The sequence below is a fragment of the Xiphophorus couchianus genome, chromosome 23 (genome assembly GCF_001444195.1).
Source record: "Xiphophorus couchianus chromosome 23, X_couchianus-1.0, whole genome shotgun sequence".
NCBI classification, from domain to species: domain Eukaryota; kingdom Metazoa; phylum Chordata; class Actinopteri; order Cyprinodontiformes; family Poeciliidae; genus Xiphophorus; species Xiphophorus couchianus.
In genome coordinates, this window is record NC_040250.1 from 2,292,217 (window position 1) to 2,364,305 (window position 72,089).

Below are 72,089 nucleotides of genomic sequence, written 5' to 3' on the forward strand. Positions count from 1 at the left end.
TCTTCTGTGAAAGCACCATTTCCACAAAACTGTTATTTATGTTAAATTCTGATGAAACTTTTCACTAGCACAGTTTCACAATAATACACACCATCAGAAATAACTTCTCTGACCTCAAAATGATTCAGCGATATTTAATTTTGAAGGGGAAATGATTTATTTAAATTCACAGAATGTTTTTTGGAAAACTTTAAGATAAAATTTCTGACCTATTTGAACCACAGCAATGCATGATGAGCAGCAGCAGACATGAAGCAGCTTAGCTGGTGGTTTCACTCGACCTATCAGACTGTTTTGGACTTTGTGGCTCCAGTGAAAACCAGGCTGCATAAAACTGAACCTGAGAACTGGTTGAATGATGGAATCCAGCTGTCAGGATCATCGAGCTGAGAAGAAATTGAAAAAAGGATAAAATGCAGATATTACAGGGCTGTTGCTGTACAGTAAAACCAGCTAAACAAACATTAGACATGGTCAGTTTACTCTGTTTTGTTTTTGTGTCATTTTATCAGTTTTTCTCTGTTTCTCAGTAAGAGCTGGAATTTTCTTTTAATTCATCTTAATTCTTTTTCAAGTGTGCCACTTTGGTCCCATATGAAGTTGCTTTTATAATTAAATCTGAACTGGATTGAATGAAACTGATGAGCAGCTGAAAGACAAGACAAAGCACATCCATGAAGTTCAACACTAAAGACCAACACATGCACCTCAGTTCAACCACTGCTCCTCTGAACTTCAAATTTTTATCTTATGAACTATTACAAGGTAAGAAGGACAAGTTGCATAGAAATATTCCACGTTTCCATTGTGGTATTTTAAATACTGTTCAATACAAACAGATTAGGTTTCTTTTGGAATTGCCTTACACATTTTACTTGGTTCTTTCCCATCATTTTTATTGGAAAAAGCTTCAGAGTTTTAAACATCACATTTCAAAATATTAATTGTACTCTTTGTTCTTTCATGTTCAGGATTTATCTAGAGCCCGAATTATAGATGGCAAAGTTTCTTGGCTCCAGAAACCAGAATCTTTCAGTCCAGAATCTTTCAGTCACCATGTTTCCCAAATGTCATAAACAAAATGATAACATGCTGTTTCCATACAAAAACCTCTCATTTAAAACATAAACCTCTGTGGATGATATTTGAGAAACAGACCATGGCGTTCCATTTAAGAAGCTAAAGCAACTCTTAAACTCCAGCCCATTTTCATTCCCAAGGCTTTGCAAGCTACTTATTCTTCAAAGCGAGTAATCTCTGAAACCGCACAGTGTGTCCTTTGGCTCTGAAGACATGATCACATCAGGTGCAGCAACATTTGACATTGATTTAAAATTTTCATTTGGAGGCTGAAGAGCTGGAAGCAAAGTGAATTGCAGGACTTTAATCTTGGATATGGTGAAATGTTCTTGTTTGACTGTCGCTCTCTGGATTTCTATTCTTTGAAAAATGATAGTTTGTTTCTTCCTTGGAAATGTACGCCAGAAATGTTTGGTTCTGCCTCAGAACTGTAGCTGCTTATATTTTGAAAATAAATTCTGCATTACTCATTTTCAAGACTTTAACCTTTTTGTGTCATGAATCCTGTTTAAAATAACTCTACAGAGTTGCAAGTTCCATGGCCATTACAAGTTTAAAACCACACCTTTCTTTATAAGGTAAACAGTTTTGATGAAATAATTATAAGACATTAAATATTGTATACAATTATTCATTTTTATTTCATACAAGGTTCTGGACGGAACCTTTGCATTCTGTTATGCCCGTAACTCTGATGCACAAGCAACATCTACAAACAAAGCTGCTTCTCTTTCCACACTGTAGGTTCATTTTTATTTTTAAAAAAATAATCTAATTGGACGCTGGAAAGGACTATTGTTGTGTGCAAGTTGTGTAAAAGTACTTAGACTATCAGCAAAGCTATTCAAACCTAAAATACCATCTCAATGCAAAACCTGTTGCAGCAGCACAGACGTCCCCAGCACTAATGTCAGCGTCCACAGTCTGCAAAGAAGATTTTTTTTTCTAAAATGTTCCATGGATGATCAAGGATTTCCTGAAGGCTGAATGGGTAAAGTAGCACTTTGCACTAATCTGGTGGCTGACTAAACTTACATAACAGATTAAAAACAATGGTTATCTCCTGTGTTGAGCTCAAATGTCTATTCAAATATTTAGCAGCAAAAAGATTGAGAATGTTGTTTATTTTGTTGATACATGATTTTTGATTAAAATCTGATACAATTAACTGGACTCTAAAATTAACTGGATAAAAAAATTATTTAGTCCTGTAGATTTGATCTAAAAGTTGCATTCTGAGCTCAATACCACACACAGATGCAAAGACAATAATATTTTAAAGTAGTGATGAAAAGAGTAAAAAGATTTTGTCACTGGTAAAAATAAAATTACATTTTCTTCGGGACAAATTTGACAGTTTATTGATGATATGAATCATTGCTCTGGAGGCTCATCTCCATAAAAAAATCCACCACAACAATTTCAACAATTCTATTTAAAATGAAGAGCAGAAAATGAAGAAGAGAAGTTTCCTGACATTCCCATCACCAATGTGTCACAAAGACTGTGGAGAGATACAGTATCTGTCTGTAATCACTGAAGAGTGAGGATCCAAATCTCTTGGGGCCAAAGGAAGCTCAAAGGTGAATGATTATCTACAGATGTCTTAAAGATTATTGTAACATTTTACCTCCTCTGCTCTTCCAGGAAGAAAGAAGGACACACATGCATGTCATCTATGAAGTCAGAACACGTCACTCCTGTCCATGGTGTGTCTATATTAATATGCACGTAATATGCAGAGAATAGACGATTTCCAGAGAGAAATGTATAATAAGTTTCAGTTGTTCTTCAAAGATGTAGCACTTTTAAATGACCTCCAGAGGAGATTGACTCTGAACTTTTTGCCAGTATAAGGACATTTCTGCAAACACAGGAGAACTGCAGAGACTGTAGTAAAGAGGATTGTGATTATAATTAAACAGCTGAAAGAAAAAGTTGGAGAAATGAAACTAGTAATCCATGTCAATAAGTTTGTATTACAGGTGACTGAATTTGGTCTTCAGGAACAATGGCTCTTGCTCAGGTATTTTGAGCTTTTAAAGTATTAGACCTCAACCACAAAATACGTATTATAGTCATATTTTGCAGTAAAATTTTTCTCCAGTGTAAAAAAACCCTTTTAGGTTCATTTTTGTTTTTTAAAGGAACTTTGTAGTGCATGAAAGAAAACATCTGAAAACGAGTTATTCTTTAATGCTGGTATACTCTGGTGAAAACAATCATCCTACATGATAGTTTTGTTTGTGCAAAATCTTTTGCAGCCTGAGGCAACAGTAGAATTTTATACAGCATCCACTGAGTCATATTTAGAAATATAAAGGACACAATGAATCGATTCCTGTGGGCTATACAGCAGACAGAGATTGGAAGCTTTTTTATCCATACCAGAAATGTTCACACTGAGTGAAAACTAAAGAGCAAACGACAAAATGTTCCATCCACATGAAGCACATGAATTTACACATATGATTTACAGAATGTTGCACCAAAGAACAGGTTTATGTTCTTACTTTATGTTCTTACTGCTTTATAATGGAGTTGCTGCAGATTCAGACCTTCAACTTTGCATAAGTTAATTGTTTCATTTCAGAAGTATTTCTGAGAATCAGTATAGAAATGAAAACATGACTCATCTGTGGAGGAGGCTGGAAGTCCAAGGGCTTTTGCGAAACTTCTTGTTATGTGGCGTTTATAATACCATTAATTAATTCAATGTACCCACTTTAATGACTGCACGCTCCAAAGCATAGTATTTTTTATCCTTGCAGCAAGTCTAAAATGAAAAATGTTCAGAAATATGCAGCATGTGTGTATATTCTAGCCTGCAGCTGATTGGTCCTCAACTGAGAAGCAAAGACAGAGGAAGCCTGGAAGTGTCAACTGTTGGAATACAGCTACAAACTTCCTCACACACTTATAAATCCACAAACACTGTCCAGAGCCAAACCAACTGACCACGACGTGTCGCATCCTGCGCCAATGCAGTGAGGTTTCCTTTGCAAAGTAACACTGCTGCAGCCAAGGAAGGCCGCCTGTTTAATGTCCAAAAAGCCACAGCGGGAGCCGGCGGGCTTATGCAGTAGCATCTGGCCTCGCCTCAGATGCCTGCCAGGATGGACATTATATGAGAATAATTGGCCAGGACAGCAATGTGTGAGATGGACAAATGAGTACCTCCTCCTGGGTGACCTGATGGCCAAAAGAAAAGGGAGCAACGCTTCTCTGGGTGTTATAAAGCACTTTAGCAACAGACTGGTTGAATTAACACATACAGAACATTTATAATCATGACTATAAATGTGCAAAAATTTCATCTGATTTTCCGTAGATGTTTCTAAGTATTCGAATAATTCATTCTTTGACTGTTTTTAATTCGAATCATCTGCACAAAGCCATAATTGTTAGCCAAGTCATAAGGTCTACTGAGAATAATGATGACAAAACTCTGCAGTAACACTCAGCGTGAAGCTTTTAGTTTTTAGAAGAATGTGAAAACGTACAGCTTGTTCAGGGGTTTCAGAAAACACAGAAGTTTTAAACTAATTCAGTCATTAATAGAATAAACTTTGTCTCTAAAAAATGCTTTATCTTCTCCTTAAAAAAGGGTCGTACTGAATAGACACATGGGAAAGAGAAATTTCTGGACCCTTTGTCCTCTGAGTTCCTAATTGTGAGAATGTTATATTCTCTCATTATAATGCACAGACCTAAACTCAAACCCTTTCATTCATAAAGTCCTGAAAAAAAATTACTGGTGTTAAACTTTGGAAATCCTTTATTTTCTTCTGAAACTCATTGACCTTTGTGTTGGAAATTTTGATCTCATATTTACTATATAATATATTATTAAACATTTTTTGCTATTAAACTAAAGAAAACACAAGCAGAGGTCTCAACAATTGCTTGGATCAGTGAGTGCCTGACAGACTGACTTCAGTTTGGGAAACCGAGGGACTGTGTGTGTAAGCAGGTGATCAGCAGCAGGAGCGCCACAGGGCTCTGTACTCTCACCGTTCCTTTTCACTCCGTACACATTCGACATCCAGCACAAGTCAGACTCCTGTCTGTCTGTTAAAGTTTAATTTAGAGGAGCCACAAGAAGTTCAAATTCAAGCAGAAATTGAAAAATTTATTCTTTAAGCTCAGTATTAGAAAATACACAAACAGTTAAATAATTATGTTGTTCAAATAAAAAACAACCTCAATGAAATTTCAAAGTAAAAATGACTAAAAATAGAAAATGAAAACTAATTCTACTGTACAGCAAAAATGTAGCAAATAAGGCACATTGTATCTAAATTCCCTTTCATTAGAAATAAATATTTATTATGAACAATCATTCTGCAAAAACAACAAAATGCAATATATTCCTCAAGCAAGCAGAGTTGATATCGCTGATATGGATCACAGAAATGTTTCTAGACAATGTCCAGCTGGTTCAAAATTCGCAACAATCCCTCCTGGAATATCTTTGGTATAAAAAACAAAACTGAAAAAATATTTACACATAATGTGATTGTATGACACTGCATTTTTCCACTGACAAATCTGTAGCAAAGCTCAACGATAGTAAAGGAAAGTAACCAGACACAACCGCTTCTCTTTGACTCAATGGTGAAAAACATGAACCATGAAACTGTGGGAGTTAAGCAGCTGGAGGAAGCTCACTTACAGAGACTAGAAGCCCTTAAAGAAGACGCTCCCGTAAATGTAACAGTCCACACAGAATGAAAACTTTTTCCGGATGAGTAGACAACGTCTCTGAGTTATCTCCGTCTCTGGAGCTGTTTGGTAATAGTCCACCTTTGCTCCAGTGATTTTCCTTTCCGCTAAAATACAATCAGAGCACACTATTTGTATTCCCCAATGGTCACATCCATACCAAAGATTTATTAGATTCCAGTCTGTTCTGCTTCATCCAATTAGTGAAAGGACAAGCGTATGAAAGAAGAATCTTGTTAGCTCCCCAGTGGAAGTGGATGAGATTCAGAACGGCTGCAGAGTTCATGTCTGAAGTTCTGGTGCTGCTGTTGGCAGCTTCTATTCAGATCTGAGGTCAGTCCTGGTCGTCTTTACAGACACAGGAACACTCTTCATGATGCTCCAAGGCCACATCCGTCATGGACTTCTGCAGGCTTCTCCCTCCGCCTCGATGTCTCAACAGAAGAACCTGTTGAGAAGACGGCGCATGAGCTGATCGGTGCAGAAAACCTTTCTTTTTTATCCACTTAAAAATATGTACATAAATCATTTCTAAACCATATGGAGTGAATAAAATACATATCATTTCAGAGAAAAACAATGGTGGATAAATAAATTCCTTTCCTTCATTTTGGTTTTTCTTACTGTACTAAAAAAAAAGATTACAAACTTAGATTTGATTATTGATCAGAGGTGCTTTAGTTGAATGCAATTAAAAACATGAATTGAAAATGAAAAAAATTGGTTGAATAAGTTGGCACATAAATGATTATCAATAAGAGTTTTCTTGTATGCAGCTTTGACTTTATCAATGTTGTCATTCTGGTACGGTGTGCGAACCATCCCATACATTCCTTTTTGGTTCACAAGATTAAAAAAAGGTGGATAAGTTTTAAAGTTTAATCTCTGAAGTGATGATTACCTCATGGTATTTCTTTGTGACCCTTGCTGGCACGCACTGGCAGTCTATGCAGCGATGAGAGCAGCAGGCACAGTTTCCACCACAGCGCTTTACAAGGAGGCAGCTGGGCCAGAAAATGACATCTGTCCTTTTCAGCTCCTCTCGCAAAGACACTGAGTAGTTGCGTGGTGTGCAGCTGTACAGCCGAACTTCCTCCCTCAGCAGATTGAGATCAGCTCCTTCTCAATGACACAGAAGAAGTTCAGAATTACCTCAGTGCCAAATATTTATCTTTATAGTTTTAAAGCAGAGTGGAAACTTATGGTAAAGTTTACAGAGATTACATTCAGTTCCTGTTTTAGTTTTTGTTCTTTTCACATATTTATTTAGTATTATTTTATCAAGCTTTTATACATGTTTCTAGAGCAGAAATTGAAATCTAGAAGATGAAGTGCTCTACCTCTGGCCTTCCTGTTGAGGATGAACGACTTCCCCAACACGTGCCACGTGGGTTTGTACAGCTCCTCCATATCCAGCTGCCATCGCTCCGGTTCCAGATACTTCATGACGTCCTCCACTGTGCTGAGCACCGCCACCGCCTCCAACAGCTCCTCAACACCCTGCAGGGACGGAGGGGGCTGCGTGGTGGCCTCTGGCTCTGATGCAGTCTGCACAAAGAATAATAAAATAAATCAGTCTACTCCATATCCATGATGACTCAGTGACAATCTTTAACAGGTAAAACAATCTCACCCCACCTTCTATAAGTTGTCTACCAAATATGATTATCCTTTCATGTAAAAATTAATAAAAATGTGAAAAGCATTAAAAATTTTGATATTTTAGTATTTGTCAATTGTTGTCATTGTCAGTTCCTTTACGATTGCTTTTATTTTATCCTGGTCAGAATATTCCGTTATTGGTTCCTTGTTCCTAACTCATGTGTATTATGTATTACTAGTCCTGAGTTTTTTAAAGCTTTTAAATTACTTTTTTAAGTGAAACTGTTGATTTTCACCCACCTGCCTTTGGGTTCTGCTCATCGCTGTTCTAGGACATCAACACAAATTGATGTTTCTTGGTTTTTACAAATCTGAAAATGTTTTATGATTGAGAATTAATTTTCTTTTCATGAAGTCAGTGAAAAGCAAGTAATACTGTAAGGTGAACTTATGCTGCAATTTACTCAGTTTGTGCTAGCAAAACTGCATAAAACGTAAAGATAATTTATATAATTTTGTGTCAGTGACATCACCATCAGTCCCTGAGCAATACACTTTCTGCTTCTTGCACTCAGAAAGGTTATAGATGCAGAAGCAAGAATGGGAAAGAATGTGTTGTGAAGGATTCTGTATACTCTAATCAAACATATTAGAGGTCTGAAGGAATGTAAAATTTCTCTACAAATCATAACTGTTGTTGCTTCACATTAGATACAAATGTGAAGAACTTCAAATGAAAAGCAGAGAGAATTTAAACATAAATCTCTGATTCGTCTGTTTCCCTTTGAATTAATACATGAGGTCGAGATCTGAAGCGTTTTCTCTGGCATGTAGAAACCTGATGTTTTGGATATCTAAGAGAAAATGGGAGAATAAAATAGTGTTCAAAATAGAAAAATATGTTTGCTGTGAAAAATCCACAGCAAGGTGCTGATTTAAATGACATTTAAACATATATGTATGTTTAATGTTTAACATATATTTTTAAACATAAAAGTATGTTTAATGTTTCCTTTAAATATTAAACAAAGATGTGTTTAATGTTTCCTTTAAACTCTAAACATAGAGATGTTTAATGTTTAAAGACAGAAACTCAATATAACCTAAACCCAAAAAGTTAAACAATCTTTGTGAGTCGCACATTTTAATAAACAAATGTTCTGCTGTGATACTTTATACTTTTATACAACTTCATCAGACCTACTGTTTTGGTTAACTTTTTACTAGATTATCACATGTAATGTCCACTTTAAAATATAATTTTAGAAAATGATTGTAAAGCATTAAAATGTAAATAATTAAATGTCTATTTTTTTCATAAGACCACAGATATTATTTATCAGCGCTTCAGATGATTTTTTTTTCTTCTTTTATTAGCACTTATTCTGTGGTTAAAAAAAAATCTAAAAGTTTCTGTGACTAAAATTAGCAACCAGTCAGAACTGGTACAGATTATTCAGAAATAGACATTGTGGAAGTTTTTTCTTTTTTAAGGTTTTGTTGGCTCTAGTGGCCTTTATTTTTGAAAGTAGTTTGACAGGAAAGAGGGAGAAGACATGCAGCAAATGTCGAACCTGCGACCACCGGCACGAGGACTAAGGCCTCAGGATGTGGGTGGTGCGATGCCCCTGCGCCACCACAGGATATTGTGGAACTTTAAACAAGTTTTCCAGCTATAAAGAAACTTTCTGACTGGAATATTTCTCAGCCAGGTTCATTTTGAAGTCTGAAACATTTGAATATTTGACAGAGGCAGTCTCATCATTATCTCTCACAGAATTAGTCATTTTATAAGCCTTTTTATGTCATGTGTTTACAAAACATACAAGAACTTTCCCTTTGATAATTGAGGAATTTTATATTCTTAACACTTTATTTTATCTGATTATGGAATATTAAATATTATTTATTTCACAAGTTACATTCTCCCTGACAAAAAAAGACATTCAGAATATTTCTAGTAGATGCTTATAGTTGTGACTATATTCAAAATACTGTATCCTCCGAAGACAGGACAGCAATATGAAATAACGGCAGACTTTTATTAAACTGTCAAATGTCATTACATCTCTTTCACCTCCTCTGCCCACTTTGCATAGCAGCTTGTTGTTGTGCCTCTGATTGGATGACAGTGTTATTTGTTTCCAGCTCTCAGTTCTCCTGGCTGCAACACTCTCACACAAAAGATTGATAATGTGGCTTTGGTCCTCCCACAACAGAAGAGACTGATTTCAGTCCTGTTCAAGCAAAATGTCAAATCGCTGGCTTCTTTTCTCTTATCTGACTGACATCTAAAAGGAAACATTGTCACAAGTACTTAAGACACTCCTTGCAGCTGTGCCTAAAAGCTTTTGGAAAGGAAAGGAAAAAAAAAATCTTTTAAGGGGATTGAAAAGACATTTCTGGGAACCAATATGCCCTCTAAATAATTCATACAGCTAAATTAGTAATGAAGAAATGCTGCTTGGAGATGTACAAGTTTAAAATAAAAAAGTGCAGATATTTGTGGATTTATCTCTATTCAATATGAAAATTACAAACTAATACTTGAGTCAGTCTAGGCATGAAATAAAAAAACCCAGTGTGTTCAGTCAGAGGTTTCTTTAAGACCTCTGTAATGCTGGTAGCTACAGGAGCTTTTAGAGATTAACAAAATATTGCTGAATTGAACTGGATTAAGTTGAAATACATAAGACTTATTAAAAAAAACACTGCATCAGAATTTTGCACTATAAACTGTATTTATGCTAAAATTGTATTTGTATTTTTCTGTCTTCTGGGAAAAGAACTTGTGATATGACATGACAAGTAGTAACAAGTAAGGAAGGGCTAAGGCCATCTGCAGCTTGTGAATGGCAATGATGCAACCACAGCATGTTCCAGGATTAGTTTCAGAGAGCGGTCCTTTAAAAAACGTCAATTTCATTAGAAAATCAAAAGACGCATTTGATAAATTTGAAATGCCTCATTTTCAGCTATGACCTTTAAAATCAGTCAGTGTTGCATCTATGGGAACAACAGAAAATTAAAATCAAGACAAAAAGCAACACAAGATGAACAGACTGCAGTAAGGTGAGTGAAATAACCTTTAACTTTGGCTTGGAGCAGATTCAAAAACAGCAAGCTGATTTGACTTTACAAGCAGAGGTGACAGATGTACACAGACCCACTGGCCCACCAGTCAGCTGAGGGTGTCAAAGGTCAAATGAAATACAGACTAAACTCAATGGAAGAACATGCTTGCTTAATTTTGTCAAAAGACGACACTTTATATATAAAAGTCTTGGAGTAATCAATCAGGTATATTATATTACTAATTCAATTAGATTGGCCCATTTCACAACAAATGTTTTCTTGAGGCTTTTAAAAAATAATAATTTCATGTTTCGTAATCTGCCAGTGTAATAAATCGGTACTAAAAAGCCTTAAAGACTGATAGCAGGGATATTTTTGTGGTTTAGTTTGTGTGTGTTGGTTGTAAAAAGTGGAATGTTTTCTTTTATCGGGCCAGAATGAAAGTGGAACAGTTTGCCCCCTGTCCCCACAGAACAGGCCCGTTTCCAAGTGGTGTTGCAGACTCGGTGTTCTTCTCGTGCGAAAGCACATAATCGTATTCCTGGTAGCTAAAATGACAGGTTCAACTGACCATGTTGAGATGACAATTCTGAAATAGCATCCTGGGAGAGCTCTTCAAAACAATATATTCTTCTTTCACATGCAGCTGCAAACCACTTCCTTGCACAAGAAAACTTTGAGTAAGCATCAAGGTTTTCTGTGCACGAAAAAGTATTTTACTTTCATTCACTACACATAATTAACTGCAATTAAGGTCAGTGTAAAAACAGACCTTAGTTTAATCATGGCAAAGAAGACTCCTGCATTGATTTTTAACCAAGATTCACTTCAGCTTTTTCAAAAGCTTTTGTGTTTGTTTTTTTACTCGAGTATAGATCTTATGAGCCCTGCGCAGCATGCGCCACTTTTTAAACAAACATGAGTTTGTTCCGTCTCTGCTGCGTACAACTGCTTTCTATCCTTTAAAAAACAAGCCAGTTGAGTGATCTTTTGGGCCAGCAGATCAGTGCTGCTCAGTTCTGGATTGAGACCTCAGCACCCCAAGACAATGATGTATGTTTTGTTTGCTCCCTTAACCCACAACGCCCACCACTCAGCGCCCGTCACGCTCCATTCAACAGGCCCCTTCTCCTCTGTGTTTTAACAACCTTTTTGCCTCGACTGTTTCTTTTTCTTCTTAAAATCTCTTCCTGCGGATTACAGACTGGGTTTTATTTTTTCCCCTCTTCTCATTCCATGGAAGTGGTAGGGTGGAATCATTGCTTGTTTAAATATAAACTACAGAGCTGGCCTCTGCATGGCATGAGGTTCCAGTAGCTGCTGGTTGACCACAGAGGAAACACAGAGAGCTGCTGTTCAGTGAGCTCCTCCTCTGTCGGACACGGGTTCAAAGGCGAGACAAACTGAGCATTCGAAGCCCAAAGCTTTCCTTTTCTCCCAAATGGTTTCCTGCACCTTTAACGGTTTGACTGTGAAAGAAAAACTTTGTCCCGAATGACGGAGCTATTCACTATTTTAATGCCATTTTACTAATGGAGAAAAATCATTTGAAATTGTCCATAGATTGTTCGTGTAGCTGTTATTTTGGGGTTTTTTTGTTGAAGATTTGGTGGATCATTTTGATGAATAATTTTTATGTGGCTCTAAGCATGAAGAAAGGAAGCAGATTTTGTAAAGCATCAGGTCCAATCATGCAAAATGTTAAAGGTTTAAAAACATGGATGCTTTATTCATTTTTGCTTTTAGTAATTGCTTTGAACCATTCTGTTTTGATATAAAAGATAATAAAACATCTAGTGAATTTTAAAAGCAAAAGGTGGAATTTAGTGGGAATGTTCTCTAATCCACTCAGGTTTATAGTTATACAACTTTTAACCATACTTAATACATTTTCAGTGGGGTTGAGTGAATAGAGAAGCTGAATATTTGTCTGTTTAATCTATTCCAAAACCAGCTTTGATGCCTGTTTAGGATCATTTATGTGGAGGAAAAATCAACTACATCCAAGTTCAAACTATCTTGGTGCTCAGGTGGATGGAAGAAGAAAAGATGAGTTCATCTGATGACAGAATACATGTTCACCTCCTACATTTGCATCTTTGATTCTTTTTGCATATTTAATAATTTGCTTGGACGTTTATTGCTCTGTACACTGTCTTTGAGTGCCACTTGATTCACTGAAGGAATCAGAAAATAGTTCAGATTTTTCTGAACTATTTTCAGAAATAGTTCAGATGATGATTTTGGTGCTTTATCACCAAAATCATTCCACATGCTGAGGTAAATGAGTCTTCGTCCCAGCAGAGTTCCTTCTGTGACTCTGGATGAGTTTGATTAATGTTCTGATATTACTGGGAGATTTGAGTTGCACCTGCTGTAGCTGTGTTGCAGGTGTTGTCTTTTCAGATCATAATTCTGCCACAAAAATCTGCAATCATGAATAACTTATTTTGATTAATACATCAACTTTCTGTAGAGCTTGAAAGCAGTGAGAAGTACATTTCTGGATTAATTCTCAAGTGCTCAAACTTTTGACCCAACAAACAGGCAAGTCCATCAAAAGATAGTCTGTTACTAAATCCTCACTGTAGCAAGAAGTAACAGTGCAGGTTTTTATCTTTTTCTGCTGAAAGTTTCAATTCCCTGCACTTTTATCAGTGTGAAGTACACCATGACCTCTGTATCTTTTTTATAATATCCACAAATTCCTTCTTAGTTCATGTTCCTGTTATAAATCTTGATGTGGAATTTAATGTAGAAAGACTGCTGAGGCGACAATAAAAGAAATCATAAGAAGCAGAATAAAAGTTACATAAGTATTAAAATGCACTTCCAGTAACCCTATCTACTTATGCTCGATTCAACCAATAGGGATTAATGCATAACTTTATTTACTTAAAGCAGGTAAACAGAGCAGAACAGGTTGAAACGTGGCCGTTGTCTCTTAGGTTTATCTCTGGGTTTAAACCGGGACAAAAGGACCTAGAGCATGCATCGATGTGTGTGGTCTGCAGTACGGAGGGAAAACAAATTGCAGAGGAACAAAAATAAATGCAAAGATGACAGATGAAGACAAAAATCAATTGATCACTCAAAATGTTCAAATTGTGTCTAATGTTTTCTTCTTTTTTTCATTTTATTTAAACATTTTTACATTCTTTGTGAAATTACAAAGTAAAATTCACACACCCACTACCCACTTTAAAAGTGGGCATGTGCACCCCGACTGAGTTCACAAACTCAAATTAACTGAGTTTGTCAGATAGTTTGAATTGTATGAAATATAATGCATTTCACCAAAGGGGTGAATTACTTTGTATTCAACTTTGACAAAGGCTACGATAATAGAGCAAATGTAATTTCTCTTCAGTAAAATTACATATGGATAAAACGTATAACACCCAATACCTTTTATTTCAGTCCGCTGGATAAATTCCCCCAAGAGTCTATGACTTGCATCAGAATTTGTTTTGTTAAAAGAAATCCTTGATAAAGTTGTTGACTCTGCTTTCAAAACTATGCAGTAGACCAAAACAACATAAACTTCAGCGTATTAGTCAGATAGGTAATTTCAGGGTCTAGCATCTAAAAACCAATTGTCAAGTAAATTGTTATCACTAATTGCCTTGCAGCCATTGTTGGCATTGTTTTATTTATTTAACTGTGCTTCTGTAAATGTGTGTGCAGTGCTGTGCAGTCTGGTAATCTTTACAGCTGTAATAAATGGAACTACATGTACCAGATGTTGCTACATTCCAACATAACTTAAACATAATTTCTCCCCAATGATACATAAAACCTTGGGACCAGAGAGTCAGAAATAGATTATTGCAAATCAAGGCACCATTTGGGGTATACCAAGCAGATGATTTTTCACTGTGCATACACAGAGTGACATCGCTTATTGTCAGGTGAATTCCTCGTCTGGGCATAAACGGTTTAGGTGCCCACAATGATCATTCTTCAACTCCTGTTCACTGATATTTTACCTACCACAGGGAGTAGAGAGTAGTGGAGGCAGAATCCAGGCTCAGAGGGGAAGTATTCATCTGATATGAAACGAACAATAACTTGGCTGCCTTTGGATTTTTGACTTGTTGGTGCAGATTGTGACCCACACCAACGACCCAGGATCGTCTTCTCAGTGGGATCCTCTATTTCCACAAAGTCATACCTAGGAGAGTGGGGCAGAAAATAGTAGAAAGTCATAATACTGTTCTTGACAATAACCAGTAAGTTCAGGAAATATAACAAATCAGTTCCATCAAAGTTCCAGAAATGGTCCAGGAAAGTTCTAGAAAAGTTTGCAGTAGGTTCTGGAAATAGACTGGCGTGTTCTGAAAAGTAACCTTTTAAGTTCTGTGGCAGCACATATGAAGTTAAAACTGTCTAGAAATGTTCAGGAAGGTTCCAAGAAAGTACATGGTAAGTTTCAAAGTACCTAATAAAGTCCCCAAAAATATCTTTCTTTTCAGTTTGGATAAATTTCAACAAAGTTACACAAAGTATCTGGTAACTTTGGGAAAGGCTCTGTAGAATAACCTCAAGGTTCCCGGAAAGCATTGACTGTTTTGGTATTTTGGGTAGCATCAATAAAAAAAGATTTTTTTGTTTGTTTGTTTGTTTGATGAATTGCTTTGATTCATTGGAACTTGATTAATAAGTGCTGGCAAATTTGACCTTTTCTTTAAACAAAAAATAAGCTAAAAGTATTTCAGTAATAAATTCAGTAATAAAGGTTGCTTTTTACTTAAAGTGAAACATAACTTCTACAAAGTGAGGACTATTATGTAGTCCTCACTAGAGGTTGAACCAACATTTGGCGTCAAACAAAGTCCTGTACACAGACAAATATATATATACTGTATATATATGATGCAAGTAAAACATCTCTTGGAATTACTGAATGCCAAAAGATGGCATTCAAAGATTCTAGAGCGACCAAGGACAGCAGGATTTCCTTGGTTGCTCTGTAAAACTTTGTCACCTTGTATTTTTACAGAGATTTCTCTCCACTGGCCAACCTGTCAAACCCATAAATCCATTAAAAATTATAAGGTGCAGATGCTCTTAGCCCCAGTCCAGTTTCCTTTGTTGTGTTAGTGCCAATACTGAGTGTTTCCAGTTTTTGTAAACTGCAGTTCAGGAGTTCAGCATTTTATTATTTATACGCGTGTGGAGGTTGCACTGCCTCCACTTCAGCTGTCTCTGACTCCTAATCACTTTGCCATTTGCATCAACAGAAGCGCTAACCTCTCATTTACTGCTGCCAATTTGGATGTTTAGATTTCAGGAACACTGTTTATTTTTCCAGCAGGTTGACAGTTCAGTTCAAAATTATTTTTACAAAGAAACTTGTTCTGACATGAGCAAAGCTGTAACTGAGTTTTCTTTGAAGGTGAATGTTTTAATTTCCACTTTTTAGCTGAGGATTTGCATATACTGCAAGCTGTTGTCTGAACAAACAAAACTATCAGAAAAACTCATGTTGCAAATGATCCTTTGCAAAATATATACATTTTCACATAATCTGAAATCCATCAATTTAGGCTTTTTTTCCGTTTTATACATTGTGAGAGGTTCCTGAAGGAAAGCTTTTCTCTAAAATGTGCCACTCTGACAAATCCACGGTTCTGACAGATGGCTTATCAATTATGCAGAATTGCCTGATCATTACACATCGCCATGTGTTCAGACTCACCATGTTAAACAGTAGTTTTTTCTCAAATTAACTAGAGCACTGACAAACTGCATATACCAAACTTCATAAACTCTTGAGAACCAAAAAATATATTAAATTGAAATTTAAAATGAAAACTATGCTTTATGTACACAGCAGTGTGCAGTAAACTGTACTTAATATTCAAAAAGCTTTCTCCTACACTGTTTTCACCTTGTCAATTATTAATAGACAAAATATCCACCATGGCAATGACGCAGAACATTAGCAGAACAAACACATTTTTTTAGTCCTCTCTTTTCAGACTGAAGACAGAGGGCACAAATGCATTTCTGGAAACAGTCGTGTCTGGGAGCTGACAAGCACGACTCTGCTGCCATGCCAACCAGCAGCGAGAGCAATCCCTCTTCAATATGCCTCTCCTCCAGTGGATTTGGTAAGAATGCTTTTCATCTTGCCACAGACAAACAGAATAGCAGATGAGGATCTCAACTATACAGCCCCTCTCTCACATCTTAACACAGAGATCTTGCTCCAGGCTTGCAACCAGAGCTGAACACGTCTCCCACTGCTTGTTTGCTTTAGCCCTGTCATTGCTGTGGATCACTGCATAGGACACAGCACGCTTGTTTATTTGAATCACAGAGCAGTGACACGAAGGTAAATGCCTGGCATGAATAGCTTTGTGTTAGTTTTTTGTTTTTTTTTCACTGACAGCCGTGTTAGGAATGTCTGAGGGGAAAAAAATGTGAATTAATTTTTAAACACAGATATAAAAGAAGAAACGGCCAGGAGGATATATTTGTGTGTATGTTTGAGTGTGGAGTAGAAATGAAGAGTGTTTAAGGGGAAAAACTGAGCAAATGTAAGAAAAAACGCACTGATATATGTTTGTAAATGTACATCCTTTCCTGTACATTCATTAAGTCTGCCAACGCTGCCAGGAGTCTGCATCTTGAAATCTGTCAAAAACCTGTTGGGTTGAGGGGGAGAAAGGTGAAAAATTCTCCACCTGATAGTGAGGTCCTGATTTCTCTGGACCTGGAAAAGGATGTTATTGTCTCTTACAATGGTCTCCAAAATCTATGACATGTTCAGGCTGGTAAGGAGGGACAGCACAAAAGCTGTTAGTCTGCACTCTGAATCATGGAGCAACTTTCACTCTCAGGGTTTTGACGGCAAGGCTGATGTCTTGTGTAAACAGAGACTCAGAACTACACAGGTGTGTGGATATAGAGCTGTGCGGGTTCCTTCAGTCAGCAGCAAATAAACACATAAAAATGCAAAGTGATGTTGAGCTAAAGGCTGAGTCCACAGTGAAATCTCGCAGCAAATTTAACAAGACTGGATCAAGACCAGAACAGGAATAAAAAACACCTCCTCTTATCGGCTATATTTTGAGGACATGCTTTTTTAAAGCTTCATAGTATTTATTTCACCTTGGTGAATTGCTTTATTACAGGACCTGACAACTTTTAAAGCTCTGAGGGAAGCAGTAGTTCCATTTATCATCCATTAGAGGGCTCTCCAGGTATTTTAACAGAGCTCTCCATCCTCCTGTCTTCTCCTCCTTTCCTTAACTGACCTCCACTTCTCCAACCAGTGATTTACAGACATCCTGGCACTGAGTATTATGCAGACCAAATAAATGGATCATTAGGAATTGGGAAGTCCATTTAAACTGAATGGCAACAGAGGTGAAGCCCACCAATAATTGAAAGTCAATAAAGCGGATGATATACTGTGGTATGTAGTTGTGTAATTGTGTTTATATGTTTTCATTCAGAGGGAAGGGCGTGTCATTCAAACTATTTAGTAAGCAGCTGAAACTATCAACCTCATCATGTGAAATATGATGGTCTGATCAACGTCATCGTGGGTTTCGGGCAAAACAAATCACTCTGCTGTGGGAGTTTTTGATATACAGGACCCGATGTGGCAGGCCAAAGGCAATTTCACAAATGGCCACACACCAACTTTAAATCTTTAAAGATGGACAACAATCCAGATGGGACATGCTTCTCTTTTTTTCACCAACCAACATGCATCTGACATGCCTTTGGGGAAAGCCACTATGTGATGGTCGCTGACCAAAACTGTTAATTTTTTAACAGATGTGTCATGTGGTCTTTTATGTTAAGAATAGCTATATTTATTAATATTTTTTCTTAAAGATTGATGGTAAAGATTAAAGTTTGAATTTTGAACTCAGAAGTAACATCATTGGATGGATTATTTGATGTAAAGTTCAGGGACCCTTTTAAATATCACATCGTGCAGATGTCTTTATTGTCTTACTTGCATATTCCATCTTCAGGATCCTCCAGACCAAAGTTCTCATCAAATGTGAGCTGGATCCTCATGTTGTCGGCCGCCACCAGTCTCCAGACCAGCATGGTATCCCTGGGATACGTGTGTGGGAAGTCTGGGCTGTGGATCATTCCCTCTCCAGACACAGTTAAGACTTTTTCCTGAACGGACTCCTGAACTCCTGAAATGGAAAGCAAATATTTGATTTATGTTGGCTTTTAACAAATTCTGGTTTGACTGACAGATCAGAACAGATAACAGGGAACCTCTGCTACCATCATGTATGGTGCCCTGTAAAGTATTCACATCTCTTAAACCCTTATAAAGACAAACGTCAGTGAATTTTAGTCACTGTAAGTGACAGAGCAAATAAAACGCTACCAAGTGTGAGATCCATACTTGAATAAATATGCAAGCTGTACTTTTCCGATTGTTTACTTAAAAAAGTATCTTATTTTCATTTATTTTATTTCTATTTTATGTCTCACCTGCTATTGATTGTGACTCCCTTGATAATGTATTTTTAAATTTGCATATTTTATTATAACTCAAACATGTTAATATGTTTCTCAACCCTTCCTCAGGAAGCCCAGAATATTAACTAAAATACATGTTTCTCATATTAAACTATGCAAGCACAGACACCATGAAATTATTGGTGGCTTACATGTATCTTTGTCTTTAAACGTACATTATTAGCAAATTCCTTGGCTACTTAGTAAATTAAATGTAGCATAGTCTGCTGGATTTAATAAAGCATACTTTATCTGCTGTGGGCTTTTAATCACTCAGTCTGCCAGGGATTCATAGCAAAGCAGCTGAAAGGATATTTTCATCTGAAAGCCCTGCCAGTAGAAACACAACTGCACTGATAAAATTGAGTTTGTATGTAGTGTCCGTGTGGGTTTCTTTCAAGGAGCCCAAGAAAAGCACAAAGGTGTGTGTGTGTGTGTGTGTGTGTGTGTGTTTTATCTCTTTACTATGGACCTTTTATGTGTCTGGAAAAAAGATATGATGATGAAGAAGATAATGATAATGAAGATTATGATGATATTAATTAAATTCATTGTGAGTGTAATTATGTCCTGTTGTCTGTCTCCTTTGCGTTAGAAGTTAACTTAAGAGAGAGGAAATTTTCTTGTATCTGTTAAGATTAACTTATTTAATCTTATGAATGGCATGGCATGTTGAAGACATATATACAGTATGTACAAACCAGAGAAAATGGAAGTCATGGAGGAAATGTGTTATTAATTAAATGTTCACAAAAACTTTCATTTAAAACAGCTGAAGAATTAAATAAAGCTTGTCTGTTGCTCCTGTGTTATAGGAAACATTACAGGCACAACAAAATAAATGTAATAAATTAAAGATTGTGAGATTCCACTGCTTCCATAAATGATAAATTGATTTGTAGTTTTTTTTTAACACATCTTTAAGTTTAGAGGGTGGTGTAACTGATTATTATGTGAAATGCACATAATCCGTTTTAAAGTCGACTATTATTTGAAGTTTTGGTGATTATAGAAAGACTATTATTTTAATTTTTAGCACCTTTGTCCAAAAACTCTGGTGAAATTAGCATGAAGAACAATAATTGATCAAGTTCTAATAATAATGTTGTTAAATGTAGTTTATAAGAAAAATCTGGTCAGTAAAGCAATGTTAAATTTCCATTTGAATTACTTTATTTAGATTTTCTACTGCTGTAAAAAGTTGTATCTACATCCCTCAAACAGTTGTCAATTTAGCTTAAAAATAAAAGCTATTATTTTCACTGGTTGCTGCTTTTATTAAAGAAGTTGTTTACTTGCTTTATGTATGACAGGTCCCTGTTAAGATGAATGTGTTGTGTGTCTCTAATGAGCGTTCTGTATTCTCCCAGGAGTCTAATACATGAGATGATCAGGAGAACCAGGAGGAGGTTAATGGGCTCAAGCGAGGGATTGTTCTCCTGGACAGTTGACAGCATAATAAATGGATGAGTAACCTTTTCCCCCTGTGCAATAAAGACTTGAGATGCATATTGAGACCAGTCTGTCTTTAATTTAATATGAACTTGATGTTGTTACTTATAAGAGAATTAAAAACACATTCAGGTTCGGTTTTCTAAATATTTTATATACCATTTTGTTGGATAATTCAAAGCACAACAGAAATTTAAACTTATTTAGTATTCCTAACAATTTACACTTTTATTTAAACAACTTGAAACAGTTATGAGAAAAATGAAAACTTAAACTTCATCAGGAAAACAGATGAAGTGTGATTGCTACTATTTGTAGATCTATCAAGAAAATATGACAGTAATATCTGAGTTCATATTAAAAGATCTGTTTGTTTTGTTCACTTGAGCTCTTGTCTGTGTTGTTCTAGTCCTAATCTAAAATTGAAAGATCAGCCATTCACTGATTAAACAGTTCTCCTAAAAACACTAACTCTAGATCCCACTAGCTTCTCTTTGCATCACATCTTCTCCCACATGTCACAGGCGCAGATTTTACCAAATGAGAAATGCTCAATGAAATGTCATCAATCTAAATGGACAAATACTGAACATACTGCGAATTAAATATATGTTTGCCTTACATATTGTTGTAGTCATAAGAGAAAAAGATTATGCTGAAACATATCTGTTATCACCCTGTTTCTCATCTTGCTCCTTATGTTAACAAATTTAAAAAGGCATCTAAGAGGGTCTTGAATGGGTCAATGAAATGAAATACATTTTGTGGAACATCAAGTCCAGTCATGTTTTTGACATGTTGGTCCTATGATCCACCTTGATTCTGGGATGAATGGTGTATGGCCTAAAGCAGGCTTCTTACTTTTTTAATACATATTAATCTGGAGGTGAATGTTCAATGCCTTAACAAGAGTCTAATAATGTCTCCAATTGGTTAAAAATATTAGTGTAAATAGAACGTGGGCCAGTTTGAGCTGCTCTGGATATTCAGCATGCCGAGGTGAGCAACTCCTACACAGGTGGTCTTTATGCAATATGATGAGATTAGTTGGCATTTGCATTGATTTTATAGGAGTAGTGTAGGACTTATGGCATCAAAACTTTTCAACTGGTTGAGATTTTTCATAGTCAGGGATAACCTGATCACCAGAAACTGAAAGTCCAATCCAATTAATAGAATACACTTTCTACAAATGCTCCCAAATGATCAAATAGTCATTAGTTTAATTAACCACAAATTATGGTACAGTGGGTTAACTGGGGCTTCACCAAGCATTAACATGCCAACATGAGTATTGGTGTGATGTGACAAAATGTCTGTGATGTGGTCAGATGTCTAAAGCATTCTGTACAACCTGCAGACGATCCAGTAATGCTTTAGCAGGAGAAAAATAAATCACAGTAATCTAATCTTGAAGAAACCAGTGCATAGATAAGAATTTCAATCTTGTGTTGTCAGATATTAAGGAGCTTAGCAATTTTTCACAACTGATAAAAATTCATGACTAGAGACTGAAAATAACCAGATAAAGTTAAACCAGTCTAATTTTCATCCAGGCTTCTAATGGAAGATTTTGCAAAAGAGGCTGAAGGACCAAGAGTCACATGATGTTTTTCTGGAGCATAAAGAAGAATTTCAGATTTGTCTTCTTTTAGTTGGGAAAAAAGATAACCATCCAACATTTTACACAGTCTAAACACTTGTGTGTTTTTTAAAGCCTACAGTTTTGATGCCTACAGGAGTTGTACAGTTGAATATCATCTGCATAGCAGGATATGAGAAGATTACTGGTGAAACACTAGAGTCACTCAGGCGGTTTCTGAGAATCAGTAAACAGACTTTGTAGGAAATGCAAAACAGATAATTCTGATGGTTTTGAAACTGTAACTGTTTAACAACTTGGCTTGGTATACCTGAGAAATAAAAAAATATATAAATTAAAAGATAAACTAATGCTTTGTCGAGTCAATAACATTCAAAGCTCTTAAACTGGAGTGTTACAGCGATCTGTGGACAATATCTTGATTTATGAAGAAATCCCCAAAAACCTGTATTAACCTGTTACAGTCGGTAAAGAAGAAATCAACATTCAGCAAAGGGATTATAGAGATAGATATGGGTAATTAAAAGTAAATATGAAGTATATTTTATATTATTTCAAGCTTTATTTTAAGAGTACAACAAACAGTCTTATAACTAAATTTCATACAGTGACTTTGACTGAAATGATGAAGCTCTTTTTGATCCTCACTTGGAATTTCTTCTGACATTTTTGAGAAAAAAAGTGAGATAGCTGAGGCATGAAATAAATGATTCCTGAAAAATGAACCAATTCTTCTTTATTGAAAGTATATCTTTGATGTTTTCATTTGTTTGGTGATGATCCAGGAGGGAACAAGCTGAATGTGCCAGATGCAGAGAAAAACAAAGCCCATGCATGACTTCTCAATGAACAGGCTCTTTCATAACTGTGAGGAGTTTGGCCTGTAGTACAAAAGGTCTCACCAAATACACGCTACCATTTTGTGCAGAAGAACAAGCTTACCTCTAGGCTAAAAAATAGATATCCAATAGCTTTTTTTTTTTTTATCCCACTTTGTATATCAAAGATGCTGCAATGTTTTATGCTGTTAATGTATTTATTGATGCAGTGATGGTAAAAGGATTCTGTTAAAATGTGATTTTTAAAAAACATATTTTTTGACTATGGTGCATAAACTTTCAACATAAAAAATTTGATTGACAGTTTTTACACGCTTTGCTGGATGAGGAGGAAAGAAGCCGATAGCTTTCATGTGATTAAAGCTTGGCCCTCCATCACAGCGACATGTTTTTAATTACATCTTTATTATGGTTGGCCCTAGCAAACAATCTCCCTATGAATAATGTGAAAAGTATATGATTCTTTAATGTGTGACTCCAGAGACAGATGGTATGAATAAAAAGGAGGTGGGAATTCCTTGTATCATTCTGAAAACATGCAGGACATTATTCCTTATTTGGCAAAATGATAAATGCTGACCAGAAAGTCTGTTTTATAAGATTCTAAAAGAGTCATGAAGTGAAACACTTAGGACACTGTTGAAGAGGAAAAAGAATGCATTATGTCTCAATGAATAGACATTCCAGGCTACTTTATGGATGAAGCAATGCCTAATCCAAAAGTTCTGTTAGTGTGCAGCATAATCCCCACAAGCTTAACACAAATAGCTACACTAGCTTCATCTTTGCCGTAGATCATTCAGCACAAATCTCAAGAATATCTTCCAACAGATTTCTCATGGTGGATCTTTTGTTCACCTTCATCAAAGCAGAAAGTTCTTAAAAGTGACCTTCATCTGAGCACAGCGGCGGAAAACAAACACTGATTAAAGCTGGAGGTTGAAATAAACTTCTGATTTCTTGTAAGTATTAATCATGTCTTTCTTTTCAAGCTGTTCTTCTCACTGATCGCCTTCGTTTGATTTATTCTGTACACGATAAAATGTCTCAGACACGCTACCAGTCAGGAAGGATTCTGGGTGTAACATTGCCTTGAATATGACCTCACTCTTAGGGTTAACCAGTGTCATCTAATGATCACAGAAGCAGTCCCCTCGAGTGAATTACCTCAAACATGACTTTTCCTTGACCTACTTTCTCCCCCTGTCAGGAAAGTCGAGCCGACTATTGAGGGAGGAAGTGACTCTGAATAAATACGAGCCTATACAGTGCAGCCATTGTGCTTTGTTCACACGTTAGTGGCTGAACCAACCATGCTGTTAAACATTAACCTTTCCCCTGCCAAAACTAAACAGGGATGTGTATGCAGAGAGCCACAGATTGGTGACTATACCGTTGCCCAACAATCACGCATGCTCACCCCGACTCACAGGTCTGACCCAAACACAGTGATTTGTTTTCCTGCGTACCTGAACTTTAATAAATGGTCAAATAGCTTTAAGCAAAGATTAACTGATTCTGACCTCTTTGTCCAGACAGCTCCTAAACAACTCAAGGGAGAAATAACAACCTTTCCGAATGGCACTCATTAGACTCAGGAAATTCACAATGTGTTTCATGCACTGTGGCTGACAACATTGATTCACAGGTTTATGGTTTATCCAGCACTGAAGAACGTAATACAGAAAACAATAGAATCTATTTCTGAATGGTAGAAATATGAGGATCCACTAATTAGCATTGTTATTATTAGCAAGTTTATAAAATTGATTTTGCGCATTACGAGGTTAATATTTGCCCATCTAATACACCAGGTTTTCCCACCAGCCTCGCCGATCAAACATAAGAGCTTCTGACAGCTATTTCCTGTTCTGTAATTGACAACCAGGTCAGTGTGACACCAAATCCAAATTGCTTTTAATTTCAGGCTCGTACTCCCTCATCAAACTGAATGGGAAACTCAGAGCGGTTTATAGCTGAAAGAGCTCTGCTCAGGTGGTGAAACTGTACCTAACAAAGAATTTCCTTCTTTTAAGAGTGTGTATTTGGGCCTTCATTCAAGTGCCCCGCCATCTGCAGCTTATTAAGACCATGCAGTGGATACTGCAGGTGCAGTAAATTCCCAACCATGCTTAGGATATTTATTGCTTTTAGGTTTACAGTAGGTCAGGCAAGGAAGGGAGCTGAAACACACCAGAGGAATTCTATACCATTAAAAAATAATTTGGCTGCATGGGAGCCTTTCAGTTGCTCTTTGATCTGCTGAGCATATGGTGCTGCATGTTTGACCAAAGAAGGAGTGGTTGGGAATACAAATGCTGGGTGATGTTGCCAATAATGGAAAACAAAAACAAAAGAATGTAATGAATTGTTGTTTGAAGAAGAGAGAATAAAGCAAAATATCCTCAAGATGCTTCACGTCTGGGCAGAAATTAGATGTCATCAGAACATTATCCGATGATATTGTTCTCCATATTTCACAGCAGCCTAAAACGCTGCACAGATTCTGCTCTGATCGTGATACAAAAGTAAAAATACGTATGTTCATTTTCTATATTAAAGAATTGTCTGATTTAATATAGAGCTCCTTCACTATTATAGAGGTTCAGTAAAGGTTCACCATCCCTTCCTATTGATTTGGTTTAAAGGTATGTTAGTTTTCAATATTAGAAAAAGAAAATAGTGAGAATAAATCTTATCAGTCAGTCACAGGTTTACCACGGCTCCCAAGATTCACAAATAAAATGACCCCACAGAGGTGTAACATCTCAGGGAGCAGCAGACCCTGCATGCATTTAGCCATGAGACATTCCAGTTAGTAACAAAAACTGGAAAACTAAAAGTTCTGTCATTTATTTTTGAGGTCCAAGTTCTCCTTGTCATGCGTGACTCTGCCCATTATTGTTACCGTCCCTTATGAAGATAGACTCTGAGATAAACCTGTAATAGTTGGAGCTAATTTAATGTTCAGATACATTCCATGAACATATTGTGAAACTCTGACCTCATTTTGACAAAAATGTCAATGGTAGTGACATTTTTTAAAAGATCTAATGTCATGGTTAGTTTTATATTCCTAAGCAATACCCACTTTAACATTCAACACCACCCTGAAGACATGGCCTTTAGGGTATTACTGTGATTACAAAGAGATAAGCAGGTAAAATAAGTATTAAACACATCAACCTCTTGGGTTAAATGTTTCTAATGTGAACATTGACATGAAATGTATACCAGATGTCTATAGCAAGCCAAATAATTAACACACACACACAAATTAAGCAAAGTAGTCCACAGATGACATGGGTAAAATAAATTGGATTAGAACAGAGTAAATATTAAAAAAATGAAGAAAATTATGTGCAAGGTTGTGTAAAACGCCAAGACGCCAGCAGAAATCTGGTACAACCAAGAACTGTACCAAACAAGTCCTTGTTTGAATCCTGTATTTATGACGGTTTTAATAGATGAATTAATCAGAGGAGATATACCACAGCTGTGGTATTGAGAAAGAAAATAAATATTTAGATTTTTTAAGGGAGATTTTACATTAAAAAAAGAAAGAATTTTTATTTTTCTTAACAAAAATCTGTAAAAAAAAAAAAAAAAAAGCTGAGCTTATGAAAGTGAGAACAGTTTGACAAAGAGAGGAAAAATACACTGAAATTTGAAGTTTTCTTTGGTACTATTATCCAAGAAAAATATTTCTGAATAATTTCCCTTAATGTTTAAAAATTTAAATCTAAAACTCTCCCAATCATTTTCTATATGCAACTAATACCTCTGATAGAATCATTTTAAAAGTCAACTCTGCCTAAGTGATTACATGAAGCTTTTTTGTTTGTTTCTTGCAGTAACATAAAAATAAAACACTTTATTAATCCAAGTTCATCACCTACTCAGAGTGATGAAGGGACTGACGTCATTCAGTCCATCACAGGGTAACTCAGATACACTCACGTCTAAATGCCATTTTAGACCTAAAAGTATTAATCCTTCATTTCCCTGATGCACAACTTTCAGAAAAACCTTGATAGTAATCCTAAACCCACTGGGGGCATGAGACGTTGTTGGGGGAGGGACTGACAGAGTCATCTGTTCCAAGGTCTCCATGGTCTAACCAAAGCGTCAACTTCCACCATGAGAAGAAGAGAAACATCTGTCAACACCTGCTGCAGAGGTCACATCAGACATCTGTCCATCATATTATATGACCCAACCTGATACACCTCATGTTCGTAAATCTGTCTGCAGAACAAAAATCTGAGTAATGTTCTTCAGAACAATCTATAATGCATGTTTGTATGCTTAGTATATTGCTAAACAGTGTTAAGACAACCATTTTCTGCAACAGGAAGCACATTCACTTTATAAATCTTAGAAAAAAATGTAACATAACTCAAAGATCACAGTGTCTAGATATGAAAATGCTACAGTTTCCAGTGAACTGAAAATAGCCCATGTTTACAGTCAGGTGGAAAGAAAAAGAAGCCCTCAAGCCATGATGGATACAACTGCAGTAACAACTATGAAACATTTCCGAAATGAAATGTACAAAGTGTTATTGCAGAGGCAATTACAAATTGCGATAATGTTTTCCAAAGTCACAGCTGCAGGCTGCTAATGATAGGAAAGGCACAGAAATGTATGTGCACATATGATGTGTGAAAAGCTCAGACACCAAAGCTATGCTGAAGTTTCATTTTTTTAACACCCCAGGCTTCGGGTCCATCCTGCACAGAGACAGAAACACACATAAGACCTCTCCTCATATTACAATGCCTCCTCACCCCTCAGTGATTCTGTTTAGTCTCTAATTAGTGTCCTCAGTTGTGTTTGGCATCCAGGAAATGTAAGATTAAGTGTCACTCTCAACTGCAGCCGTCTATTTGTGTTGACCCTCTAAAAGTCTAAGTGTTTAACTCAGCTTCTAGACACAATATCAGGCAAAAAAATCTGTTTATTTAATTTATAAAGGTAAAAAAGACAAAATCGATTTTGGATTAGTTTTTCATAGGGACCACATGCTATTTGCAATAACTGCAGAGACTTTCCTCGCAAATGACCTACTATATATTGCTGAACTCCGAGGTCCTGTGATGAAACTAATCCAATAAGAATAAGCATCTATGTGAGTTGGACAGAAATGGGAGGGATCCGAAATTTAACTGGGCCATTTTTGTTTTTATTTGCTTTTGGTCTAAGAATGGGAGAGGATTGTAAACTTTTAGGTCCCAGGCCAGGAAACCCCCATTTGACTTGTAACATACAACATCAAAAAGAAAAAAGCTGAAGAGAAGGATGCAAATGGTGGCTCACATCATGCATTGCTCTGTTCGGTAAGAATCATTTTCTTCTGTTTGTAGCCTCCTGCTATACAGCTGGCTTGTGCACTGAGCTCTGGCCTGCAGCCAGAAAAAGTAGACTTAACATAAACTCATCATTCCTTGAGTCAACGCGAAACAGCATATCCACATCATATCTGGAAGATGACCATACATTTCAGCAGAATCTGAGGCTTCGGTTATTCCGCCACATTGGGGAGTAATTTATTTATTACACGGCGCCCCTAGATGATGCCCATCCCCTGCAAATAGAGCTAAAGTTGGCATCATTAGTTTTTGCTTTTCCGGGAGAACAAAGCAAAACACCAGAAGAGATCCAAATTAAAATTCAAAAATGTTGACGCAAATGCCAGCAGCAAATAGAAGAAGGAAAGTAAAGGCTGGAAAACATTTCATCCAGTCAGTTCCAGCCTCCCCTTCTGGCTGGAGACCATGTGTTGACAGATGAACCACGTCTATTTCAAACTCCTCCTCACAGCTGTGGACGGCAGCTCCAGGCCGCTTTGTAGTCACATCTGTATGCTGGACAGCTGGATATTTGGAGAAAATTACAGTTTGATCTGTGGCAAGCCAGACTGGAGAACATATTCAAACACTGCAATTAGGACTGATCAAAGATCCATTTTTTGCTCTAAACATCTACAAGGATTGGTAGCTGATCACGAAGCAGCAGCTGAATCGCTCCAAGACAGAATCAGTGAAATTAGCCAGAAAAGGCTCAGAAGAGTTTGTCACTGTTTGCGAGGAATTATCTCTAAAATTACTGCAGACCCCATGTATTTAAAATCACACTATAATTTGTACAATTACTAAGATTAGTCTGAATTTGTCCTTACAAATTTTACCTTTTAATTTGCTTAAAGTTATATAAAATCATTAAACACTCAAATAGAATAGCAGCCCCTGAGCAGAACAAAAAATTATAAAAATATATAATAGTTCAAGTGATAAATTTGTTGATCGTGACCTTTTTATATGACTGGTACATTTGAAACTCAAATCCTGATAGCAACAGTTGGCCTCTCATTCCTGATGATGTCAGTTCGGTTTTGCACCATCAATATTTAACAATCACAGCAGATTTTCATATGCTCAGCTAATAAGCCTGGATGACAGCTTGTGTACCTTAGTTTGTTGACTAAATCTGAGCCATTTTCTTCTTCTCAAGGACAGAATGGAAATGTCTTAACCTTGTTTCCATTTCACTAAAAGATGAGTTGTCAAATTAAAAGACGAAGAAGAAAAGCTAAAAAAAAAATTCAAACTAATACAATTGTGAAAGAAAATTTCCACCTAGTACTTTAGTTATGCTTATACTTAAGTAACTCAGATTGGTTTTGAGGACAAAAAATCCTGATCAGGATATTCCAAGTTTAGGGAGAAAAGAGAATCTCCTACAAACCTCATTAGACTTGGACAAAAGCTAAAAATGTGAATTTAAACCAAATAATATTTAAAGTGTTAAACAATGAAGCAGGGGACAAATATTCTTTTGGACTTTTATGCACATTTTTATAGAGCAGACCAACATAAAGACCGAATCATCTGATCGTTTTTTGTAACGTAATGCAAATGCAAACCTGTTGTTCCCTTGAGCAGTCAAACCAAAACCCTGCAAAAATGCAAACTGATGAAGCCCCTCGAGCCCCCCGGTCAAAACCTTGCTGTGCTAACAATTTAAGTACTAGTCCAGAGCTTTGAGAACAGATACTTGCCAAGGGGCTGGCTGTGCTAAACTAAGCAAGTATAGGCTAGAAGTTCACATGAGTGCCAATTTGAGGATTAGAGAAAGGGGAAAATTGACATTTTTCGGGGGAAGGGGTGCTGTCTGCAAATAAAGCAGTGTCTTAAAGCTGGCAGGTTCATTCCCAGCACTGTCAGAATCACAGACTAAAGACTGACTGATTCAGGCATCATTTTTATTATGGAAATCACTATGAAAATGTGAAAATACTCTAAAAGTAATAAAGGTTATTAATCACAGGCTTGCTCTCAAAACTGCTTTAATCTTGGCACATGTAGTGGTATAGTGATCACTTCTGATCACTATGAAGGCTTATAAATTGCACCATATAAGTTTTAATCATAGTTTTGTGTTTTTATCTCTTGTCAAACATTTGACATCATAACTTCATTTGAGCTCAAGTTAAAGCTTCAACAGTGTAAATTGCTTAAAATAACAGAGAAAATATTGATATGTCAAATTATTGCATGATGATGACTTGCATGCAACATGCAACTAACATGCAATGTTCACAAACAATTTAATTATTTATAGTTATTGAATAACGTAAGGATCCTGTACACATTTATAGATTTAAAAAAAACCTCATTTCCAGACATCTAATTACATAAAAATGTATTTAAAATAATAAAATAAAAAGACTTGTAGGAAACAGTGTAACTCTGGATAGAAGGACTTTGCTGTGGGAAAAGTTCTAACAAGGTCAAATATAAACTTTTATAGATTAATGTCTTCTTCAGGCAATTTCTGTTGAAACTTTTAACTTGAATTATGAATGAATTTGGTTGGCATATAAATGTGTTAGAGGAGGAAATATAATACAATATTCTCCTTATGATTTCATAAGGGAAAACAGTTGAGTACCTGAGTTATGTCGTTCTGATACACTCATTAAACACAGAATCAAGACGTGAATTGAATTTTTAAATTAATTCTCATTTGAAGCCACGGCTCTCTGTGAACACGACTGCTGTCACTGAAAAGATCATTTAAACATATTCCTTTAAAAGTTGGTAAGTTTATGTTTATTGCATATAGTTATTTATTTATTAGGGAGAGATTTGATGAATCTCCTTTCATAGGGAACTGTTTGTAATTGTTGTTCACTCCAGTAATTTTACATCCTCCTACATACAAAGTCTCAATGACTAACATCTGGTGAGACGTTATTAAACTCAGCGGGTCCCTTGTTAAGGTGCATAGTATAAACATTAACACCCCTTGAACTTCAAACTTCATCATATTAAATTCACAGACCTGAATGAATTTTAGGGACTTTATGTGATAAAGCAACAGAGAGGAGCAGGTCATCATGAAGTGGAAGGAAAAATGATTTATGGTTTTATATTCTCCTTTGGTAAACAGCTGAAGATCAGTCAGATTTGACAGAAAACATCTGTGAACATGGATTTTCCAGTCTTGCTGCTGGTTCTGTCTTGGATTTTGATCTGTACTTTGACTACGCCATTCTAAGACATTGATATATGCTTTCATCTAAACCAGAGGTCTGCCACTGTCCTGTAGCTTTTGGTTGCATTCCAGCTCCAACACACCAGAATCAAAAGGTTGATTTACCCAATTGGCATGTCAGCCATTCGTTTGATTCAGGTGTGTTAGTGCATAGTTGCATCCAAAAGGTGCAGAATAGTGGCACTTGAAGACTTGAGTTGCAGATTGTTGATCTAAAAAGTACTATTGTAGCTCCAGCAGTATGCTTGAGGTTCTGATTCTCCTGGAAGATGAACCTTTGCCTCCATTTCAAGTGTTTCAAACTCTAATCGGTCAATTCTAAACTAGAGACCTGCCACTGTTTTTAGCTCCACACATCTTTTCATAAACTCGCTACTGAAGGAGTCATTAGCATGATGCTACCACCACCCTGTTACACAGTGGGAAGGTTGTTGTGTAACATTGATTAGCATGCAAGCCACAAACTTCAGCACCTTCTTTTACCTGATTTCTGTGCATCTCACATGACTTGTGGAAAACTTCAAAAGAAATGAAGATGTTATAAAAAAATCTTTTTTATAACATCTTTTCTTTTTCTAATAACTCTTCTTTAACGGTCAGATTTGTGGAGTGCAAGACTCCCCGTTGTCCGACCTGCAGACTCCACCACTTTAGCTGTGGATCTCTGCAGCTTCTGCAGAGTCAACATGCATCTTTTAGCTTTTTTACCTCTTAAAATTTCTCCTTGCCCATCAGTCAAAGTGGACGGTCATGTCCTGATGAATTTGGCCTTGAGTCAAAATCTCACAGAGTTCTGGTGATTAACAGAACTCTGTGAGACGTTCAAAACTCAGGATATTGTTTTAGAACTCAGCCCTGCTTTTAACGTCTCTGTCTGCCGTGTTCCTTTGTCTTCATGATGCTGTATAATGTCATTTGTGTTTATGTAAAATTAAGGGAATCAATTGTAAATGCAGGCCACACCTTTCAGATTTGTAGCTGTAAAAAACAAAAGCAAAATGTAAAAAATCTCCTGTGGCTTGAATACTTTTGCATTGCTCTGTGATTATTTTTGGAAGTAGTTTAGAACTGGACGAAGAAATGGAGTCAAAACACTTTACCTGTTTAATATCCACACAGGTCGTTGGCTTCCTGCTGTCTGACAAAATGACTGCTCTCTGGCTCGCTCTGCTCATTAAAGATACTCTCAATCATCATTATCCACTTATTCTTCAACAACACCTTTTGGTTCACTAGCAACTTATAGCAGAAGCATATGTGAGAGCTGTTAGCACACTGCAGAACTTTCTATTTCACTTCTGGACCCAATGAGTGGTAGCAAAGCTTAAATCAGGGAACAGTAGCTGCTTCATTACCTCCTGAGATAAAAGTTCACAAAACAGATGCCATTCTCCACAGTGTGTGCACCCAGAAAATACTTCCTCCAAAACAATGACATTTCATTTTCTCTAGTGTCTAATTAATAGACATGATTGAATCAAACAATGAGAGTTTGAATGTGCTGATGACAACATTTAAAATAATATCAAAAATAAAATCATTGTTACTGCTGATTGGCTGAACAAGACATGGTCAGAGAAGCAGCAAAGAGGCTCATGCTAGCTCAAGATGAGCAGCAGACAAGATTACGTTTAGTTTATTAATCCACAAATCTGGCCTTAATGAAAGAGTGGTAAGAAGAAGCCATTGCTGAAATAAATGAACTGCATCCAGGCGGCAAAGGAAACAAGTGGAAGAAGGTGTTGTGGCCAGAAAAGAGCAAAATGTTTGGCCTAAAAGAGCCTATCACTAAGCAATCCAAACCTGAGAAACATGGTGGTGGCAGCATCATGCTGCATCAGAGTTTTTAATGGCTGCAAAACAGTAGAGAATCGGGGAGAGTTTAAAATTCCAGCAGGACAATTACACTAAGCATACTGCCAGAGTTCCAATGGGACAGCTTAGGTCAAACAAATTCATGTTACAATGACCTAGTCAAAGCCTAGACCTACATCCAACAAAGTGCATATCAAAAGACTCTAAGATTGCTTTATATTGATGCTCTCCATCTGACTGAGCCTGAGGTATTTTGCGAAGACAATTGGGCAAAACTTTTAGCTGGTAGAGAAGCAACTCTAAAAGAGATGCAGGCCTAACAGTAGCACAGACAGTTTTCCAAACTATTGATGCAAGGAGAATAAATACTTATACATTGCATACTTTTTCTGTTTCTTTATGTAAAGAATGTCAAAACAATGTATCATTTTACTTTCTGTTTGTACATCACAATGTATACAATTGAAATAAAAAAGTTTGTGGTTGTAATTTGACAAAATCTGAAAAAGTTTGAGGGGTCTGAATACTTTTGCGAGACCTTCATCAGCAGTAACACCAGGGAGCCTCTCTCACCACTATTTACACTTTATTCATAATTTTTGAGTTTGCAAACATGTGTGACATCCTTGGACGTCACCACCATACCTCTGCAACAGCAGATACATTTATACCAAACAGACAAGCCAGAGCAGTGACCTGCCTCAAACTGCAGCTAAGGCCTGCCGACAGACAGCGTGTTGAACAAACTTTGCTGTCAAGGCAGAAAATGAAAGATAGAATTTGACAAATGAAGTTGGGCATGAAAGGTCTGCCTCGTCAGTGGTGTCTCATTAACTGCATGGGTCATTTTTATCTGTTGTCTAGGAAACTCTTAATTAGACGTAGATGAAGAAACATGAAGTCAAGAAACGGGAGAGGGGGAGTGAGGAAAGAGAGTCTTTCCAAGAAACTTCCCTCAACCCAAATAGTTTCTCTCTCTATTGTTAACGTCGGTTTATCTACTTCAGTTCAATTCAGTTTATTTACATAGCACCAATCACATAACAAGGCACCTTACAAAAAAGGCATTTCAGTCCAATCACACATACATTCAAACTGATCCTAGTTATCGAACAGTGCAGTCAAGTTTAGCTTATTATTAAAATGACCCTGTGGATTGTAGTGAGTCATTTTATTTTATTTCAACTCAAACACCTTAAATGTGTTTTATTTTTGGTTTACGAACAAATGTATAAATTTTACATACCATAAATTAAAAAACACCTTATGTGACTGAAGTCTGCAGAATGGCAACTTCAAAATACTCATGTTTGAAAAGACGTAAATGTCCAAACTAAATCCTCAGAATTTGCTCCATGAAGAATAAACATGGAGCAATATGACTTAAAAGGAGGAGCAAAGCTGGAAATATGCCTGTAACTCCATTTCTTGCTGAACAATGAATATCATTTCCCCTTTTTATACTAGTGAAAAACCACAAAATTACAATAAAGAAATCTGAATTAGCTTACTTTGGGAAACAGTATTAAAAAGTTGTGTTTCATCACATAAGGAATGAAAAAATATACACTTTTGAATTCAAACTAACTGGAAGATGGGGAAGGAATGTAACGATCGTAATGTCTCACAAGAAAGTTCAAAGTTTGTTGATTAAAAATTACCCAGACTGAAACACAAACTCAGACTGAACCTTCTTTAAAAGCAATAATGATAAAAAAAATCTGACTGTGCTGCCTCTTTCACAGTTGATACAATCTCTGACCTAATGGCTGCTGGAAAATAGCTGCCAGGATCTCTGCAACCTTGCATAGACAGGCTGACTGAATAACAGCAATAAAAGGCATGCTTTGGGTATTTTGATTATTCCTTTGTGTTTACTACTTCAGCACTAAGCCTGGGTTGCCAGGATAAAAAGGCTCAACCACCTGATGAAGAAGGCCCGCTCTGTTCTGGGAACGACTGTGGATCAAATGGAGATGATGGTGCAAAGAAGGATTCTTCATAACATGAAAAACAGGACATACAACCCTGACTATCCTTTTCATGAGGCCCTTATATCACAGCAGTGTCTTCAGTCAGAGGCCTTTTCAGAAGCGCTGTAATACAGACCCCTACAGGAAATCCTTCCTGCCACCGCCATCTGCTTCTAAAACCATTTGAAGAACTTTAATCTTAACCCTAACATAGTTAAAACATTTAATTTTTCTTTAGGTTCAAAAACGTAATTCTGAACTACATTGAATTGAAACAGAAATTTCACCCTTTCAGTAGTGGAAACATATTGCTTCAATTTTCTATTTTCCCAAAACTCATATTAGTCAGGTATGAGTAACGTGTCTACAACCAAGGTTATTAGTCAGTGAGTATTTTTATTGCCCTAAAAGCCCCAAAATGTTTTTCAAACCCATCATTGTCCTAACAAATTGATTTCTGAACATTGTGATGATTGATGAAACATAAAGTTGTTATGGTAATTCTGAGCAAATGAATCCTCCAATTAAACAGCAACTTTTATTTTCTAATATTTAATTTAGACATTTTTTTTTCTGTTCACCTTTCCATTACCGCTTAATACTGCAATGTGTTGCAATTTTAAAGATGTCACAAGCAAAGATTAACTTAATGTGCACAATGTCACATAAAAAAATAACAGTAATTATATCAATAAACTGGATTCCATGTAACAAAAAAAAACGTCTGATCATAAAACAGCATTATTATGAAGTCAGTTGACAATAATGAAGATGCCTCAAAGTGATTTCTAACAGTCTGTTAGTTTAACAGTTTTTACATCAATCAACCTTTTTCTTTTATTCTGTACAGTAGAGTAAAAATACCATAAAGAGTATTTACGATATTTTACATTAATACTAGATAATATTTAATTGTACCTTATTAAAAAACATCTTTATTTTGTATGTGATATGTTAAATTGCAAAAACACCTGAGAAAGACCTTTGAGCTCAAAGACTGTTGCTGAAGACATAACTGCATTCAGAAAACAAAACTTTTTAAATCACTTTACTGGAAGTGAGAAGGGGTGAATGAGTAAAATGCATTCTTCCAGTAAGTAAAGGACTCCTGCCAAGTAATATGGTATATTGTACAAGGACATCAACTCTCATGAAACAACACAGTGACAGTTTAATACTCTTCATAAGTTTATTCAGTCTCCAACTGTGAATAGAGAAGATGAACCTCAAAGCAAAATACCCTCTATACAATAAATAAATGTTTATTATGCTTTTGAAGAACAGCTTAAGATATGTGAGATCATTGTCTCTAGAGTCCTTGCTTTATTTTGTTTCTGATTAGTAAGAAGTGAAGATAATCAGCTACAGAGGTGACTCAGAACCGTTCTGGAATCACTGCTTAAAAAGTATTACTAACCTTGTTTATCAAATAGAGATTTTTCAGTATTATTCTATGTTCAGGCAGCTACAGATAAAGTCTGAATGCTTGCACAGTGGGCATAGTAACGCCAGTCTGTCATAAGGCCTAATGGCTAATGTGCAATTTTATTCCAGCTGGGCTGTAGAAATGGATACCCTCCCAGGGGGATCTAAGTGTAAGCATGCTATGGCAGAGCATATCCAGAAACCTATTTGTGCTTTGGGAAAAGCCATACATTCTGAAAATAGTGTGCGTTATTGGGTTACAGGCTATGTGTGCCACTGTCATAGTGTCATATATCACATCTCACCATGTGCTAGGTGACATAATCCAACCATCACGAGAAAGCGAACTGCAGATGATTACTGTGGCAGGTGTGCGTTTGTGTGTTTTATTTTGACCCTAAATAATATCATGGGTAATATATTTCACATTTACATTCAATACTTTCTGGTTCTTTTCTCTCTCTACCACCACTGACACTTTCAGATGATACAGTGTTGTTGTTACTGTCTTCCTGTTGGAATGACGTCATAGCTCACATCCTAATAGCTGGTGATGAGAAATGAAAGCAAGCAAACCGCAACAATAGAACCTTGATGGAGATTAATATTCGCATGATTGATCCTGTTATTCTTTGCACTGCTAAGAATCAGTAGAGCTTATAGATATTGCTGGGTTTCCTGAAACAGAACCTCCTTTTCAGCACAATCTGCACACTTAATAGAGCTGAGGTCAGGAATACTGCAAGACCTTAATATGAACCACCTTTATCCATTCCAGTACCAGGTTTGATGAGTGTCTGGGATCTCTGCTGCTGGAATGACCCCGATTTCAACACTAATAAAAAGGCATGGCAATGACTGTGCTTAAGCAATATATCTAACCTTAACCCTAAATCCTTTCAATAAGACATACTGTTCCTGATAAGGGAAGTGGTCAAATAGTTAGACAGAAATTTATTCTAGGCTTTTGTTCTTGGCTTCAGAAATCCTGTGGTTTCTCTGGAACTTGCTAAGGGACATGCGTCATAATGTGAGAGAGTCTGTATCATATATATATATATATATATATATATATATATATACATATATATATGTATATATACAGTACAGACCAAAAGTTTGGACACACCTTCTAATTCAATGGGTTTTCTTCATTTTCATGACTATTTATAAGGCAAGAAATCCCCCTTATTAACCTGACAGGGCTCACCTATGAAGTGAAAACCATTTCAGGTGACTACCTCTTGAAGCTCATCAAGAAAATGCAGAGCGTGTGCAAAGCAGTAATCACAGCAAAAGGTTGCTACTCTGAAGAAACTAGAATATAAAAGCTATTTTCAGTTGTTTTACACTTTTTTGTTTAGTGCATATTTCCACATGTGTTATTCATAGTTTTGATGCCTTCAGTGTGAATCTACAATGTCAATAGTCATGAAAATAAAGGAAACTCATTGAATTAAAAGGTGTGTCCAAACTTTTGGTCTGTACTATATATATATATATATATATTTAACATTACTGAAGTCGTTTACTGTATTATGAATCATCTTAGCAATACATACTGTTTAAAATAAAAGCTTTAAAGCCAAACTTGAATATAAGTGTACACAAGGGTGCATAAGTTCAGATTTGCCTAAATTAGCTTCAGTAAGTTTAGTGCACATTCAACTTCTATGAAAGTATTCATTTACATTTAAAGATAACATTAATTCAAAAAGATTCTTGATGAACAATAAAAAAAATCTAATAAAATTAACTCAATGTACTAAGCAAACAAGAAACATGAAATGTTTAAAGTAGCTGTAAAAAAACCAAAAACTTTCAATATATGCATATTACAATAAGCAGCAAACTGCTGAAACACCCAGTGGATTGTGATTTTTTCATAAATAGTTAAATGATAACATAAACACAAAGCACTTTAAGTGACAGCTAATCAAGTGGAAGCAGCATGTCGAATACTGATGAGCCTTCATGCTACTAATGTCCCCATTAAGGCATTTAGCTCCCCTTCAATCTGTCAACTAATAAAAAAAATCTAATCAGTCAACCAGAAATAATATTTGCACAATGAATAGCATTTAGCACAACAGGCCCAGAAAAGAAATGTCTGCATTTGACCTGACAAACAAACCTGGCACTATATTGTAGCTACACTGCAAACAGTCAGACAGCAGCAATCTGAGCAAGAGTGCAGGAGTAGTTCACTGGATTTGTGTTTTATTGCTACCAAATGTAAAACATAGTTGAAAACTGTGGTATCTATTAAGACCCATCCCAAGGAGCAATCAGTACCAACACTCAGGTCATCTCATTTACTGCCCAAACCTGTTCTGGACTGTAGCTATGTGTGTATGTAAACAGCATGAGGCTGTTCACACATACTTAATGTTTGCTGATGCGTTCTAAAATTAGACCGCTTAGTGATGGAGCGTGATAACCATGAAATGCCTCTGCCGCATCAGATGTACTAAGTGGTTTGGTTTTACACATGATGGGTCCTGCAGATCATCACAGGAAGGAAGAGAGGAAAGGAAGGTGAAAAGCGTTCAGCATTGTGAGCTCAGACACGCTGGTCATCAAGCACTGCAGATTCAGTATTTATAAAACATTTAGGTAAAAAGGGGGAGAATGAGATGTAAAATAAACTTTTTTGAGCTGTAGTCTCCAGCTGAGCTCTCGCCCCAGAGACTCTCTCCTCAACCCCTTCAGACTAGCGGCAGCAGCAATTAGAAAACACCTGATGGAACTAATTCTTGCTGGTAACAAACCAACTTTCCATGTTGAAGTTCTGACCTCATGTGGTGTTTCAGTTGTTCTTCCAACTTAGATCTGGAAAATTTCAACTTCCAAGTGTAGAGCACAGCATGATCCTCATAAATGTAGTTGTTAGGAAAATATAACAACTTGAGTGTTGCAATGAACAGAGTTTCTATAATTACCGTGATCTGTCGTTGTAATTTTGTTGTTTGTATGATAACCCCTGCTGAGGTTACCATACAAACTTCTTCTCAGCCCAACGCTCCTAGGAGCAGCTGTAAACGACATAATGGAAAGACACCGGTGTGATGACAAGCTGAAGGCGGTGTGTTGAAAGAGTAGGAGCTTCCTAAAGAGACAAAGGTGAAATTTCAAGGGTTCAAATTGCAGTCATTTCTTTTAACATATGTTTGATAGAGGCACCATTTTTTGTAACAACTGAAAGCAACAAGGTTACTTGATTGTGCTATAAAATGGCACAATCATCAAATTTTTGATGAGGGAAAAACATTATAACATGATGTAAAGTTGAAAAAAGAAGATTTACATAAACTCCCCCTCCGTTTTTAAAAATAAAAGTTTGCTGATGTGTCAGATTGTTGAAAGGGAATACTTTTACATTTTTTGCACTTAGATTAACTTGGGATAGGTTGGGATATTTGGGAAAGAATGTGAGGAATGCACCGAGTTAAATAATGCTTTATCAACAGTATGCAGCAAGCAGTCTGTGACAAATTAACACAGTGTGTGCAACTAATTCAACAGAGTGTAGAAGATGTTCATAAATCATGTCCTGTTTTTAACTGTATTCCTTATCTAGCTTTTGAATAAATGCTATTTTCATCTGAATGCAAATTTCACCATAAAAGCATTTTTCAGAAATTTGTTTTTGGCTTCAACTCCATGTTACTCCAACACAAGGTCACTGAGTTACAGCACAAAACCCTTGAAAAAAATCTCTCTACTAGAACATTTTTTCATTTTAAGTTGACCATCTCAAATTCTGGCAGCCAAAAGATCCCAAGTGATTATGAAGCTACTAAGCTCTGCATAAAGGCGCACTGGATGAGTTTCTTAAAGCCCTAAGATGGTTGTACTGTTTAAACAGTGGAAGCAAGATTTGTCAAGATCCTGTTTTATAGGAAGCAAGATCTGTTGCAGCAAGAAAGATAATTATTCTAGTCATCAATTAAGGATCATTAAAAATCCCTGCCTTCTCTCTGAGCTCATATTTCAGATTTTATCATTTTTGTTTATATTCTACAGTACATATGATTAATCATTGGAGGACAGCACATTTTCCTGTTCTGTCTGAGCTTGTCCTGTCATCATTTGGAAAATTGCAACTAGGTGAAGATTACAATAAATAGAGAATCACTGTTCATTGCAACCCTGAGGCCGATTTATTTTCCAAACAACAAAATTTATGAGGCTCAGGTTGTGCTCTGCACTCGGAAGTTGGAATTTCCCGGATCCAAGATGGAAAAAACAACTGAAACTCCTCCTGAGGTCGGAATTTCAACATGGAAAGCTGGAGGTTTCTTACCAGCAACAATTTCAAACTCCACAATGGTGATATGCATCTAACATGATGAAAGCTGCTAAAGTGAACAGTTTTATGTAGACTTCTGGGTTTACATCTCATTACACCAGTACTGTCCTTCGTGTATTTGTAAAAATGTTTCCCTCGCGTTTGAATACATATTTGCTTATGGTAGCTAGTTTGGTCACTGATCACCATAATCAGATGCAACAAGTACTCTAATGACTGAAATAATCAGTCAGTGGAACTTGTAATTTTTTTATATACCAAAATTAAAAGAGTTATTTACTTAAAACAAGCTTCTATAGTTTGCTCTTTTTTCATTTGCACCAGAAACTAGACTGAAAATACTTGGCAAGATTGTGTGTTTTTGCAGTGTGGTCAAAGTGGAAGACATGGGCATACCTTGTTAGAAAAGTGACTATTTAAGAACTTAATTTTTCCTGATCCTGCTGCTGTTTTTAGTAAAACCATTTAACAAGCGACATTTTTAAAAAGCTATGAATTGGAAGTTATTTGTAATATTTCAGAAAGTGAAGCACAGAAAACACCAGCACACTGCTTTCAAAGAAAAATAAATGGTCAAAGCTTGAGATGTCCTAATCCAATCCATCTCTATCATGATAGCAGAAATGCTGGAATTAGCCTAGCCAAACGCACCGCACAGTAACACCAGGACTAAGACCTGAGTTAGTTGAAAACAATAGCTCTATATAATTTTAGTACGAGGCAGAGTATAAACAAAGTTTAGGTTCTGTGTCTTACTAAAATTAGAGAGCATTGTTTCCGTCAGCCAATGCACCTTCCTGGTTCTGATTATGGGTCATCCAACCACGATTCATAACAGCATAGTTTTGTTTGCATGCTGTTCTGCCAACTTTTAGCAACATACATAAATTAAGAACTTTAAACTGTTTTCTTATTGGAGACCAGAGTATTTCCATTTGATGTTTATCTTCAGACAACCATTACTGGCTAAAGCCTGGCCTAACCACACACAGCTTGACAAACATTAATTTACTATGGCACAGGAAAGTTTGTGTGGACCTTTTTCTGACAGTACAAGTTAAACATTTTTTTTGAAAACTCCTGACTTTGGGACAGCTGGAGTGCGGGCTCCCTGAAATGACAAACAGCAGGCACGCATTGGCATGCTTTGCTTGCCAAATACAGCATTGCATGTTCAAATAGTGCTGACAGGGAAAACTTAGACACTTTTATACATGGTCTTCCAGTGAGGTTTCATGAAAAAATACATCAACAGAGCTGTCTGCATTCGGTAGTCTCTGAAAATTGCTGGCAGTAGTATAAAGATTTACTAAAAGGATTTTCATTTGCACTCAGATTAACTTTTATAGTATAATTATCATGTTTGGGATATCCATGAAAGTAAAAGTAGAAAGAATAATCTTCATAAGCCGGAATATATGTTATTTTTTCTGGATGTTTTTGTGTTTGACCCGTCTTTGGGTATGTGGTTTTTATCTGACAACCATTCTAAGTGGTCTCGCTGTTGCCCTTTTCGCCTTTCAATGATTTCATTGAACATTGAAACCATTCATGTTCCTAGATGGCTTTAATTTAAAGGAAGTTTTCCCACTGATATAAACCCAACACAGCGATGAACTGCATAGTGCTTCATTCATTCAAGCATCAAAGTGGAGACTATTCTAAGCTTTTCCATTAAGCTGAAGAAGCATCTGACCTGTGTTAAATAATGAATGGAGACACGCATTTTTATTTCACTAGTTTAAGAGTCATATCGTAATTTAAAAGTTAGGCACAATGGAGGAAACCCTTAAAATGCCATCGAGGAAATCTGAATGCCAGCTGGCTTCACTTCTAGAAGTGAAGCTTCACTTCTAGGGGTTTGACTCCACATAAATCACTATGTCTGCTCTGGACAGGACAAATTTTGTAATAGTTGGCTAAGAAAGAAACAATAACATTATTTTGTATGCATCAACTGGGCAGCTTATGTTGAAGTGATGAATAAGTGTGTTCATTTATAAGAGAGAATTAGTTTCTTTCGATCTAGAAAATCATGGCTGAGTTGGAGGATCTCCAAAACTGCAACTTGGATGTTTCTGGTCTGCAGTCATGTGAAAATGAACAGAGTTCACCAGACATGGATAACCGTGTTATCCATGATAAGGTTTATTGATGATGGACAGGAGAGAAATTCAATGGTGTCAGAATGAAGAGAATCAGTTTGTTGGGTATGGGGCTGCAAAGCTGCAGTCCAGTCAGCACACCCTACTGCCATTAGTGCCAAAGCTATGTAGGTGAACATCAAAGCTGCACTGCAGAGCAGAGGATGGAGGAAAGCTGGTCTTACAAATCCTGTTTTATTTTGTATCACATTAATGGAGAGGCGCATGTGCCAGGTTACCTCAGAAGCACATGCCAGCCTGATGCAGTATAGAAAAAAGATCAAATACTTTGATTTCCTCCATATGGTTTTTACTTTGACATGTACAACCTTTCAAAGCATTATCGCAGGTATTCCCTCTTCAGTATATATAAAAATGCCATATATATCAAACATAGCTTAAAAAAAATTTAACTTTCCAATTCAATGCCTTGAAATTGAGCCAGTGTCTCTTTAAGAAGCTCCTGTTCTTTTCGACATTCTGCCTTCAGCATGTCATCGCAACAACGTTTCGCCATTAAGCCGTTTATAAATGTTCTTATCAATTTTGGAATACGAAGTAGTTCATATGCTAAGCTTCACAGTTCCACCAGATTTTTGCCATTTGCAGCTGTCACTAGTCTGGGGGAACTGAGTGGGGGAGTTGAGAGAGAGAGATGGAAATTGTGAGTGTGAGGTTCTCTGTAAAGAGGAAGGTCAACTTGGAGTTTGCAACTCCGAGGAGATGGATTATAATGATTCCTCAAACATGCATAAAAGGATCAAAGCAACACTCCAGGTATGTTTGTGATGGAGGAATAAAAGCTTAGATTATACATTATACCCTACTGTTTAAGTGGGCTGTTCATGTCAATAAAAAATACCCACTGAAAATATCTTACTTGTTTATATCCTAGCACGTAAAGCACCTCTGCCCTGAAAGTATGCATACGTGGGACAGTGCACATGTTCCCCATAGGCCTGTGACCCCCTTAACCTTTGTCCTCCTCCCTAATCTCATAATCTTTAGAGGAACAGCAGTCCCTGTGATCACTGGCTGGTCCAGTGGGGTGCATACATTCCTCTGATGGTTCAGGATGTACCGTATCAGAATATCACAGGTAATCCTTATCTCCTACAAATATCTCCTGCTAGATTCTTCTGATGAGATCTGGGCCTGTGCTGATGGCAGAGTGAGGCAGGGATGAAAACAAACCTTCCACAGTAAACACAAGAGAAACCACTTAACTCAGAGAGGTGATATGAAGAGGCGCCCTCTGAGATGACCTGTCTGATTGGGAAGCTGAGATGCATTCTCTGTTGGATGTGCAGTCTTGACAACTGGAGTCTCGGCCAGCAAATCATAGCTTACGGTAATGTTAGAGGGCACAGTGAACTCTACAGCATTAAAAAAGCCATCATAGCTTAATAGCACAAGTTCAAACAGGCCAGGAAGTAATAAACAGAAGTCAGGGTGAAGTGTAGCTTTATAAAAACTCTATTTGCAAAGCATTGATTTACCTCAGCACAGCATTTTAATGATCAAAATATAAATGTCTATCATTTTCCTTGTCTAATATAAAATACATTTTATAGAAACACTAAAAGTAGATTCCCTTTAACTGGCTATAGAAAATAAATAATGTATCTCCTGAGGCTTTAATAAAGGGCCAACGTTGTATTTTTTACAGCTGTAGGGAAATGTACCCACAGAAATTATGGTTTAACAGAGCAATCCTTTCCAGTTCTTAAGGGAATCCTTGAATAATTAGCTTTCAAATAAAGTCATAGAACAACATGTTACTATTACTAACCTCTCTTTGGTGATAAATGTAGGTATATTTGCTGTGATTTGATCAAACTGGTGGCTGGGTGTCTGAAAGCCAGTGAGTAAACATTACACTTATGTTTTTCAGACTCATCTAAAAAACACCACTTTCCATGTCCCTGCTAAGGAAGAGCTATCCCACAGCATGATGCTGCTACTACCATATTTCACAGAGGAGATGGTGTGTCCAGGGCAGAGATGTTCCCAAATCATTTTTTTCTAAGTCCCAATCAAGTCTCAAGTCTTTTGCTCTGATTCAAAGTCAAGTGTCAATTCTCTAATGACTGAAAAAACGTCCAGGTCACTTCTAACCCTGGATTAGGTCCTTCTAATCCAGGTTCAAAATCCAAACCTGTCCCTTTTGTCCTTAGGCCTTAATTACACGAGACAAGTAACTTTTAGTCTTTTTATGTGCATTCACAGCAATATGTTTATTATTTCACATTTAATTTACTATCCAAATATATGTTTGACTGTTTTATATTATTTTCAAAATTGTTCAGATATAACATCTGCCAATTTGAAAATATAATTGGACATTTGAAATAGATTAAAATAGGTTTATGTTCAACTTCTTAATAAATCAAAAAAGTCTGTGTTTCTATGTCATAACTAATTTAGCAGCTGTTTTCCAACTACTTGTCTATATTTAATAATCTAGCTTGGAACATTTTCTTCTCCTCACTCTAAGCTGTAAAAGTTTTAATATCCGGGACCATTAAAACCTTCAGTTTTTCAAAGTTTTTTTTAAACTCAGTTTGCTTAGCTTATTTTTCAAAAGCCTTTTAAAATATAGGTTTGGACGTTTTGGTATTTTTTTTTTAAAGGGACAGAATCTTTTATTCACAAAAGCATAAAATCCAGGAAGTGAAATGATATGTTGATCTGGCCAGACGACTTTTAACCCTTTTTCAGTTTGCAAACTGTACACAGCTGAGCTGCTCTTCTAAATGAGATATCTCTACTGTAGTTTTTAATCTGTAAGCATTAGGCATGCAGGTAACACACGGAAATGTCAAGAGCAATATTAAATTCCCAGGGAGGGAGGAAGATAAATGTTAATTCATGAGGACGAGATGAAATATTTAGACTGCAGTGTTGGAACCCTTTTCTCTCTTGAGTTTTGTCAAAATCATTTACTGTGACTGATGGATATCTACACAGCACTCGCTCACAGCTGGAGAAGTTCCCATCTGATATCTTATGGAGTCATCAGCAGCCACTTGCCAAGTTTAATACGACTGGGGACAGTAATTCTCAAAGCAACTACTACTAAACATGCCAGACAGGTTTGGCTCTCTCCCCACAATCCAATCGATATCACATTGTGTGTCAAAGCGTCAGAAATCAAGTGGGGCAGCACAGTGAGCATTCAGACACCAGTGAAAGGTCACAGGCTGCTTGACCATCGTCTCCTCTCTCATCTTTGCTGTGCTTCCCTCCTCAGTTGTCCTGATTAAACCTGGAAGTCCCCTTGAGGGGCTCTGATTTCCCAGCCCTGACTGTTACTGTAGTGAAGTCACTGTTGCATGTCCTCCTCCCGACTGATAAATGGATTTTGACACATCTACTGAAACTTACAACAAATACATCTTCTTCTTCATCCTACACATAATGTCATGAAAACCTCTAATACTACATTGTTGATTTCACTCGTTAAGATTATTTTTAACCCTTTAGTATGTAGCCACAGGAATTTGCAAACTTTCGGTTCAAAAGTTTTGAAATTGTGGAGCACACGACTTGCTCACAGATTAGAAGCACTCTGTAGTCAAAAGAAGAAAAAACTTAACTTACCAATAATGATTAATTTATTATGTCATTTGGTGAATTCTGAACTAGATGAATAAGGAGAGTGTAATGCCTGATTCCCACATTTCTCACCCCACCGAACATCTAATTCCTGCCCTGGTGATGGGGTCTGTTAATGATCTCAGTAAAACAGTACAATTTTACACATTACTGGTTATTAATTGTTTACTTTATTAACTCTACAACCGCAGATGCTAATGACTTCTTAAAATTACTTAATTGTTTTTTTGTTCCAGCAACATGGCATGATTGATTGCTTCATGCTGCTTTCAGCTTTTAGACATGCACACTACACCATAGAAAGTTTTAAGAGGATACCTTTAATCAAAGGTCATAACTGTCAGTCATACAATGGCATGATGAGGGCTTAAGAACTTTGGATTAAGGTCTGAAAGATACCACTGTCTGCAGCCAGTGCTGCACACTCCCAACTCCCCAAACAACAAAGAACTCGGTTGTCAGAAATCCCATGATGACAAAAATACACGCTTCCAGCTAGAGATAAACTTGCCCTTAACATGAGATGAACATAAAACATAAGAAAACATCATTTCTGAATTAATGCGCTTGATCCCAGTCAGTTCAGTAGGTAAGTAAATTACATGGCCTGGAGCAATTTCTGTTGGATGAATGGAGCCTTTTTATCCTCACAAGGAAAACTTTTCCCCAGGGAGGCAGAATTTCAGGAGGGTTTCCCCTCTTATGTATACATACAAGGGTAAACTTTAAAGGTAAGAGGTAATTTGCAACTTCTCAACCTGAGTAATGCTGTTTGAACTAACTGAAATGCAACCTTTCACACAATTTCACATGCACTTTTAGGAGTGACTTAAAGCCAAGTAAGAAGGAATCTTTTTCTATGTCCGTGTGAGAAAGTTACAAGGCAATGTGCACTTTAATAACTTTAAGAAAGACAGGCTTACCGTTTGGCTCCTTTATATTTGAAAGTTGTAATTTGCTGACATCACTGGATTCGGCTTCTGTGCCATATTGTTGGAGAAGCGATGCAAGAAGGAATATTAATAAAAGGATCATTTGGATGAGTGGTAGTTGGCGATCACAAAGCTGGACTCTGGTCTGGATCACCACAAACATGCGGGACACAAGTGTAGTTTTGGGCACATCTGGAGAGTACAAGCAATGAGTAAAATCCACATAATCTTAATCATAAATTCTTCCTCATAACACGAGAAAACATGTAACTGATGAATGAGAATCTTCTCCAAGGCGTTCAAACTTGTTTCTGCTGCGCAGTGCGGGTGCGCACCTGTTGGCTCTGAGGAAAGTCGAATATTTGTGCTGAAGAAAGTTTAAGCAATTAAAATCCCAGCAACATGGTTTGAAAATCGCCTTTATGCACGCGTATCATCTATGGCACAGGGCGATCAAAAATACACAGATGCATTTCGGCTCAATTGCGCGCTCATGGTGCATTCCACACTTCGTCATATAAATCCCGTCAGATCTTTACGCATAAGAACCAAAGCTCTCACACAGAGAGAGACTGCGAGGGAGTCCAGCAACCTGATACAGTCCGAGCAGAGAAAGCTATCCGGAACTCCGAGACGAGATCTGTTGTCTGGCGCAGTCAAGAGTCATAACTTGTAGACTGAGATAAAATATCGCTGCGCTGACGGGGTTGGGTTTTTGGAGACTGGCAACTGACGGCACAACAGGTGCTGCGCATAAAGCACAACTTTCCAGCCAAGGGAACTCCCCTGGATGTTAACCATTACGTTGCTGTCTGGGTCTATGATGTCCTTTGCCGTCCCATTCTGTCCTCCAATGGCTTTCTTCCACTGTTTTCAAGCTTCAGGATTCAAAAAGAGAAAAAAAACACGTCAGCTTGGCTCGCAAGACGAAGACGGGATCAAGTAATAGCTTTGCAGAAGCCTCTAAAGAAAGAAATGACACGTGGTCCAATTAGTTAATAACAGTAGAACTACATAAATTAACCAAAAACTACTAAATAAAAAAAGTATAAAACTAAGATAACGAATGTTTTTTTTTTGGTTTATCCCTCTGTGTGAGAGAAATATGCTTTGTTGTTGTTGTTGTTGTAGTAATAGTAGGAACAACCATTATTTGCTAATTTAATTTAAATTAGCTAATTTGCTAATTTAATCCACTTCATTAGGATTTATGATATCTGTAATCTTGAACATTTGATTGGAATAATATGAATATATTTATTATGCAAAGTTATCTTATGATAACTTTGCATCATATCGCAAAGATACTCATAGGAGTATGCTTTATACTTCCTCACTGAGGAAACTGAATTATCCATAAAAGCACATTTTAAAAAATATTTTTAACAAGCTACTTTAACTTCTCAGTACAGTGAATTGAAGTCAAAAAATGTCCAATTGGACACTAAATTCTTTTATCATTCATGTTTCTTAGGAAGGAAATGTTAAAGGGCTTCCCAATTTGTTATATCAAAGCAGAGTTGCTGCTTGGAACAATACTCCCTCCTGTTCCCAATTTCCTTTTCTCTCCAGCACGGTGCACTGCCTCATCAACTGTGTTTCATGTGGTTCCTCCCACCCCACTGTTGGCTAAACCCACCAGTATCCCCACGCTGTGGGTTAAAATCTGCTGCAGCACAGACACAACAATCAAAGGAGTTCTGGAGACATATTGAACCTATTGAGTTAGACGCATGATGCAATGCTGCAGCAATTTACCCCCAGTCTCGCATAGCTCAGAACTACACAGCACTACCACCTCAAAGAGAGCAAAGAGCAGCCTTCTCTGTAGCACCAAGGTTTAAGGGAGAGTCTTTTGTGCTTTTAATCTAAGTGAACTGCTTAAAGAAAAAAGCATGGCACATTGATGCAGTCATTTCATAATTGTATTGCCCCTGTGGAGGGGGGCAAATGGAGGTCTTCATGTGTTTTCTGCAAGGGCCAAGGCCCTTTTGTGTAAAGGAGAGTATCACATTCCAGCTCTGCAAGGGCCTGCAGCAGATGTCAGCACTTCACTTTGTGGAATCCCTCTCTTTTACACACACATACACATGCACCCCCCCACACACACACATTTATGTGCACAGTCTTTCACCCCACGAGGTTCTGTCTGAAAAGTTTAGTATTTTGTCTCTTTTTCCATATTTGATCATCACTTCCAGGGTGGTCTTGCAAAATGCACAGGCTTTGATACCAAGAAATAAAATAAACAGAGGAAATTAGGGACAAGGTAAACCATTTGGATCACAGCTTATGGGCAGAGACATGTCTATTACACACACCATGTGTGTGTGTAATATGTGTGTCTCTATTACACACACCATGCGTGTGTGTAATATGTGTGTCTCTATTACACACACCATGTGTGTGTAATAGACAAATCAGTTATCACCTCTCATATGAATATCGCTGGGTTTGCTTGATTACTTTGGATCCAATAACTTCTTATTAAATACTAGATCAAATATTACAGAAAATGGAAGTTTAGTTCCAAGAGTAGTAAAATAATTACTAAAGCAGTTGGTGTTTATTCCAAAATAGTTATGCTCAGGGGGGCAAAACTTTTGAGATTACTAACATTCCAAGATTTTGTTCATATAAAAGTTTTATTCCCATCCTTATATCATAAAAGTCAACAAAGAGGGACATATAATAATAATAGTTGGTCATGTAGCCATTTTATTATATCAGTGAATCTCTGATGAACTCTCTTGCTTATGAATGAACCTTAGAAAACATGCCCCACTTTGCTATCAATTGCCCCAAGCTGCACTTGGCTTTGAAACCAGAGCCCCCTGGTGGTGCCCCTTGGGGCTACAGACAAGCACTGGCCCTTTCAGTATATGAACTTCTTCCAGTTCTTGTTTTTTCTATTGTTGGTAAGGAAATGTCAAGTGTTGTTTTCGACTAAATACTCTAATTTATTGCAATAAAATAATCCTATTTTCTAATATGCTTCTCTTGTTTAAGGTTAGGGGAGCTGTCATTTCAGCATATTTGATTTAATTCTTTGCGAAACACTCAGTACAAATTCAGATTATGCAAGTTATTTTCAACTTTTTGAATTGTTTTGTCTCGTTTTTATTAAAGAGTCAAATCAAGGCTTTAAGTCAACTGGATTAATAACTAGTTGTTTTTTGGTTTTTTTAGTGTTACATGTAGAGCAGGGGTCTCAAACTCCAGGCCTCGAGGGTCACTGTCCTGCAGTTTTTAGATGTGCCACAGGTACAAAACACTGGAATGAAATGACTTGATGACCTCTTTGTGTAGATCAGTTTTCCAGAGCCTTAATGACCTAATTATTCTATTCAGGTGTGGTGCAGCAGAGGCACATCTAAAAGTTGCAAGACTGCGGCCCTCGAGGACTGGAGTTTGAGACCCCTGATGTAGAGGCTCTTCCAATCAAATAAAGAGCAATTCAAATTAATCTGCTTGCATTTGAAAACTAGAGCTGGCAAATATGCTTTACAAACAGATTAAACAACTAGAATGAACCTGTACTAATAAAACTGTAAAACAACACTAATAAAAGAAATACAAGCACACATTTAGGTAAAAAAACTCACTCAAGTTTGAAAGCTACAGAATAGAAACAAGCCTTTAAGTGGGAATTAAATATTTGACAGAGGGTCTATTTGACGTGCCAGTCCATTTCATGCCTGTAAAACAAGACATTTGAATCAGTTCTAAAATAGACAGGAAGTTAGTGCAGGGAAAGTAAAACAGGAGCGATACGATCACATTTACGTGTGGCTGTCAGAAGTCATTAGGCAACATTTTTAACCAGCTGCAGATGAGAGAGCGAGGAATGGCTCCTACAAAAGTAATCTGTACTGCTGCAATAATCGAGTCTGAAGATGAAGGCTTATATCACTCAAACTCTGGGAACAAAAGAGGTCTCGACCTTCACGAAAGGCCTAAACTTAAAAAAAAAAAAAAACAGTGATGACTGCTTGTGTTGGTTTTTCTGAAGATCATGAAAGATTACACCAAATGGTTTTCTGAAGGTGTCAAAAGGTGGATTTGAGTCATAACATTGGCAGAACATCTGAACTTGTCTGAGATGGAAATGAAGGGATTTGATAATCCAATAGATGTACAAAACATCCATTCACTTTACCACTGATTTGATCAAATCTCTTTCAAATTATGAATATATTGCGGTTTTACAAATTAGTTTTTCCCCGCCTCCTTTAGAACAACTTGCCAGATTTGGTTTCGATACATATTTTCATTTGGATCAGATGGTTTGTTATTTTCATCTAATTTATGTGTGAAGTTTCTGCACTGATTTACAAGTTTTGCTCCAGATATCCAAAGAGCTCAAAGTCACTTGGTGGTTCTGACAAAGTGAACCGTCTCTTCTGAGCCACATCTTTTCCTGTTCTTTGCTTGATGTTCTGATTCATGGATTTCCAGGAGGTCAAAATATGAAATCAGACTTATACTTAAATGCTTTACATTTAGACACTTTATATGAAGTCACTAAGAAAATATTGAACCAAAGTACAACCAACAGAACCAACAGAAACAGCCAATAAAAGAAAAGAAACTAAGGCACACAGAAATGATCAAAACCGAAAACAACCCAAGATCTTGACATCTGGAAACATTGTTTTAAAATAAGACGATGTGATAGAGTCATTTTATTTTGAAAAGTTAAATTATTCATTTTTGTCATTTAATTTTTTTATCCTGCTTTTAATGCATTTTACTTCTGTCAGTAATACAGTTCACCTAAAGCATTATCCATGTATATTAATGTCCTAATATTCACAATTCAGTTAAAAAGAATTTAAACTGAAGTGAGAATTTTTTTTTTTTTTTTTACCAAATCATTCTTGGCTGAATGTTGAAGTCTCTGTTTACACTTGTTAGATTTTAGGACTGTCATTCTTATTTTTTACCCTCAATTTTTCTATAAAGTAAAAACTTGTCCCCACAAAGTAACCTCCAGACTCAGATTTCTGGCTCTGTGCCTCTAATGTCATTTTAGTTAGTGTTGTACTCATGAGGAGACATAAGCTGATGGGGAAGACCCAGCTTCCATTAAAAAAAAATCTGCTTATTTAATGTTTGAAAGGTCAGATGCACTGCTCTGCCAAATTTAATTATTCCGAGAACCTGCACTCTGCAAATGAGAAATCTTATAATCAGAATGCCTGTACATAACAGATTGGAAGTGAAGGAATGTGCTTATATTTGTGTGTGTATTTTTTTAACAAGATCATAATTACACAAGCATTATTTGAGCATATATGCTATGAGTTTGGGGTTACTTACAGGACACATGAAACCTTCAGGGCAAATGGACAACTATAACCCAATCATAGGGCACTCAGAAATATGTTCAATTTCAAAATGTCTACCTCAAACTGTAATTGGAGGGTTCAAATGACACCTTCAAATTTTTGATTTGAGGCAGAAATTCAAGGGTAAAAAAGTTAGACGATGTCAGGTTGGTAAGCAAAGATCTCACTACCTACCAGGGTGGTTCAGGACAATCTTATCTTTACCGCTTTAAGCTGATCAGAGTTCCTAAAAACGTCTACCTTCACAAAAACTGAGTGGGTTTGAATCAAAGGATTAGTAAATGTAAAGGCACTTAATCCCCACAGTAAACTAATGTTGTGAGCCTGCTTTTCTTCCAAAGACCATCTTGACCTTGTCAGAAGAATTGCATCAACTTTTTGAATTTCTAGAAGAGTTGAGATAAATCTGACAGACTTTCAGAAAATCATAGAAGAGACCCCAGAACTCTGTAACATAGAAAGATTGTGCAAAGAGCAATGATCAAAGCTCCAGCTCTCTGTATGCTTCAGAAGTGCAAGATGCTGCAGGAGAAGATAAAATGCTGTTCAGTCAGCAAAAGGCGTCATTCTTTTGGGCCAGATTCTGGTACAGGGAGAAATTATAGACAGCAAAAGAGGTTAATGCAAAAATGATTTATCAAAAAAGTGAATATGCAGTGATGATGACAGGTGGGTTCTTGGGACAGAGTTCCAGCAGGACACTAGTAAGCCCTCCCCATATCCCCAACAATATGATTTGGAGCCTGTTCTGGTCCCCAAAATAACGTCTTGCCTCAAAAAAAGAAGTTCAAAAGCGTAAACAGTAGTTTAAAACGTTCACTGCAGAATAACAGCTTTTTCTGTGCCATTTCCACTACTGCAGGCTTGTTAAAGGCCAACAGGCGTTGGCCTTTAACAAGGTCCTGAACCAAACTAGCTCAAGGATTAGAGTTTTCTTGGAGGAAAAGGTCTATGGGAGAAGCGGTAAGTGATCAGTTTTTGGTTTGGACATTATAATAACTATTATTATAATTATTCAATAATTAGGAATGGCAGAAGTTCCAGGAGGAGGCAAGTGAACCCACAGACCTGAGGTTGGCAGGTGTTTGATCATTGATGGTCCAGTGATGGGTTGTTTCCTCTGTCCTGGTTGGAGCTGATGAGTAATAATAAGGCAGGTGAGTATCACGGTGGAACAGGTGAGGAACCAAGGGAGCAGCTGTCTGGGGAAAGATTAAGGTAGGAGATCTTCACACAGATGCTAGGACTTAGCAAGCAGCTTGTTAGAGTCCTGAACTCTAACAAGCTACATAAACAGAGGAATACAGTTTCTATCAGTGGAGACAAGAAAGGCTCAAGTCAGGACTGCAGGGATCCTGGAACCGAAAACTTAGAGGCCCAATTACAACTCCGGTGAGCAAAACAACCTAGCAGCGGGTTCTTCTTCTTCTTCTTGTTTTATGGCGGTTGGCAAACAACTTGTAGGTGCATTACCGCCACCTTCCAGACTGGAGTATGAACCAGATGCAAACCCACTATAATCTTCCCATAATTCCTGTCCTCCTAAGAAAACTAAAATGCTGCTGAACACTACATCCTCAGACGATTTTTGCAGCAAATTTCTAATATCTAATTTATTTTTGTTTCTATTTAACTCTCTGACTAACACCTCTCTTTCCTGATTATATTTATTACATTCTAGAAAAATATGCTGTATTGTTTCTGACTCTCCACAATATCTACACAAACCTGTACTATGTTTGTTGATTATTTTTAGAGTACTATTTAACCCCGTATGCCCAAACCTTAATCTGGATAAACATCCTCTTCTTTTTTATTCCTATTACCTTTCCTACATTCTCCAACTTTTTTGTGAATGCTATAAAAACATCTTGCATTGTCTTCTCTATCCCATTGCTCCTGCCATTTCTTAATGAGCCTTAATGAGCTGCAGCTGTGGACTTGCACCTGCGGTCACACCCTGGAGAGAAGAATGAGAGAAACAACAAACAGCTCTCAGAATCTGACTAAAGACAGTTGTGCAAAGTATTAATCCAGGGTACCAATAACTGCACAACAAGATATTTTCTTATACACTATTATTAACACATTCAAACACATTCGTTTTCACATCAAGACAACCTGTAAGCAAATTATAAACAATAACCAATTTAAAATTGTTTTACAGATTCCAACAGACTCTCTGCTTTTTGATGTAACTTCTCCTGTAAGTTGAGCTTCTTTATCTTCCAACTCCTGTGATAAATGTTAAAGTTTTATCCAGTAAGCCTCTCTGGGTTTAGTCAAAGATCCACACCTCACTTCTAAAATAAAAACAGACACAGTACCAAGAAGTTCATAGACAATTAGACATGCGTCTGATGACACCAGTGTCTCCAGAAGTGAAGTAGTAGCACAGGGGGATTTGCATGCCAGATATTATTAGATCGAATTAGACTGCATCAATCCAGCCTGACACATTCCTGGATCTGCACCCTGTTGTGCAGCACACCCAGCTTTAAGAGCCAGATTTTACACAAACTCTTTGAGTTCAACTAATTGTAACAAAACCATGACTTGGGTCATGGATTAATTATCCATATGCATGTGGATTTGATCAACTTATTTATGTAATTAAAGCCAGAAGATGTGGGACCGTGAGAATCACTGTGAATTAAAATTGTGGCTTAAATTATTTCTGTTTTGGTTTCCAAAATGTTTCATTTTCACTGATGAGGTAAAAGGTCAGACTTGTATGTTTTTTCTCATAATTGAAAAATAACACAAAGCCTTCTGGGTAATAAAACACATTTTCTGGGTAGAAAAGTTATGACTGCAAATAATATCCAGAGAATTTTTGTGTTGATGAAAAGGGTTTAAAAGGATTTGAAACAGATGAAAATCTTTCAGATAATTATAATCAATCTTCATCAAATAAGTTTTATTTATGAAGACTGACTCAGATTTCTTCATTTCATCCAACACTTTACTATAAAACTTTTTCTTGGTTGCGAGTCAAATTAGTCCAAAGTGAACATTTATAAATGGTGCATGTGATTTAAATTAAATGGCATTGTGCTGGAAAATAAATTTATATTTGTGAAAATATTTTAGAGTCACATTGTGGGAATATCATCCACAAAACAAACTTTTGAAAGATTGATGTTATAAGTAGCAAACCCTGTCCACACTGTGTTGCCCTCAGCTTCCTGCTTGTTCTGCATTTGGGTCCTCAGTTCTACTGCAAACATAAAATTGTCTTTAAAACTTGAATTCAATTATTTATTTGATATGTTCTTAATGTGATGTAGTATAATTGTGAAATATATTTTGTGAAAAAATCAAGCACCAGAATTCTTCTGTTCCTCTATTTCACCATAAAAATGATAATAAAATCAAAGCTTATTTCTACATTCAGTTGCTTAATTTCAGTCATATAAAAATGAATAATAACACACTGGATATCTTGTATATACTTTTTCAAGTTCATACTGATAACTGATAATAAATATCAACACCCACACACGTGGAGGAATATGATGACAATGATCTAAAGATGTTTTTCTGTTTTATTCCCAGGAGTTTCAGTGAGCTGAGAGATCTCTTTAGATGTTTCCACAGATATAAAACTCTGCTCAGCACAGAATGCTCTTCAGTTTGAACAAATATTAATTTTATATCGGATAAAAGTGTTGTGCAGTATATGATTAATGAAATGACTTTATACACAATATCTTTTCACTGATGGAATGTAAAAATCAATAGTATTAAAATGTTAGGTGAATGCTTTTTATTTTTAGAACGATTTGATCTCTTGCCAAAACCTCTATCTTCAAAAATAAAGGATAGTAAGTCCTTTATTTAAATAGTGCATCTATTGTTTACAGTTACTTGGAGGGCAATTATATTCCTCTGATACCAAAATAACATCCTACTCTCCTCTGACTCGGACATGTAATTTAATGGACAGACTAAGGACTCAGAGGACCTCTGACTCATTTTACAGTGGTGATGTGTTCAGGATGATCTTAGTTTTCAGCAACAGATGGCGTTTTACATCTGTTTTAGTTTCTTTTTACCAGAGTACTTTATGATAAGGAAGAAAGTACTTACTTTAATCACTCTTCTATAAAGGCCAGGTTGCTAAAATGGGCAACTAATATTTGCCCTGCAGACAGATTCACCATGACCAAATTCATAATTTGATTTTAGAGGGATCAGCTGAAATGAAATGTTTGCAATATTTTTATATATTTAGTTGTGAAAACATGTGAAAGCCATTTATTGTATTTTCCGCACTTCACAATTATTCACTACTCTATGGTAGTCTATCACGTAAAATCCCAATGAAATACAATGAAGTGTGTGGTGCTAGTGGGGTTCGAAGAGTATGAATACTGCAATACGTAATTTAATTTTGGAACATGCTTGCATCTATCTGACGATATTAGGTCATACATTTTCTGAATGGCATTCATTTATTGTCTCATTTTAATCCTATAAATAATTTGATATTAATGGTTTGTCCGCCTTTTGGGATCCGATCTCCAAACTGGAATAGAGTTGAATCCATGTTCTCGGAGACATGTTCATTCCGTGGGTCTGATCACGTCCGTGGAATTTTCACAGAAGCTGCTACAGATAGTGAAGCATCACGTGTGTGACAGCATCTCGCTCAGCTGGCGTCACGCAGCCGCCGCCGCCGCCGACCAGGGGGCGGGGAGGCGGCTGTCCATGGTGCTGATGGCAGTGATGCGCTCCAGCTCCACGCTGCCGCTACTGCGCATGTTGCATGACAGGTACACGCAAGCCTCCATCTTGGGCATCCCGAGCTGAGGCGAAAGGGCAGCAGCCATATACACTCTGATTCCAAAATAACAACAAGGGGGAGCGGGGGGAAATAAGCACAAAAATTGGCAAATTGCCGAGATGTAACTTTTCTTCCCTGAAAATATTCGCTCAACAATTTGCTTCTCGGAGGTGAGCGGAGAACAGGATGGGAAAGAAAGACAGCGACTGGTCTGCAAGGCTCTGATAGGGTTTTATTTTTTAACAGTCAGCTGTTCTGGATTTATCTTTGACAACAGGAAAACCAGAACGGTGAGTGGAGCTGTGCATGTTCAGTGATTAACGGCTAACATGTTTTTTATATGCTCATAGCATGACGTGACATCACACCATCGCCTTCACATGCACTGGCTTCTCCTTCCTGCGACCCCCGTCATGATGGTCGCTGTTTGCTGTTTAGTTCACACTCTTGTCCGTGTCTCCCCGCCCTGATGCTCAGAGCGAAAGCCTCCTACTTTTCTCTTGTTAGAAAAGGGCTGGAGGCGATGAGCAGCTACAGGTTGGGAGAGCTCCGGGTTGCTTGTCTTTTTTTTTTTTTTTTTTTTTTTTTACCTTTGTTGCATGTCGATATGAGCAGAAGACACGCCTTTGGCCAAAAAGACTTTTGTGCGTTGGAATGTTCCAAACGAGGATTTTGTCATTTCAGATGTTATGAAAGATATGTTTTTGGTTTTAGACGCAAAGAAATCACTGGTAAATTATTTTGAAGGTTTACAGGTTCATGTTTCAGGTACCAAATCAAAATTTCATGAACAATTAAAAAATTAACAATTAAAAAGCAATTTTGTATTTCTCTTCTTTTAAAATGTTGGAAATGTTTTATTATATGCAATAATCTGTAACCAAATATTGAAAAGTCAAGTTCAACTAGAAAAAAGAGACCAAAGCTCTCAGATTTAGCCATAATATCAACATTTAGCCTTGGCAGAAAAAGGGTTAATTGCATTTATGTTTTAAGACTGTGGATATCTGGACCTGAACATGAGTTGGACATAACAGTTGTGCTATTGGGCAATCAATGTGAGTCACTGTGTGAAACAACCTCTGTATGTTTAAAATTGCTAGTAGTACAACAGAGCTGGATAAGCCTAAGTCTGCTGCATGGCCATGGTTGAGTAAAGTCTTTTAAACCAAGACATATCTCTGTTGGGATGTATTCATACGTCCATGTTGAACATAAAAATACAGAGGTGCCCTTTGTAGCACTGTCTCAGCTCAGGGTCTTCCTGTTTGGGGTGGTCATGATGTCCTTGTCCCTTTTCTCATTGGTCCTCTGCTTTCCTCAGACCAGCCAAAAACATGATGTCAGGTTAACTGGAGAACTTAAATTATCCTTCGGTGTATCATTGTGTTACTCTGACGGATTAGTGACATGACCAGCATGTCACTAATCCGCTGGCCACTGAATGAGTGCTGAGGTTATATGGATAAGTAGGTAGAGACAGAGGAAGGATAGATTCTAAATAACCGTTAGGTACAAATATGTGTATGAATGGTTGTTCGCCTTGCATCCCTAGTTTTCCCTGTGATTGGCTGGAGAGCTTCAGCTTTCTTCTTCTCTTATCTATTAAAAACTGGAACAGGGTTATGAAAACAAATGGAAAATAGCAATCCACTAAAACTGTGTGTTTTACCAAGTGTTTTTTGCCAGCTTATTAGTAGCTTGTAGTAGTTCAAGCTAATTTGTTGTTGAACATAAGACACTTGTCGGGGTTCACAGACAGCTGTATTTACAAAGGTTTGAAATAGCTAGCTTAAAAACCGACCCGTAACTCCTGATGTGTTGATCAAATTGCCGACTTTGTCAGAATTCACTCCACTTCATTTATATCAATATGTCATAAATAGCATTACACCGGAGAAACCTCAAAAACGTACAAAGACTAGATGCTAACCAGTTAGCAACATGATGGCGGGGCATTTCCTACATGGTTACTAACGGTTAGACACGTACCTTTTCCATAATGCAATATTTTATAGCTTTCTAATCACACTTAACTTATAAAGTTTATGAACCTTAATCTTCTTACCTTATAAAAAGAGCTAACAAGTTTTATAAGGTAAAAAGTGCTACCTTTTTAATCGTGGATTACACCGAGGGTGCCAATCAATCAATCAATCAATCAATCAATCAATCAGTCAATCAGTCCCTCTGATTCAAGGCCATATTTCCTCATAAAAGTTGCACAATAAAATGGCATGATTGGTTTTCACCCTTGTCTGTTTATGCAGCTGACCGCGCAGCATCCTGTGACCATTTTTAAATGAAAGCGATATTAATAGGCTAACAGGTGTCTGTTTTTTGACAGGCTTTACAAGAGCGCATAAGTTGTTTTGACTTCTGTTATGGGGGAGTAGGCGGAGTAATGGGAACGTGACGTCACAGATGAAAGGCCATAAACTCCGCCCACAATAAGACAAAAAAAACTACCTATAATTCAAGTAAACTATAATCAAAGTATACTAAATAAATAAAATAATCATAACACACAAACAACTTATGACTATAAACACAATACTCAATTTAATTAAAAAAAACACTCAATAAAGACGTCCTCATGACGTCATCACGTGACTCCCTCTCGTTCTGAACCGGGAAAATGTTTGACAATGAAAATTACAAGCTAGCTAGGATGGATATGTCAGCTGAGGCAGGAACTTCCACGACGAACCGCGTCAGTTTGTGCTGAAACCAATAAGTAAGTCATGTCCGGTATGAATGCGACTTTACTGTGTACCAGCTCGGGACGGCTCATCCTTCACAAACTGATTTAAAAAACGTGTTGTACAAATATGAACAACACAAAAATCAATACCAGCTTAATTATTACATTGACTAACACACCAAATATAACTAAGAGTTTAAAGAGAAGACTCTTCCACCTACAGTCCTATTGAACCTCGGTAACCTCCTCCCCCCTCCCCAATTTTGGATGAGCTCTTATTAAAGTCTTCAGAAATTACAATAAATGTTTGATGCTTGTATTTAATTAATTTTATAAACCTTTATAAACTTAGCATCATTTACCTGACTTTCCTTTTGTTTGTTGTTGATCTGTGGGGGTGAATCTTTTCTTCAAGTCAAACATTGACTTGCTGCTGCCGCCCAACATTTGACTGATAACATAGTTGGCCAGAAAGTTTCATTGTTGTATTTTATCTGCCTGATAAAGTGTTGTTTACTTCATATGGTCAATAGGAAATATTTGCATTCAGAGCAAAGAAACTCAATAGATTTGAGAAAAACATTTCTCCAACATAAACTAATAATCCATGTGCAGGCCAGGAGCAGACAGGGACCTAAATAGCCAAGGCATTGAGGAGGAAAGAGTACGTCTCTGTCTAGACACTAAACTGCTTCAGTTAATATACAGTCTGGCTGGCAGAGTGTGTGTTTGGGGTTGGAGGCGAGACTGCTGGCTTCTCTGTTTGTCTCCAGTGTCGCTATGCAATAAAAGGGCACAGCTTTCTAATACAGGGCATGAATCATATAGGTACCCTGGTTGTTCTCTGATTAATGGCTTCTGTAAAGGAAAAATGCACCGTGCATGGATGAGAGCATTTCTGCCCACATCATTTTTTGTAGTTTTGTTTTTGTCATCATAAGACCCATAAACCATCTATTTAGCATATGGTGAGCTTTATCTCACTACAACAACTATAAATCAAAGCAAATTTCAAAGAGGTTTAATGCAATATATTTTCTTCTTGCTGCAGTTTTTCTTAGTTATGCTAGTCAGATATGAATGTGTGTGATCTGAAAAGATGAAGTCCATGTTTCATTTAAATCTCATTGTAAAAGTGTATATTAACAATGAATCCATTCATTCAAAGAAACAAAAGCAAAGGAAACAAGGGAAATCTATCCAGTTAGGACAAGTAACTCCTAACCTAAAATGAAAATAACATTACAATATTTTAAGTCATATTCCTGCCTGAACAATTTTTAATCTGCCTTCTCTGTACTTAAATTGCTTTGTCCTCCACAGGCCGCACAGAATGGCGATGAAGAAGCTTGCAATCTTCCTCTTAGTCCTCTCTCTGTGTCTAGAGGGAGGCTCTGCTAAAGAAAAAGGAACTAAGAAGGGAAAAAAGAAAGGGAAGCAGGTTTACTGTCCATCGTAAGTACAAGATAAACACCACATCTGTTATACTGTGCAGGGTAACATTCTTCAGCAGAATCAAGGGTGTTTTTCATTGGGTTAGAAACACAAATATTATTGGGAATGTATGTGTGTATGTGAGTCTTTATTTATAGTTTTCACCATGTGAAAAAAGTATAAAATTGGTCAGCCATGGGAAAATTGCTCATTATCATGCCACTTATGCCAAAGATGAGTGCATATAAACTTCTGACTTAAAATGTAAATCCTTTTGCACACCAATATTATCTAGAAAGCTCTTTCTAATTCAGTATATTACAATTAAATATAATTATAATTCAGTTCAGCAGAACAAGGTAAATTATTTTTCATAAAATTCTTGTTTGAGAATAAGTAACAGTTCTGAATCTTTTATCTGTTGTGTTATTAAGCAGCCTACTGAAAATGTTAAAAAGTAATTTAAGAGGCAATACATCAATAGTTATTATTTATCATTTATCATTAATACAGATTGGATAAAAGAATCATGACTTGAGGTATGCTTCATTTATTAAACATTGAGAATATCTGTTAGTCATCATGGTGGGGATCAAATGTAGAAAATGCAACAATTTAAGTGTTAAAACTAAAGCAAATACAAACTCATCTTTACATTGGATTGTCCAAACAGTTAGAATTCCCATGACTCAGTTTACCCCCAGTCTATCCCAAACATACTGTGCTTTTGTTTTTATTTATTAAGTTGTACTGAAATTGGCCCCAGATTTGAACCTGACCTGAGGTCTTTCTGCATGGAGTTTGCATGTTCTGCCCATGAATGCATCGGTTCTCTCTGTATTCTCTGGATTTCTCCCACAGTTCAAAAACATGACTTTTAGGTTGATTGGTCTCTCTGAATTGCCTTTAGGAGTGAGGTTGTGTGAGCATGGTTGTTTGTCCTGTGTTGCCCTGGCGACCTGTTCAGGGTGTACCCACCCTGTAACCCTTTGACTGCTGAAGAAAGCCACCCGCGTCCCCCCCACCGACCCTGTACAGACGAACAGATATAGACTTGGATAGATGGATGGGTTTGATAAATTCTACTGGTTTTATTTTATCAGCATATCAGACTATTTTAAAGCTTAATTCATTATTCATCTTCCAAAGAAAGAAACAGGCTTTTTGAAATCTGAGAAATGTGCATTCAAAATCCAAACTCACAGAAATCTGATTTAGATCTTATTGATAAATTACAGACCTGATGAATAGTCTCTGAACAGAATCTCTTACTCCTTTGCCATATCCATTTTTCTTTCCACAGAGAAACTGCTCTGTCTGTTCCCTTAAATGGTAACAATTGAATCCACACTGAAGCTTCCTGAAATGAGAAGTAGACTGTTTGATGTGGTTCATGCGCTGGCATGTGCAGGCTGCATGACATATTTTGTGTTTAATGCTGTGGATGCCACTGTGGATCAAGAAAACCACTTGGTTCTAGCTAAGCTCTGGTGCTTGAGGCTGTCAGAAGAGCTGGTTAAAGTAGAAAAGGGAGAAAGGGAGGTTTTGTGGGTGGGAATTGTGTGTTTCACTTTGATCAAGGAAACAGCATAACATACACACTGTAGATCATTCCTGTGAAAGACTTTGAATCATCCTCAGAGCATAAAGTTTACTTCTTGATATGTAAAGTGCTTTTGAGAGGGGTAAATTCTTTGCCACCCATGAAGAGGCTTTTCTCCCGTCTCCCCTGCCAGATCCTGCTCAGTCTTTGTTTTTGTCACGTAGTTCTGTAATATTTAAGATGTAGAAACAGAATATGTTTGGCTGCATGTCAATGAAATCCCCTACTTTGCTAGAGCGCTCACATTTAGGAGACTCTTTGTTTTTACTACTTTTGGTTTAGGGTGGTTGAAAAGAAAATTCTCAAGTTGGTTAGGATAGAAATAGGAAAAAAATATGGCATTATGATCTTTAAAACAAGTGGAAAATTGATGTTAGGAATATTACATTTATCAAAGCAGTGGATGGACTGATTTGGTGGCAAGATTACCATTTTAATGAGTATTTGTTGTAAAAGTCCTGATTATTTCTATTTGTCCCAGATGATCACAAAACACCATCCATCAATCCAAGGCTAAGTCAGGATCTGGGAACAACTCAGATCCCGTTTTTAAAGATTGCTTCACTCTAACATTTGTTGGGTGGTCCAAATTTTAAAAGCCAATTTAATCCCAAAGTGGTTCCTCTCTCGGCATGTAGTTTAATCAAAAAGTACACAAAGCGGCTAGAAGTGGGCGCGCTGTCCATTTGTGTTGTTCATCTGCCAGGAATTTGACCTGCTAAACTTCCCTCTCCGCCTTCTTTGTTTGCAGACAGCTGTCGTCTGAGGATCTGGCTCGAGTCCCTGCAAACTCAACCAGTAACATCTTGAACAGATTACTGATCAGCTACGATCCCAGAATAAGACCCAACTTCAAAGGCAAGTCCTGTCACATCTATAACCAGCCTGCTTTGGATTTTATTTACAATTTAACTGAGTTTCTGGTATGCTAATTACAAATATGCACATTCAGTCTGTTTGTATATAGTTCTGTTGGAAGTATCTTAAAAATGTAAAGGAAAAGAGAAAGTGCTGTTTCTGTTTTGCAAATGTACAATGTCCAACACATACCAGAAATGCTCAAATGGATTACGTTCTGGGGAATTTAAGAGCAAATTCAGAACCTCAGTTTGTGGTTGTGATCTCTAAAACATTGCTTGATAACTGCTTTAAAATTGTGATGCTTTAAAATTGTGATGCATCATATCAAGCCACTTTCTTCTGTTGGTGCTTTTGGTGGTGAAAAACCAAACTGGTCTACTGAGAGGTACTGGGTATTCTGAGATCCTTTTGTCCAAAAAAAAAAACAACATTGAATGGGTGGGTTAATGTATTTCCAGGCACATAGTGCCATTTGATAGCATAATCAAGTAGTTTCCTTCATTTGGTATAAAAATGGTGTATATATCAAACATGACTTAAAAGAAATTAGATTTTGTAAGTTGACATCTTGAAATTTGGCCTCTGTTTCTTTAAAAATCTCCTACTCTTTCTGATTTTACATAATATCCCATTTTACAATAATAGCCCTTTAAATTCTCAGCAGTTTGAGCTTCAGTAGCTCATTTGGATCAGAATCAGATTGGTCGTCCTTCGCTCCAGATATCAATCAGTTAGCCTTGTTTATTTCTGATGCTGTTTCTAACTCCCCAATGTTTCAGTCTTGAATCACTTTTGATAGAAGCTGATCAACACAGATCAGGTACACCTCACCAGAGCTGCAGTTTCAGAGATGCGCTCACCTGATCATCAGGATTTGGCCATTTCCAAATTCACTCAGATCCTTATACCTGCTAATTTATTCTACTTCTAATTTTAGTTTGTTTTTTTTTGTTTTGTTTTATTCTTTGAAATACCAGATTTTCCTCATAACTTTATTTTTTTGTCTCGAGAATAAGAAGCACTGTGAAACTATTCATAAATGGGAGTAGTAATGCAACTAGTTACCAACCACCTCTGCCAATAGGTGTTAAACACATTATTTATTTTTTTTCACTTAACCTGTCAGTGGTCATAATGCTGTGCTTGATTAGTTTACATTTATATTGAGAACTGGAGAACTCAAAGTTACAATTAGAAAACATATGTATTCCATTCCTAAATAAATGATATGTGTGGGAAATGGAGCTAAAGTGAACCCTTTAATCCTAATGTGTGCCAGTTTTAGTTTCAGTTCTTACTCAACAGGAAGCAGCTGTCTCCAGTGTTTATATTCTACTGTTCATATCACAGAGATGTTTGACCCTACTTCACCCTCCCAGACACGGCTATAAGAACAAGAGAGGATTGACTATTGACTGTTTCGTCTGTCTGACTGATGGTTTTGTCGTCGTTCAAGTGGATTGCAAACAGTTTCCATTCTCTGGCATTTGGCAGAGCTGAATCTGAGGCTGTTTTGGATATGTAGCGAGCAGACGGTCTCCCTCCCTGATCGCCTCTAACTAGTCCAGCAGCTAGACATCTGCTCTTGATTTCAGAGCTGAAAGCTCCCTGTCCATTAACAGCCATGTCTTAATCTCCCACATTAATATCTAAGCTGCACATTGGGCATTGCTTTGTCAGCGGCTTTAAAATGGCGAGCTGCTTTTACATACTCTATAGAGAATATGTGAGGAAATACAAAATGTGCTTTATGGAATATTAATTAGCTCAATTTGTTTAATAAATGCAAGATAGATACGAGCCCCGTGCCGCCTCCGCTTTATGTGCATTAATTTTAGGGAAAAGTTTGTTCTTTGACGCATATAGTGAACACCTCAAAAGAAATTATTTATTCAAAGCTGGGTGAGGAGTCAGCGTTTATGAGAAGTTTTATTAGTTTATGCAAAACGGTAAAGCAGAGCGAGATTCCAGCCCAAACATTCAGAGGTTTAGTGTCACAAACGGATGGGTGGCTCATGCAAATAGATGTATATTTGTTTTTTATGGTTTAGTCTTCCACCTTATCAGACAGGAAACTACCTAAAAATCTGAAGCAATTCTTTTAGGTGTTTAATCAAAAAATGGGATTTATTTCTCAGCATTATAACTGCATTCAAAAAGTGCATCTCAATAAATTAGAGTATACTTGATCAGTTTTTTTTTGTTTGCCTCAGGAATTCAAATTAAAATCTGAGAGCTATATTTCAAACATTTATTTCTGCCAATTCACTTAAGTTCAGTGCCTTAGAAAGCTGTAATATTTCATAGAACCAATAAAAGAATCCGGGGGAACACTGCTGACCTCAGTCCGACAGAACTGATACCTTCCAAAAAGAAGCTAAGGTTGTTGCTGAAGAAGCTGGCTGCTCACAGGGCACTTTACTCAAGGATATTAATGTAAATTGTGTAGAAGCAAAAATGAAGACAGGAAAAGACATGGATAACCACAATCTTAAGAGGACTGAAAAGCAAAGTCATTTGAGGAGCTTGGACTGCAGCTGGACTCAGTGCTTTAAGAGTTGAGACACATAGATGTATCCAGATATGTGAAGTCACTCCTGAACCAGATGGCCCCGTTTGGTCCTGGTATCAACATGTGTTCTTTTTTTTTTGTTTGTTTTTAGAACTGCGGATTCCAGCAAATAAAACTTTTATCTAAAAATATATATATTTGAAGTATTTCAGATAGCTGTTTAAGTGCATTAGATGAGTGGACAGCAAAGAACTTTGCTGCTTGAGCCGAGTTTCAATGTCACTCGGCACGGACTGTGTTCATATTCAGATTAATACAAACAAGTGTCCAAGCCACTTGTGAAGGATGAAAAACATCATCAATATGTACAAAGTGCTTTCACATCTCTATTGACCGCATCAGATAATTGGATGACTCAGGATGTTGGTGAGGAAACATCATGAGAACCTAATGTGGGCTAAGGAGAAAAAAAATAACAAAATCCTCCTTTCAAATGAAAATACATGTATAGAGGGAGTTTCCTCCCTCAGTGATGGCTCGGGGAGCTGTGTCATCTGCTGTGGTTTATCAAATCCAAACTCAGCTCAGCTGGGTACCTGGAAATTTCAGAGCACTTCATGCTTGATTCTGCTGAAAAGCTTGATAGCGCTGCTGATTTCATTTTGCAGAAGGGGTTGGTAGTGGCCCACACAGCCAAGAATAACAATGCCTGCTTTAGTCACCATGGTTTCACTGTGATTGGCCAGCAAAGTGGCTCGAGCTAGACTGTATAGAGAATCTGTGAAGTATTTTTGATAGAACCACAGGCTGATCGCCTCCCTGCTGTGCTGCACTGATGCACTTATCCATGCAAAAGGAGCCCAGCCCAAGTGTTTAGAGCATCTACATTAAGTTGTTTAATACAGACACTGGTCTTGCGTAGAATTCAACTTATTAGTATAAATACATTTGTCACTTAGTATGTAATGAACTTGTTTAATTGAATTAGGAGTTGAAGTTTTCAAACTAAATCACAAAACTTTTTGATGACATTCAAAGTTTTTGAGTTGTAGCTGAACGCATGGTGCTTCAGTCATACTTCCAACCAGCAGTGATCAAAGATGACACTGAATGTTAAAATATCTTCTTCTGTCTTTCTGAATCCAGGGATTCCTGTGGAGGACAGAGTGAACATTTTCATCAACAGCTTTGGCTCAATTCAGGAAACAACCATGGTGAGAATCCGCTCTGCTTCCACTGTAGTCAGATTATAATGATGATCCATACTTCTGCTGGTCAAAAAGAAGCTTTAAAACTACTCTAATGTGGGTGTCTTAGAAAGAAAGAAGTGATTCCTGACATGTTTTAGAACCGTTAGAAATAAATCATGATTGAAAAGGCAAGTTTTCAAGCCTCATTAATCTGATGGCTTAAGTACAGATAAAGAAGCGCAGTTTGAATGCTAACCACCAGATTAAACTCAAGGACGTTGCAGGGCCAACTTCTGAACAGTCGGAAACATTTAAGAACGCTTTCTAGATTCCAGAAGGCCACCTGATTTGTATGATTTCTTAAAACTGCTGGGAGAAAAGCAGTGCTTATTTATAAGGTTATTTCAAGCTTGGCAGCTCAGTAACGTACAGTTAATCCCCCATTTGGCTCAGTTCTGTGAAGTATAATTTAGATTATATTTGCAAAGTTCTTCCTTTGTGTTTCTTAAAGAATTGTTTTATCTCACATGCAGTTTTAGGAATTCAGTATTATGGAGATGGAGTTTTATAGATGACTGCAGGGAGAGAACACACATGTGCATCCTGAACAGTAGTCTTTTGTGAGATGTGATGTGCAGGTTCTTGCATTCCTGCACATTTTGATATTAACATCAGTGATGGATTGCATGCAAGCTTTCCTGATTGTCATTGATGGCTTCCCCATCTGGCAAGGAGGATGTAAAACAGGAAGAAAGAACAATAAAGTCAGGAATGGGAGGAGACATGTTGGTGCAATGTGTTTTATCACGAGGCTCAATGTGATAAAAAGAGATTTATTGTGAACGTCTCACTAAGAATAAGGTGTGAGGTATAAGCCAAAGTGCCCCAATCTACTAAATTTAGAAATAATTCAATATTTGGTTACCAATGTGATTAAAAATTACAAATAAACACATAAACTTAATAAAAGAGAGGGGGAGGAAACAAGATATTATATGTTCTACCTGCTCGTTTTCAAACAATTGGTGCAAATTTGGCACTTTGTTATATTATCCTTTTCTGTTTTTATTTTTTTATTGCCTGTTTGACATGAATGAATACATACTTTTAAATGTGATTTTTAAAAATTATTTAAAGAACTAAATAAACAAACATTTTTTCAGTATTTATTTAACCATGTGTCCCATTATGAAACCTGTGGCTCGTTAAGATAACTTCTGTCTAATTGTTTTGTTGCCAGGTTTCTCTGTTTATTAAAACAGAGCAACCAGGATAAATAGTTTATCTAATTTTTATAAAAAAATGATTGATCACTTGCTTTCTTGAGTTGTGGATCTCTCTTCATCGTGGATTTGTTGGATTTGGCAATAGAGACGGAGTAAGACTAGTAATAAGGAAACTGAGCAGAGAGGAATAATGTAACAGGAAATGTGAAAATATGTTTACATTTCCTGGGAGAAAGTCATGAAAATCAAAGCAACATGCTGAAGTATCTACGCAAAGCAAGATGAGGGGAAGACAAAAAAAGAAAAGGACAGGTGTTGAAAATAGAAACATGAGTCAAGAAAATGGCAATGAAGGAAAATGAGACCGAAGTCCCAAAGGTCTTCTCGCTCTCCGCTGGGTTTCCCAAGACGCTGAAAGTTAAGAAGGTTTGAAACGATTCATTGAGGAGAAAAAAACAACAGCTGGTCACCTCTGCCCCCTCAATTTATCACTCTGTGGGGTGTTTGATCTCTGAAAGCCATCCCTCATCATTTACACCTTCCTCAGGCTAACCTGCAGTACACGTCTGCAGTATTTAACGCACCAATTTTCACTTGAAGATTGTGTACACCTCTGTAGAAAATGATGTTGTTGAGACAGAATAAATTGCAGCTATGTTTTTACTGCCTCCCAGCTTGAGTTTTCCTTGCTGATTACAACACACAGCCGTGTTAAATCTCCCTGGAATCGAATGTCGCACTGGCAGCTTGATACCGAGCCAGAAGGAAGATATATTTCCTTGTCTGGTTTTCAGGAAGGATAAGGTGTGGGAATTGGCTTGCATCTCAGACAGGAAAAAAATCCAACAGAGGCTGTTTGTGGAACTGGACAGACAATGGAGACTAAAATTAGGGCGGTGCACAAATGACAGCCTGCTTTCTAACTGTGGAGCAAATGGAAAAAAGGCTCTCATTGTAATGTGGAATATTAATGGATAGTCAGGCTGTATTTATTAAAACTGCAGTATAAAACTAAAAAAAAAAATACTTTTTTGGATATTTGTTAAAACTGTCACTATATTGTAACAGAATGAGACAGATTATCTGTGAAAAGATAGTGCTGACTATCATCCTTCTGTATGTACTGCTAAATGTACTAATGACAGAGAAACAACTCACCAATGACAGCAGAAAACTGTTTATCTGCTGTCATTGGTGGCTGTTCTAACTAGCCTTAGCTTTTATGACAGGCTGCGATCAGAAAGAAGTTGTAGCTCAGCAGAAAGCATTTACACGAGCATGATTAACATAGCTAAGACCCTCCTCTCGCCACCGATTGGTTGTTTCTAGTTAACACTGGGAGATGACATAGTGAAAGTTTCTTCAAATATGTAAAATATGTTTTGTAAAAGTGTTTTATAAAACATTATCAACAAGTGATACTGAAATAATATAAACAAAGGTAAAATATGTTTATATTTTAAATTTTACCAATATGTTGAAAGTTCTATGAAATTTTGACATTTCATCCATCTTCACCTTCAAAACAGCCTAATTTAGCACCAGACCAGCAGGAATGTGGAGATTTAATCATTAAGCTCCTTAATGGCGTCAGCAGTGTTAGTGTCCTGATAACCTCTGACCTCTGGGCTTTGCAGCTTTTTACGTGTCATTATGTTTGAGCTTCAGTCGTAAAAACTGGCTTTGCATCTTGGCTTGATTTAGTTCTGCTTCAGAAAAAATTTAATAGTAGATACACAATCAGAAGAAGGCATTTTTTAAATCAAATATTACAAAAAGATGTTTAAAATGCTTTTATTTCAAGATGAATAAACCTCTGTGCATTGTCACAGTCATGAAGTTGTTAAACACCTTCTTGTTCAAAGCTTCAGAGCAAATGTTCCAGTTTTCTGATGTGGAAAAGTGACTCATTAGCTGAGTTATGTGTCTGAAAGTAACCAGCCTGTGTCTAGAAGAGTTTACTGGAAATGCAGCCATGTTTGAACTTGTTTGGTGTCAAACCTGACAGGATTACAGGGTGAACATCTTCCTGCGGCAGCGCTGGAATGACCCCAGGCTCAAATTACCACAGGACTTCAAGTCAGAATCGCTCACTGTTGATCCCAAGATGTTCAAATGTCTCTGGAAGCCTGACCTGTTCTTTGCTAATGAGAAGAGTGCAAACTTTCACGATGTGACCCAAGAGAACATCCTCCTCTTCATATTCCGTAATGGAGATGTCCTCATTAGCATGAGGTACTTTTACTTACTGATTTACTTGTCTATTTGTTTGTTACATTTCCTTTTTACAATATTTTTCAAAAGGCCTTTTACAAAAAATACATCCGTAAACCAATGCCTTTTATTTATCTGTTATAACTGAGTCTGGAGGACCCAGAAACCAAAAAAACTGTTGGAAAGCTTGGCATTTGTATGGTGTTTTAAAGAGACCTGTGATGTAATTCAGTGAAAGCCTTTTAAATGCCAAAGTTTACACCAGTGTTATACAACCAAGGTTTGTATGTAGACATACAGCGAGGCAGACGAAGCTCGTCGAACTAAAATCTGCTGCTTTTCATCTCCTTCCAGGTTGTCCATCACCCTTTCTTGCCCATTGGATCTGACCTTGTTTCCAATGGATACGCAGAGGTGTAAAATGCAACTTGAAAGCTGTACGTTTAGAAAAATACCTCACAATGTTACTTCTTATAGCCTGCAGGCACTTATATCACTCATATAAATATTATATTGATAGAATATTGTTCCTTCTTCTAGCTAGAC

General features: G+C 37.0%; 2 protein-coding genes and 1 long non-coding RNA gene across 7 annotated transcripts in view; 2 read left to right on the forward strand and 1 right to left on the reverse strand.

Annotated features, from left to right (window-relative positions):
• Nucleotides 1-5,191: 5,191 nt before the first annotated feature.
• Nucleotides 5,192-48,502, reverse strand: pdgfc (platelet derived growth factor c). Of its 2 annotated transcripts, XM_028009594.1 has the most exons (7): nt 47,995-48,502; nt 47,651-47,851; nt 18,461-18,653; nt 14,476-14,656; nt 7,146-7,353; nt 6,707-6,924; nt 5,192-6,253 (listed from the first exon to the last, which is right to left on the reverse strand). In XM_028009594.1, the coding sequence occupies exons 2-7, from the start codon at nt 47,820-47,822 to the stop codon at nt 6,140-6,142; spliced, it is 1,086 nt and encodes a 361-aa protein (XP_027865395.1). In that variant the 5' UTR covers nt 47,823-47,851; nt 47,995-48,502; the 3' UTR covers nt 5,192-6,139. The 2 variants fall into 2 exon arrangements, with proteins under 2 accessions (XP_027865395.1, XP_027865394.1); XM_028009593.1 differs by having other exon boundaries at nt 47,651-48,501.
• On the forward strand, nt 16,435-22,923 carry LOC114139573 (uncharacterized). Its single transcript, XR_003594475.1, has 3 exons — nt 16,435-16,598; nt 18,480-18,619; nt 20,358-22,923. It is a non-coding gene; the product is annotated as an uncharacterized LOC114139573 (long non-coding RNA).
• Nucleotides 48,503-54,987: 6,485 nt separating the features above from the next.
• Nucleotides 54,988-72,089, forward strand: part of glrbb (glycine receptor, beta b) — a 26,937-nt gene continuing 9,835 nt past the window's right edge. The window contains exons 1-7 of one of the 4 annotated variants that reach the window (XM_028009564.1): nt 54,988-55,070; nt 55,178-55,216; nt 61,827-61,958; nt 64,292-64,398; nt 68,060-68,127; nt 71,338-71,564; nt 71,898-71,980. In XM_028009564.1, the coding sequence (XP_027865365.1) occupies nt 61,837-61,958; nt 64,292-64,398; nt 68,060-68,127; nt 71,338-71,564; nt 71,898-71,980 (607 nt within the window). In that variant the 5' untranslated portion in view covers nt 54,988-55,070; nt 55,178-55,216; nt 61,827-61,836. Of the gene's footprint in view, nt 55,071-55,177; nt 55,217-57,694; nt 58,090-60,516; nt 60,537-61,826; nt 61,959-64,291; nt 64,399-68,059; nt 68,128-71,337; nt 71,565-71,897; nt 71,981-72,089 lie in introns of those variants that run through there. The other 3 variants (XM_028009567.1, XM_028009566.1, XM_028009565.1) reach the window with 3 other exon arrangements.

Coding starts and splice junctions, on each gene's coding strand:
- pdgfc (XM_028009594.1), bottom strand. CDS start 47,822: ATGTTTGTGGTGATCCAGACCAGAGTCCAGCTTTGTGATCGCCAACTA. Junction 18,654..47,650: donor AAATATAAAGGAGCCAAACG/GTAAGCCTGTCT, acceptor TTTCCATTTCAG/GAGTTCAGGAGTCCGTTCAG. Junction 14,657..18,460: donor CCTGAAGATGGAATATGCAA/GTAAGACAATAA, acceptor CCACTCTCCTAG/GTATGACTTTGTGGAAATAG.